At 35.4% G+C, this 72089-nt stretch overlaps 4 protein-coding genes and 1 non-coding gene across 5 annotated transcripts; 2 read left to right on the top strand and 3 right to left on the bottom strand.

Moving 5' to 3' along the window:
* Positions 1 to 4105: 4105 nt before the first annotated feature.
* Positions 4106 to 4212, bottom strand: LOC145110076 (small nucleolar RNA R71). The gene has a single exon (XR_013709459.1). It is a non-coding gene; the product is annotated as a small nucleolar RNA R71 (small nucleolar RNA).
* A 1008-nt stretch (positions 4213 to 5220) lies between these two features.
* On the top strand, positions 5221 to 5814 carry LOC145106140 (uncharacterized). Its single transcript, XM_079043169.1, has one exon. The coding sequence runs from the start codon at positions 5221 to 5223 to the stop codon at positions 5812 to 5814; it is 594 nt and encodes a 197-aa protein (XP_078899295.1).
* Positions 5815 to 21130: 15316 nt separating this feature from the next.
* On the top strand, positions 21131 to 22604 carry LOC145108561 (uncharacterized protein At2g23090). The gene is made up of 3 exons (XM_079045595.1): positions 21131 to 21298; positions 21446 to 21486; positions 22326 to 22604. The coding sequence occupies exons 1-3, from the start codon at positions 21223 to 21225 to the stop codon at positions 22443 to 22445; spliced, it is 237 nt and encodes a 78-aa protein (XP_078901721.1). The 5' UTR covers positions 21131 to 21222; the 3' UTR covers positions 22446 to 22604.
* Positions 22605 to 23572: 968 nt separating this feature from the next.
* On the bottom strand, positions 23573 to 24163 carry LOC145106141 (secreted RxLR effector protein 161-like). Its single transcript, XM_079043170.1, has one exon. The coding sequence runs from the start codon at positions 24161 to 24163 to the stop codon at positions 23573 to 23575; it is 591 nt and encodes a 196-aa protein (XP_078899296.1).
* Positions 24164 to 43715: 19552 nt separating this feature from the next.
* On the bottom strand, positions 43716 to 49879 carry TAF4 (TBP-associated factor 4). Its single transcript, XM_079045596.1, has 14 exons — positions 49700 to 49879; positions 49472 to 49589; positions 48542 to 49086; positions 48351 to 48455; positions 47491 to 48228; positions 46925 to 47034; positions 46753 to 46840; positions 46338 to 46473; positions 46180 to 46235; positions 45356 to 45412; positions 44951 to 45091; positions 44742 to 44789; positions 44421 to 44679; positions 43716 to 44019 (listed from the first exon to the last, which is right to left on the bottom strand). Exons 1-14 carry the CDS (start codon positions 49736 to 49738, stop codon positions 43844 to 43846), a joined length of 2616 nt encoding a protein of 871 aa, XP_078901722.1. The 5' UTR covers positions 49739 to 49879; the 3' UTR covers positions 43716 to 43843.
* Positions 49880 to 72089: the final 22210 nt, after the last annotated feature.

Here is a 72089-nt window from a genome sequence, read left to right on the forward strand (position 1 = left end):
ACCATATAAATTAAATTAGGCAAGAAAATCCTAAACTTTATGACCCTGAGTACAAGAAAGTGGAAATATAAATTTGGGGATTGGTTCACCCCATCCAAGGGTTGGTCACAGCCTCTCGACCGTCAACATAACATAGTGCCAAAAGGTTGGCTTTTAGCCTGGACAAACAAGAAATAAGAAGAGGCACGTTAGTCCAGAAGACTAACATCCCTAGGTCGAGGGAGGGCAAGCGTAAATCTAGAAACATATCTAAGGGTACCTCCAAGCAATCTCCCAACAAGAGACAGGAGACTGTCATAGCTTACGCTGTCAGTCTGGCCCCGACATCGGTCGCATCCCCCACATCTCAAGGACAGTATATGAGAAAGCAACCAAGGTGTCATTTATGTCACTTCCACCACTCTAGAAACTGCATGCACTGTAACAGGTGCAATCGCAGAGGGCATACCGAGAAATACTGCCGCCAGCCCGCGACTGCTCCTACTACCACAACTAACCAAGGCATGGTTTCTTTAGCAGATAATCGAGCCTTCTTTGAATGGGGGACTGTTGGGCACCTCAAAACGAACTGCCCAAAGCTGAGGGACGAAACACTAGAGGAAGAGCGTTCATGATTTGCACGAAGGACGCCATTCTGATCCCCACCATTGTGACAGGTACATTTCCTGTTAACGGTTTATACGCATCTATACTCTTTGATTCCGATGCTGAAAGAAGTTTCATTACACCTAAGTTTAGAAAAATTTTAAGACATAAGTCTAGGAAATTAGGTGAGCCTTGTGTAGTAGAAATGGCCAACGGAGAATCTGGTATTACTCAATAAATATGAGAAAACTGCCTTCTAACTCTCAATAACCACTCTTTTCATGTCAACCTCATGCCTATGACCATCGGTAGCTTCGATGTCATAATCGTCATGGAGTGGTTATCGCAGCAGCGAGCAAAAATCTTATGCTATGTGATATGTGCATATTTATGATGGGTTTTACATGTATTAACGCGGATAAATCCTTAACACTTAAGGGTACATGAAACCTATTAGATCTATGTCATAACACTATTGAAGTAACATTCTATTGAAAAACAAGAAACCTATGAACCCTAGGTATTTTCAAAATTGACAAACAAAATAGAAATTACATACCTTTTTTTTGTTGTAGTAAACAATCAAGAATCATTTGTTCTTTGATTTTGGAGGCTAACACCATAAGTGTCATGCCTCTAATGGTTCACACCCAAATCCTAGCAACCAAGGTCACTTGAAGAGAGAGAGAGAGAGAGAGAGAGAGAGAGAGAGAGAGAGAAAGAGAGGAGAGAAATCAGAATTTTGGCTATCCTTAGGTCTAAAAGACATGGCCGAAATTGCTAGGTATATGGATCCTTATATAGTGCAACTTGGAAACCCTAGATAACCCTAAAGGAATAAAATAATATTATTTCATTCTAGTAATTATACAGCTTCCTAATTATCCTCCAAGGATAATTCAAGAAGCCATAGACCCTCCTAAAACCGTCCAAGGCTATAGGAAGTTTCTGGAATGCTTCTTGTTCAACTATTGAACAATTACACTTTAACCCATATACTTTTAATTAATCCAATTAATTCCAAAATTAATTCCAATTAATTTCTGATTAATTCTTAATTAAATAATAATATTTCAAATTAATATATTATTCTCATAATATATTAATAAATCATTAATTTTGATTTCTAATTAATTTGTTAATCGTATAATAAATTAATAAGTCAGTCTCTCTCTCTAAAAGGTATCCTATTCGATTACTAGGTTTGAGGGCAACCCAAAAGGATTGTGCTACCATCAATTCAAGTATATACTAATTATAGTAATGGGCTTAGACACCTAATCCAACAATTTAACTATATAATTCATGAATATTTCTAATACTTTTAGCTATAATTAAGATTATTTTAGAAAAAAAGATGCTTATTATGTTTGAATTATGTTTTGTAGTAACGAAGACTTGCTCAGGACAAAAAGGAAGCATACGAGGAGCTGGAAGCAGGAAACGGGAGCTAAAACAAAAGAAGAAGAAAAGAAGACTGAAGACCACGTCGTGTTGATCTCCAACATGATATGGTGATAAAAAGGTTCGTGACCAGTCAGATGACTTGGCGGATACGGGATTTCGACGAGGACCACGTCGTCGTGGCGGTAAACCATGGCGTGGTGATCAAATTTTGACAATTATAAAAACCAGAATACTAGGTCGAATACAGAGGCATGCAATCGGTTTTCTGAGGATAATTGCGACTCAGAACCCTTAGAAATCCAGAAGAAGATCGAAAATAAAGTGAAGCTCAAGGATTAAAGAAGATTTAGAAGATTTTCACATTGATATAGTTGGTTCGCTTATCATACTCATGTCTAGTTTAGTTTACATGGATTTATCGTGTTTTTCTGCTACAATGAGAGTCTAAATACCTTTTACTTTTGTTTGGTGAATATGAACTTGATCCATATGTGTTGATTTTGATATTTGGATGATTATATTTTATTTTACTTGTGTTTGATATTTATAAACCCTATCATATTTAGTTCTAGTTTATATTGCTTATAAATCAGATTATGTGTGTTAATTGATCATATTAATTGCATGAATTTGCTTCCTAATTGTTTATGATCATCAAATAATTAGAGCTAGGATTAATAATATCTTAGATTAAGTAATTAAAGCTAGTAACTTTAATTGTGTTAGAGAGCATAATTAATCTTAATTTGTGCTTGGTTGCTTAACTTGATCATAGGAAAGTAACTAATATCATTTATAGTCCAATTTGTGCTTATTATCAAATTGGTGTTTAACTTGTCCATGATCATTGCTTTGTCATTCATAAATTGGTAGGCCTAGATATTTGATCATAATAGTTAGTAAATTGGTAAGCAATATAATCCATCCATTAGAAATCAACCATAGGAGAATGTGAAATCGGATCTAGGCATAAGTATTCTTTTAATTCTTGAAGTTAATTTGTTTTCTTAGCTTTCTTAATTGTTAGTTGATATTAAGTTTTTCTGATCTTGCAAAATCACTAAAAACCCCAATCATAATTTGTTTTCGAGTTTAATTAGAAGTAGTTAATTTATTTAATTGAATTTCGTTCCCTGTGATCGACACCCTACTTACCTAAGCTATGTTATAAACTGATTAGGTACACTGCTTATAAGTCCATAGTTACCAAATTAAATTAGGTTATAAATTTAAAATGGGTAGTTACTATTGTGCGCGTCAATGTTTTTGGCGCCGTTGTCGGGGAACGACTTATTTGATTTATAATTTAACTGCTTTTAGTTATTCAATCCTTTTTGTGGGGTAAAAACTGCAAAAAGTTACTTTGATTGCATTAGTTTATTTTATTTTTCTCTTTGAAGTGCAACCACGTCGTGGTCTTTTCTCAGTGAATTTTTAGTTTTGTGATTTTTGTTCCTTTTACGAGTTTTTGTTTTGTTTTGTTTTTACTGCAGTGATTTATGACCCGATGATCTAAAACTCCAATATTTCCACCACTTCAAGATCCAGAATCTGCTTTTCATAAATAAATAAATAAATAAATAAACAAGAAAGCCAACGATTCAACAAGCACTTTTCAATTGGAAAATGGTCTTGAAAGTTTCAAGAGGACACCTGATAAGAAGGGAATTGGATACGAGCCAGAAACATATACTGAAGAAAGTTCAGATGAAGAGATAAAAAGCGAGGTTGAAGAGATAGTGGGTATCATGAGAATGGCGATTACAAGAAGAGGATAAGTGAAGAACATGGAGGAGGTATTGTTCCACCCGAATTGCTAGCTAAAAGAAGTTTTCAGCTCAAAGGGCATATTCTATCAATTCTCAAGGATATACCTTTCATTTGGAAAGAGTATGAAGACGCTTTCAAGCATATTGATGAAGTAAAGGACATTACAAACTATTTCAATGTTCCTAATGTGCCAAGAGAAGTCGTGTTGCTTAGGATGCTTCCGGTGACATTTACCAGTGAAGCCAAGGTTTAGTTGAAGTCACTTTCACCCGGATCCATTACCATGTGGGTAAATCTTCTTGATGCTTTTATTGAGAAATTTAGTCCACCTTCAAAGATCTCAAAGCTTAAAAAGAAAATTGCTAACTTTCAACAAGAGGTTGGAGAGTCATTATATGAAGCATGGGAGAGGTACAAGGGTTTGCTTAGAAGTTGCCCTCAACATGATCTTAATTTCCAACAAGAAGTGTCCATTTTCCATGATGGATTAAATGTCACGACTAGACAACTTCTTGACTCTCAAGGGCCAATGACAAAGAAGGAGTTAGCCACCATCAAATAATTGATTGAAGAGTTTGCAAAGCACTCACGTGAGTACCATAACCCACGAGAGGATGTTACTAGAGGCAAAGGAGATGGAGGGAACGAGAACATGGTTGCGGTTTGGCAAAGATAGAAAATATGGATAGGCAAATGACAAAATTGGATCAATCTATTCATGCCATAAGAGTTGGGTGCGATAATTGTAGTGATTGCGATTTGGATGAAAATGAGAACAATAAGGCACAAGTGTTTTACTCTAGTGGTGACAAGTATGATGAAGATTGCAGGAAGCCCAAAAATAAGTGGTTGCCATATGAAGAGTACAAGAAGAAAAAGGATGGAAAGTATAGACAAATCGGTCGGGGTTTTTACCAAAAGGAGCAACGACCACCCGAAAAGAAGATGGATTTCGATTTGGTACTTCATAGGTTCATGGAAGCCTCAGAAAAAATGCATGATGGTACTGATGCTAATTTGAGAAATCATCAAGCGTCCATCAAGAATATAGAGACTCAACTTGGGTAACTAACAACAATTGTTAATGAGAGGTTACCACCTAGAAATCAAGACCAAAAATCATAACCTCATGTAATGGAAATCTACATCGAAGAAGAGGTTCATTCTGAGCCATTTATGACCCATCACACAACTACTATGCAACCCAATTCGTGTTTGGAAGAAGAAAAGCCCAGAGCCAAAAGAACAAAAAGTGAATCAAACTCTGATGATTCACCATGTCGTGGTGACATGACCACGTCGTGGTCTCGGGAGGACAAAAACTTTTCACTTTTTAATTCGTATCATCCTCCTTTGCCATTCCCATCTCGAGCAATCAAGAATTCTTTATAGCCCGAACAAAAGAAGTTTATGGAACAAGTACTCTCACTCTTAGTAAATGCCCCATTCCTCAAATCTATGGCAAAGCTTCCAAAGTTTGCAAAAGATGTGATGAATAATCGTAAAGAGTTGGAAAAGGCATCAACGATAGTGCTTAATGAGCTATGCTCAGCTGCAATCATCAATGGATTGCCAATTAATATGGGAGATCTAGGGCAACTTACTTTGCCTTGTGAATTTGGCAATTCCACTTCTATAAATGCTTTAGCCAATTCGGCGACAAGCATCAACCTTATGCCTTATTCTTTCTCCCAAAAACTCGATTTACCAAAGCTTCAAGATACAAGAATGACAATTCGAATGGCGGATCCCTCGACCACATACCCACGAGGAATCATTGAAGACTTAAAGGTGGGAAAGTTTGTTTATCCGATAGACTTTGTGGTTATTGATATGAAGAAAGATGAAGACCTTCCCATTATTTTGGGAAGACCATTTTTGAGTACCGCAAGAGCACAAGTTGACATCCACGACTCAAAGCTCACACTTTGTGTGGAAGATGAAGCAATTACCTTTGAAATGAGTCCAAAAGTGAGTCATGAAGCGCCAAAACATGAAGTGTCAAAGATGGATGTTATGGAAGAAGATCTTGATAAGCTAGTTGAAATTTAAAAGATGATGGAAGAAGAGTTGAAGGTTTGGGAAAAGCCACATGTTGATAAAGTTAAATGTTCTAAACCAAGAGCTTCGGTTCCTATGACATTTAAGGTGATCGCGTTCACTACTCCCAAGGTTCAAGTGGAAGAGGAAGTTGATGAAGTAGAAGAGGACTTATATGAAGAAGTTGAGGTAATTGATGAAGACATGGGTGGTGAATTAGAGGAGCCAATTTGGTCAAGATGGAGTTAGATAAGGAAGGTCCTAAAGAAGATGAAAAGAAGAATGCAAAGGCGAAAAAGCAAGGAAAAGGGGTGAAGCGTAAACTTGAGGAAAGTGCCAACAAAAAGAAGAAGGAGAATTCAAAGAAGACATACAAAAGAAGGGTTCAAGCTTACAAACGCAAATAGAAGGATCAAAAGGAGAAAAGGGATATTTCACTCCCAATCGCAACAATGTAGATTGGGAAAGAGTTCGGCTCACAACTCCTCAAAAAGAATTGCTTTTTGGGAGGCAACCCGACTGTTTTAGAGTTTGCATTTTATTTTCCTTTTTTTTAGTTTTTAGTGTCTATGTTAGATTAACCAAATGATCATGTGTTTCTCCAGTTTTCTGATTTTATTTTGTAGCGTTAGTAAGAAAATACGCGAAGCGGTGAAAGAGCTTAATGGATTAAGAAGTCGTACGATTTGTGAAGATTAAAATTGAAGATCATGTTTTTGAATAAGTGTGGGATTCCCACTTAAATGAAGAAAAGAGTTTTTAAAGGATTTTATTGGAAGGAAAGATCGGAATGGTCCTAAGTATTAGGAAGAGTCGATGCATTATTTTGACTGTTAAAGACGTTCTGAGAAGACACCACGATGTGGCAATTCTCACCATGTCGCGACAATTGCTTTTATCACGACTGCATCCGACTAATCACCACGACGTGGAATCATTAGACCACGCCGTGGCAATTTTAAAATCTGCGACCATTACGACCATTTGCCCGACACCACGATGTCGCATTCTTATACCAAGTCGTGGAAGAGGTGAAGCACACTTTTGATTAATGGTTCTTTAATTTATTTCGATCTGACACATTTTCATTCACAATACAAGAGCCAAGAAGTATTGTTTCCAATAATTATAAGAGAAGTCCAAACTATACCACACATGTTTCAAGAATTCAATCTCACCACTATTACTCAAGCGGAGTTTGTTCCAATTCTTCCTTTTTAATTTATGTTCTTTTAATTGTTTAGTATGCAATGGGGACATTGCATCATTTAAGTATGTGGTGGGGTTGAATTTAGGAAAACAAGCTTTCTGATTAAAAAAATTGAAAAAATGATAGGATTTTAAAAAAATATTAGAAAGATTTAAAACAATAGTCTAAAAATTGAATCTAGTTTAAATATTGTTGTGTTGAGATCTAGGTTGCTAGCGTTGTGTGGGACGATTCAATGAGAGTTTCAATGTTTATTTGAGCCAATATATGTTATAGTGTATTTGTGGCTTCTCTATCCTAGTGAAATCATGGAACAAAAACACGACTTTGCTTAGTTTGAGGGTCACAATATGTTTAGCATCGTGTACTAGAAATGTATCCAGGAGAGCTTATGTAGTCATTGCACTTTAGACTAATACCTCTAACCAATAAGGGTTGAAGTTAAGTTCCCTTGCTTACGAATACGTTTTTTAGGATTTTTAGTTTTGAGTGAAAAAAGTGGGAAAAATAAAGAAAACAAGAAAAAAATAGAAAAAGAAAAAAAGTTGCAAAAGTTTGAGAATAAGAGTCTACAAAGCTATGAAGATCAAGAAATATCATGAAGAAAAGCTCCAAATTATCGAAGACTCAAGAATAAGACGAAATTTGCCAAGTTATTCTTATTGTATTTTTTTTATGTTCTAGGTTATTTTTCCATATGTATGCTTGGGGGTTTAACCAAAATTTACCTTGATGTTAAGAAAGTTTTCTGGGGATGGATTCAGAGGGATGCATAAAATGAGTGTTGTTCAAAAGAAATGGGGAAGTGTTTATGAATATTGTGAGTATTTAGGATTCGGAAAGTTCTTAGGAAATATTAGAGACAAATACATGCATTGTGGTCTTGGAGTAATGGATAGGCTCAAAATGGATTGTCTTATGCGATATTAGTAGCTAAAGTCTTGATATGATAATAATAAAATCAGTTTTGCTTAAGGGCAAGCAAAAGACAAGTGTGGGGTATTTTGATATGTGCATATTTAACTATATAATTCATGCATATTTCTAATAACTTTAGCCATAATTATGATTATTTTGGAACAAAAGATGCTTATTATGTTTGAAATATGTTTTGTAGCAACAAAGCCTTGCTCGGGACAAAAAGGTAGCATACGATGAGCTGGAAGCATGAAACGAGAGCTAAAACAAAAGAAGAAGAAAAAAAGATTGAAGACCACATCATGGTGATATCCAACAAAATGTGGTGATAAGAAGGTTCACGGCCAATCAAATGACCTGGAGGATACAGGAGTTCGACGAGGACTACATTGTGGTGGCGGTCAACCACGACGTGGTGATCAGATTTTGACAATCATAAAAAACCCGAACATTAGGTCAAATCCAGAGGAATACAATCGGTTTTTTGAGGATAATTGCGACTGGGAACCCTTAGAAACCCAGAAGAAGATCGAAAATCAAGTGACGCTCAAGGATTGAAGAAGATTTTCACATTGGTCTAGTTTGTTTGCTTATCATGCTCTTGTCTAGTTTAATTCACATGGATCTATTGTGTTTTTCTGCTACAATGAGAGGCTAAATACCTTTTAATTCATATGTGTTGATTTTGATATTTGGATGACTATATTTGATTTTACTTGTGTTTGATATTTATAAACCCTAGCACGTTTAGTTCTAGTTTATATTGCTTATAAATCAGATTTTGTGTGTTAATTGATCATATTAACTGCATGAATTTGCCTCCTAATTGTTTATGATCATTAAATAATTAGATCTAGGATTAATCACATCTTAGATTAAGTAATTAAAGCTAGTAACTTTAACTGTTTTAAAGAGCATAATTAATCTTAATTTGTGCATGGTTGCTTAACTTGATCATAGGAAAGTAACTAATATCATTCATAGTCCAATTTGTGCTCATTATCATATTGGTGTTTAACTTGTGCATGATCATTGCTTTGTCATTCATAAATTGGTAAGCCTAGATATTTTATCATAATAGCTAGTAAATTGGTAATCAATATAATCCATCCATTAGAAGTCAACAATAGGAGAATGTAAAATCAGATCTAGACAGAAGTATTCTTTTAATTCTTGAAGTTAATTTGTTTTCTTTGTTGGCTTAATTGTTAGTTTATATTAAGTTCTTCTGATCTTGAAAAATCAATAAAAAAACCCCAATCATAATTTGTTTCTTAGTTTAATTTGAAGTAGTTAATTTTTTTAATTGAATTTCATTCCCTGTGATCGACACCCGACATACCTGAGCTATGATATAGACTGACTAGGTACACTTCCTATAAGTGCATAGTTAGCAAATTAAGTTAGGTTATAAATTTAAAACGAGTAGGTACTATTGTGCACCTCACTACAAAAAGGTTGTTCCACTACCCTTACCCATCGGAGAATCTCTAATAATCTACGGAGATAAGACCAGCAAGCATCTTAGAATCGTCTCCTACATGAAGGCAAAGAAGTACCTTCACAAGAAGTGTCATGATTTCTTGGCCCATATTGTAGATAAGAGGGGCAAGAAGAAGGAAATCAAGGACATACCCAAAGTATGTGATTTTCCCGAAGTATTTTTTTTGGAGGATTTTCCCGGACTACCGCTAATTCGCGAAGTTGAATTTCGAATTGACCTAGTCCTAGGGGCAGCTCCAGTGGCAAAATCACCCTACCAATTAGCCCCTTCAGAAATCCAAAGTTATCTGGTCGACTCTTGGAGCTTTTAGATAAAGGCTTTATAAGACCGAGTTTCTCACCATGGGGAGCCACGATGTTATTTGTAAAAAAGAAGGACGGAACCTTCAGAATGTGCATCGACTACCTAGAGCTGAATAAGTTGACGATCAAGAATAGATATCCACTCCCAAGTATTGATGATCTGTTTGATCAACTACAAGGATCCATCTTCTACTCGAAGATTGATTTAAGGTTAGGGTACCATCAACTTTGAGTACAAGAAAAAGACATTCCAAAGAAGACGGCATTCAGAACTTGTTATGGCCACTTCGATTTCCTAGTTATGCTTTTTGGCTTAACTAATGCCCCACCAGTCTTCATGGATCTAATTAACTGTGTCTGTAAACCCCGCCTTGAAAAATTCGTGATAGTATTCATCAATGGTATATTGATATACTCACGAACAAAGGAAGAACACGGTCAACACCTTCGAATCATTTGGAGTTGTTAAGGAAGGAGAAATTGTACACAAAATTCTCGAAGTGTGAATTTTAGATTAGAGAAGTACCTTTCCTAGGACACGTGATCAGTGATAAGGGCATTCACGTAGATCCTTCCAAGATTGAGGCTATAAAGAATTGGGAAGCACCCACAACGCCAACATAGGTGCGTCAATTTCTAGCATTGTCAGGATATTATAGGAGATTTATAGAAAATTTCTCAAAAATAGAAAAACCTCTCACTATGCTTACACATAAGGATACAAAGTTCGAATGGAAAGAACAACAAGAATCTGCGTTTTAGAATTTGAAACACATGTTGTGTAGTGTGCCAATTGTTTCACTCCCGGAAGGAACCAAAGACTTTGTCGTCTATTGTGACGCATCACATCAGGGAATGCATGTGTACTCATGCAAAGAGACAAGTTATCGCTTAAGCCTCACGTCAACTAAAGATCCATGAGAATATCACACCACCCATGACCTGGAATTAGGAGTTGTAATTTTCGCCTTAGAGATATGGCAAAAATACTTGTATGGCACAAAGTGTGTCATATACACGAACCACAAGAGTGTTCAGCACATCATCAACCAAAAAGGAACCCAACATGAGACAATGAAGATGGATTAAGCTACTAACGGCTACGAGTTTGAGATTCAATACCACCCACGAAAAGCTAACTTGGTAGCTGATGCCCTAAGCAGAAAGGAACGAGTCAAACCTCGCAGAGTGAAAGCACTCACTCTAACAATCCAGTCAAACCTTCCTACCCAAATTCGAGTAGCTCAAGTAGAGTCACTCAAGGAGGAGAACAAGGAGGAAGAATGACTACGAGGCATGGAGAATCAATTCGAGTCCAGAGAAAATGGAACCCTGTGTTTCATGGACCGAATATGGGTACCAAAAGTTAGCGACATCAAGAGTCTGGTACTGGATGAAGCTCACAAGACAAGATAATCAGTTCACCTAGGATCTGATAAGATGTATCTTGGCCCAAAGAAAAGGTACTGATGGCCGAACTTGAAGGTAGAGATTGCCACTTACGTAAGAAAGTGTTTGATATGCGCTAAGGTCAAGGTAGAATACCAGAAACCATCGGGTCTATTGCAACAACCCGAAATTCATGAATGGAAACAGGAACAAGTTTCCATGGATTTCATCACAAAACTACCCAAGACGACTAGTGGTTACGACACAATTTGGGTAGCGATCAACCGTCTCACAAAGTCCGCCCATTTCCTACCCATTAAGGAAACAGATAAAATGGAGAAGTTAGCCAGGACTTATGTCAAGAAAATAGTTCGGCTACACGGTGTACCTACATCGATAATATCAGACAGAGATAATCAATTTACATCTCGGTTCTGGCAATCAATGCAGCGAGCATTAGGAACCCAACTCAATATAAGTACCTCCTATCACCCGCAGACAGATGGTCAAAGCGAGAGGACCATACAAAACTTAGAAGATATGCTTAGAGCATGTGTGATACCGTTTGGAGATGTTCGTGATCGTCAGAATAAATACGCTGACTATTGACGAAAACCACTTGAATTTCAAGTTGTACATAAAGTCATGCTAAGGGTATCTCCTTGGAAATGAGTTATAAGATTTGGAAAGAGAGGCAAACTCAATCCAAGATACATAGGACCTTTTGAGATCCTTGCCAGGATAGGCCTAGTAGCCTACTAACTAGCTCTACCCCAAGAGCTCAATAACGTACACAATGTCTTTCATGTTTCAAACCTTAAGAAATGCCTCTCTAAAGACACGTAGTTGTACCTCTCGATGAGATCCAGATCGACACGAAACTCAATTTCGTCAAGGAGCCAGTGGAGATCATGGATGACGAAGTTAAGAGGATTAAGCAAAGTCGCATTCCCATAGTCAAGGTACAATGGAACTCGAAGCGAGGACCGGAGTACACGTGGGAACGAGAAGATCAGATGAGGAGAAAATATTTGCATTTATTGGAGAACGCCCCAACTACACGCTAAATTTCGGGACGAAATTTCTTTTAACGAGGGGAGGGAAGTGATAACCCAGAGAATAAGTCATCGACCGCCGTTAACACTTAACACTAGGACGTAAGAATGTAATAAGGACAACCTTGTAACCACCCGATATATTTTAATATATTCGAAATTTTCATCCTTAATTACGTCAACCAAAAATAAGTGCGACAAAATTCGAGTCACTTTGAGAGCAGGTTATCATATTTAGACTACTTATGCTACCAAGATTCAAGAAATATAAATTTCATGAGAATCCGACACAGTGTGGGTGAGATAGGGCATTTATGGTAAATGTATATTTACCGTAATTAAAAAGTTACAATGACGAAAACTACAAGGATATTGGTTGACTTTTGGAGAAAGTCACCAACTAGACAATCGTAGTACTAGTTAAAGTAGGAATTATGGGGCAAGGAATGCCTAAAACGGACATCACGTGTGAGGGTTTATGATTTTATAAGATTATAACGATAATAAAAACACGTCGAAAAACGAAAGTCAAAACTATACAACACGACCAAAAGGAAAGTTGTAGAGGATGCCGATACCTATATATAACAGTCGTTGAGAACGGAGTTTGTATGTGAGAGTTAAGGAATTTCAAAGTTGAATTTTTACCATCATGTGCGCTCACATGCAGTGCACTGCGCGCACTGACACACAATTGCATCGAGATACGGTATGACATGGCACACTGAGATGAGGACACATAGCACAATCGTACGACTCACGTGCATTTGCACGGCACGCGATCCATACCTATTATAATTAGTAGGTCTCGGCAGTTCATTTCCTCACACCACTCTCAAATTCTCTCCCTAAAAACGTATCGTGTGCCATCGCCATGATCGCCTCTCGAAGTGCTAACTTGTGGTTTCCACCCTACACCAACGTTTTCAAAGTCACAGGTAAGTTCACGGCCCCATTTTCAACTCTTTTCCAGGGGGGAATACATGTCCAAAATACAACTTATCACTTATTATAGTTAGATAATTATGCCCATAACATTAGGATAATATGATGCCCGATAGTTACTCTGCCCAAACTCTTTAGCTAATATTAAGCCTTGTTGTTATGCTAAACCACTATGATAGATAAAATCATACCTAGTTGTCATGCTGACTAGTTGCCAGGAAACGCTGAAACTCGTTATTATAGCCACCTTTGGATAAGCTTAGTACCTAGTGTTACTCTGCCCAAATTCTCGGCTACGGTAAACCCCCCCCCCCCCCACACACACACACACTATATATATATATATATATATATATATATATATATATATATATATATATATATATATATATATATGTCAGATAAATAATATATATAATAAGTATACCGTATAAATACAACGCGAACGACAACATGACCGGCCAGGGGAGGCCCCCACGACAAGAGTTAGATGAGACACAATTCATCAACACGCTGATAGATTTTCAGCTAACAACCGACATATAATCGTTATTTCTTAAGTGAGCGGGAGAAATATGTATAGATATATACAGGCACACTCCCACATGTGGTTACTAGCTACAATCTGAAGGCAAGTCAAAGAAGGCATAACTTTCTAAACACAGTGACGTCCGATGAAGCGTTGCGGTATTTTCGGGATCAACAGTCGTAGCTTGATTACTGGAACTCATCGTAACTTTGTCAAAACTCAAACTAGCTATCGTAAACTATTATTAGGAACCAACTAAGTAGTGATAGTACACACAAACTCAAGGAAGCGAATTTAGTTCAACCATCATCCAACTATCTTAGACTCCCACTAGGAACCTACCTATGGAAGTAATGATAGTACTCACAAACTCAAGGAAGTGAGTTTAGGATACACAAAACAACTAAAATACCCACACATGTTTTATAACAATAAAACTCGTGGACTCACCAACATTATGTTGACCACTCAAACCACATGTATTCTCAGGAGAATGAACCCGTCTGAAGGAGGAGATAACCCCGGTGATGCAGCCCGGAACTTATGTGTTTTGCTTTTGTACTTTGATTTCGTAACCTATCTGTACATCTAGCAATTATGTAATATCTTTTATTTAATGAATAATAGCTATGTTGTTTAGTACATCCTGTGTATTATTCAATGCATATCTTGGCCTGAAATCCCAACATCCTAATGTCGCACAGCCTGACGCTTCCGCCGCCGGCCAGGGGTGTGACATAATGCTTGAGGAATTGGACTTCACTATCTACTGATTGGATTTGATCTTTGTTTTGATATCAGACATCAACTAATGTAATGATTGATATATATATATATATATATATATATATATATATATATATATATATATATATATATATATATATATATATATATATGGAATATGATCTCTTCATTAATTACTTGTTTGAGTTCTATATTAACATGTTTAATCCTTATGTAATTCCATCACTATAAAATCCATAGTCGGTTATTATTATAGGAACAACAATGAAGTAAGGATGATATAAATTGGATTGGTTGACAAAGCTTTGTAACCAGGTTCATATGTACTTGCTATAGAACAAGTATTGGATATAGGGATTATTGTTCTTTGATGTAGTCAAATGTTGTTATTTAAATAGACAATTATAAAGTCTATTGTTAGGTATAATACGAACGATGAAAGAGGCGTATATGGTCAAGATGAGATTTTTTCCTCTATTTATTAAGAGTTAGGCATCGAAGGCCTTATCAAAAGTTGAACACTTAATTAGATTGACTGCAATCTATATCTCATGTTCAACATGATGTCTATAACAAAGAAATAACTGATTACTTACCTTAAACATCTATTGTAGCTTTGAGCTTGTGGGAATTGGATATTGATGGACCATACTTCGTTGTGTGGTATTGGGGCAGTGAAATGTTGCTAGACATTCACCACTTCTATATCAATTAATGATGAATCTTGTGAAAGTGGGAGATTGAAAGATCTTTATGCTCAAGAATCATTATGAAATGATATTTTCTAGTAACATATGATCCTATAGGGTTACACTTAAAAACAAGTAAACACTAATTGATTATTTATTAAGTAATATGATTATTAATAAATATAATCAACACTTGTATTTAATTTAGGAAATTTTGTTTTATGAAAATAATAATAAAAGAGAGTATAACTAGTTATATATAATCATATAGTATCATTAAAAGGTTATGTACATTATATTGGACCTATTGAAGTCCACTTGACATATAGAGTAGAGTATATAACACATCTTCTTCCCTCTCTTTCATGCAAACCATCCATACTAGTACAAGTATGGATAGATTGCTTGCTTTGACTTCTTCTTACACCACTTACTTTCCTTGCAAGGCATGAGACAATTTAATGAAAGCATGGGCTGCAACATATGCGTGTAAGCATAAAATAATTGAGAGAACTAAATCTAGTTACTTTTCCGTTCTTCTTTTTGAAGCAAAAGTCGAGAGCTCTCATACCCCCTCTCCTATCTCTAGTAATCTTGTTGTGTAGTTTTTGGTGCTTTAGTTGGTTCTCCTTTTAAGAATTATTTTATATAAATCTTAGAGGCTTAAGAACTACTATATTCAAGTGAAGTACTAGCATTATTTAGTGGCTTGGTGACTTGTTTTGGTGGATACATATAGAGAGATTCTCCTTTGGATCTTTGCCTTCTTCATCAACTATCAAGCCTCCCCTTGAGGACTCAAATGACTACAAATGTAGTTAACCTTGTAGCCCCTCTATGGTTGTTGTTTTCTTTCCAATATTTGTAAGTAGATCCTTTGGTGGGTATAAAACTAGTTTATATTGTTCAAATTTAAAGTCTTCTGTTGCTAATCTTGTGTTTTAGAAACAATTTTTAAATAATAACCTAACATTGACTAGGGTTAATCGCATGTTAATATCGTTTATGCTCATCTTAGTCCATGAAAGTTATTTCATTAATCATCGATTAGATGGTGGATCAACCATGCAAAAGCAATGTGATTCCCGGTTCAAAATATGCTTGGTATCACGAATACCACATCATTTTCAACTCTACTCCCAAATTCATGTGTCGGCAAACCGCTCACACTTCATCAACAGATATAAACAAAATGTGCATTTTTCATGGATAACATATGATTCACGTTTTTATTTATGTAAAACGGGATTTTGTTTTAATACTTTTATCTGTAACACTATCCTATTAACCCCTTTCGGTAACTCCAATCAAAATAAAAAGGCCGATGAGGGCGGTAAGCAATGAGCTTTTAAAAACCAACCTCATTAGGAATTAAAAAAAAACCTCCTTAAATCTCTCTTATAACATTAGAGTGGGCGAGCCTAGTCGCGGTAAGACTGATGATGTTTTATTAAACATGCGAGGACGCAATGTTGTATATATATATATATATATATATATATATATATATATATATATATATATATATATATATATATAGACACACGCATGCACACACTCTTCTAAATTATATAGGTAAATTTAAGTGCTTTATTAATTCAAATTAACATGCGATAACACAATGTTAATAATTAATATAAATTTAATATTCAAATCTATAATCCCTATTATAAACAATAATTAAATAAAAGAGGTCTATCCAAAATTTGAAAAATTCAAGTTTTGGTTTCTTGTAAAACAACTTAGGAAACTTGTTGAGCAAGTTAGCGGTATAAGGCAACCAAAACACCAGGAGATTGCCACACCCGTTTTTGTTCAGGTTTCTTTTTTAGTTTTAGGCTTATGGTCATTAAACCCTAGCTTAGGGAACAAGCTAAATAGAAACATACATAAGAAACGGAAATCATATTTTCGCACCCTAAAACCCTAATTTTGAAAATCCTAACAATAAACGAGATGTAACTCAAATCAATTTAGATCAAGCAGTGCAAATAATCATGAACCAAGGCTCTGATACCATTGAAAGGTTTTAAGAATACTAACACATGTTCATAAGTAACGAAAGCATATAATAATTCTTATGTATTTATACAACCTATAATGATCTAAGTTCATTCTATTATTGCAAATACAAAAGTAATAAGAATTACATACATACTGTGAAGCTAGAGATCTCCTTGCTTGATACCCAAAGTAGAATCCCTCTAACTGTATCAAACCTAAGAACACCAAGAGAGCAAAACAATAAACCCTAGGAGAGGGGATAGGAAAAACGAAAACTATAAACCATAAAGGGCTTATTTTCTTCCAAAGAGGGGCAATAGGGAGGAGGCCGGATTTTCAAGGAAGGAATAAGCATCTAGGGTTTGATCCCTAGTTCCCTATTTAGAGGCTTCGAACTATTTAATCCCAAAGCAACTTCAAAACCCTGACATGACTTATCTTGAAAATTGTCCCCTATCCTTAGACTTCTGGAATGTTCAAATTAATTAAACATTTTAGTTAATTAACATTTAGTTCCGCTAATTAATTAATTCCTAATTAATTTCGAAATAATTTCTATTTAATTGATCATAACATGACAAATTAATAAACTATTTTTTCTTAAATTCTTTTGTCTTTTAATTGCTAAATTGGGTCTTAAGGGCAACCCAAAAAGTTCATGATGTCATTAGAAATATTATCAATAGTTATGACATTGGACATTCTTTCCAACAAACATAACTTTGCAAATAACCTACACATATGAGGAATCTATACCCATAAAACATAAAATTTACAAACAACTTACACATACGGGGGATCTATACCCTTCAAACATAGAGGCACACATACGAGGACTTTATTGCATCAAAACATAAGCTCATGCATATGAGGACTTTATTGCCTCAAAACATAAACTCACGTAAATAATATGTGCCTATGGAGACTCTATACTCCTAGTCGTTAAGTTACTAGATTTTGTCTAGCCATAGTAAAACAAATCATCTCGAGGTTGTTGTCAAATCAGGCAAGTCACAATTACTATCTTTGGGAAGTACCATCCCAACAGTTGTCATCACGTCCCCTTGCGGGACATGTCCGAACCTTATCGAGAAAACTATGAATGCATTCACATCACAACATAATGAAAACTCATCATGAGTAACCAAATCCAGTTTAATGATGTATACCAAATAACTTGCAATACCCTTCTAAAAATCATTTAAAAACATGGCATGCTGATATTTTAAAACATACTATTACCAATATTCCCTTTTTATCAAATCAGTAAACTTGGGGACTCAGAGACTCACACATAAAAATATTTTCACATAAAATATTTTTAATTCTATGTACCCATAAAACCCACATGTACTCACCTCTTTTAGTTAGTGAAAAGTAACTACCCATTTGGCCTCAAATCTCTAATTGATGCACTTTATCAATCTCTTGCCAAAATCCTATTCATATAACATACCATTATCTTTTGAACTTGTCCTAGGTCCTTAAGAGCATAATTATTAGTCATAATCAAAATGATCACTTAATTGATCACTAACTTTACTTGATAACTTTTTGTCACAAAACTAATTAAGCTTCATGTATATAGCATCTAGGCGACTTAATTCATTAAGCCATAAGCTAAAGTTCACATTCCTATCAATTTCACTAATTAGGGTTTATAACCCCAATTAACCAATTTAATAATTCAACCGTAGAATTCGTTAACTAAACTCATAATCATATTTCTCGTACTAATAGCAGAATCATACTGTAAATTCAAGCTTTTGTTTAAGTTCTAATAACTCTTTCAATATTTTAACTAGTTAAGCCTAATTAGCTTAATATAAAGGAAAGAAGATACCTTAATACACTTTATAGCTAAATCCTTACACCCTTTTTGTTCTTGCTTCAAGTTCTCCCTTCTTCCCGACCAAAAATCTCTAGAGCATTGCTCTGGTTCGAGTTTGAGGGAAAATGATTCCCAATTGATATGTTTTACATAAGACATATGTGAATGAACTCTGCTAGAATGGGCAACGTTCAACTACTAGATGCACCATATCTAGTTAAGTGACCATGTGTTTTGGGCAATATACATTCTTCGTGTTGTGTACAATCGTGCAACGCATCCGTTTCTGCATAGTACAATGCTCTTATTGAAATCACCTAGACGTATCGAATATCCCTTATGGACGCGCCATGTTTCCTATAGATCATCAAACCCCTTAGTTAATTTCATTCCAGCTTGCTCATTTTTCATTCCACTTTAAATGCCAAGCACTTACTCGTCTTAAGTTCGATTTTTATAAACTTTATGTCCGCACAAATGTGGGAATGAGGTTAACAACTCTATTAAATCACTTTTATTGAATGCCTACAAAACTTAATACATTAAGTCATAAAGTGAGCACTTATGATAAAATTTCTCATTTTCCCCTTTTAGCCAAAATACTCAATTCAATAACTAATTTCACTCAAATAAATATTACAAAAGCTCACTTAAACATTGAACACCTAGCAAGGTAATTATTCAATTACTTGTCCAGATTTCCTTTCTTATTATTGTTTAGATGAAAATATCCCTTTTCACTATTACTTCTCACACATATTAACTAATGGTCAATTTAGTTCCAAATGACAATGTCAATACTTTCTAATTCTCACCTGACTTGTGAGAAAGTGTTAGTCAACTGAACACTTGTTTTTTCATGCTTTTTGTCACTTTGGACCTTGTTACCATTTTGATATATTAAACACATATATTTTAATCTTCTAACACATTCCATTCATTTCTTATTCTTAATAAACATTCAAATTTTCTGGAAGTTACACCTCCCTTGTTTTGCATACACCACACTGGGATGATGAATCACTTGAGCGATTTTGGGAAGCCATTATACAAAATCGTGATGCTTTGAGAAGAAAAAAAGAAGAAATAAGGGAAAGTGAGTATAGATCTACGTAAGGGTTCAATTTAATCTAAATCTTTGCTAAATGTGATCATATATGGAAGTCACATTAGATTTTTGCCCGGTCAGCATGTGAGAAACATGAAAAACATGAAATAAACCGGCTGATTTGTTAAATTTGCATCAAAATTATCCTAAATTTTTTGGAATGAAAAACATTTACCTCTCTCCTCTACAAGAACTCACCGAATTGGCTTACCGAACTCGTCATAACAAGCTTGAATACGTATGTCTGAAGGTAACTCAACAAATATCGAGCTCCCGATAAAGCCACTCCTCACAGCCTTACATATATACATATCCAACATAATTTGTTATAAGGCTTAGCGAAGTGGTTCACTAAACCACTCGCTACCGGCCTCGCTAAAAAGTCGCTACACCGCCCCCTGCTTTATATTACCAAACTCGTCAGGGATAGCTCTCCATGGAGCTAGCGATAGGAGAGAGAAGATATAAAGTGCATAACTGACTTCTTATTGACTGTAGCCTTTTTCTTTTATATTTTTTAATTTATTTTTATAAAATAAAACTTATTAAAATAACAAACCCCCACTCCTTATCTTTTTACAACTTAAGTGTTACCATTTCATTTAGCCTACATGGCTTTAAAAAATCCTATATGGTTTCAAAAAATATTAGGTCATCCGTTATACATTTAACGAGCCACGAACCACAATCACCATCACGAACAACGAATGAGTGTTGGTGTGCATAAGAACATCATGAACGAAAATCAGAGAGGAAAAAAGAGAGACACTGAGAGAGAAGAAGGAGGGGATTGGTCGTGGTCCTTCGTCCTCCCCACCACAAATCACCACGACCACGAAAGTCCGGGCTGGTGTGCACGGACAACGCTCGTGGTCATGTAGACTACGAGCCCCTTCGTTGCCGGTATACCAGACGGCCTTATGCGCAAAGTGTTAAGGTGCATTCAGCCTAAATGATCCTCTTGTATTTATAGACGTCCGTGTAGATGGAACTAAATCTATAAATTTAACGAATAAAGGTTAGATACGGAAGCTATAAAGAAAAAAATAAAAATAAATAAAGAGCAAATCGGTAAAATAATTGGGTATAAATATCTACCCATTTCCATCCAAAGAGTCGCACCAAATTGTAGAATTAGGGTTTTGAATTCGGTGGGTGAGAGAGACAAAGAGGCAGAGATCAGGGAGCCATGGGTGGCGGAAATGCTCAGAAATCCAAGATGGCCCGTGAGAAGAACTTGGAGAAGGCCAAAGCTGCCGGAAAAGGTACGTATTTACCCAAATACCCTTCCCCGATCCCCCTTTTCTTCCGATCGGTGAAACATATGGCAACCTAATCTATGATCCTGCTATGTCATGACGCCTATGCTTTGATCTCTGTAATCGACTGATTATCTATGTTATCTTTCGCAGGAAGTCAGCTTGAAGCCAACAAAAAAGCTATGAACATCCAGGTTTGGTCTTAATCTGTTGAATCATCAACAATCATTTTATTATATGAGTACAAAACTATCAAACATTAGCTAAAACAATCGTATTTTGATGATCGGTTCTGTGATGGCTCGTAAATCGTCTGTTTGGGGATTCTATTGGACATGCCAATAACGCGTCATTTTCATTTAGAAAATCGGTAGTTCTTTGTGGTACGACTTTCAGATAGGATCTATCTAGTTCTGTACGACTTTCACACACGACCTTCGTAGTGCTCTTTTAGATCCGTCGATATTTGTCACAGATTTTGATGAAATAATCGCTGCCAGTTGCTTATCTGTTAAACTGTTTGGTGTCAAACGATTTACTCTTTAACTTCATATATTCAGAAGATCCTAGGTACGCAAATGATGTCCTTTTCTTTGAATTTACAACAAAATTCATGTCGAATTTGCATTTGGAAACTCTAGGCAGGTTCTAGGGAGTGTAATTCTCTTCTAGGGTGAGGGGTTTGATTATTAGTGGGAATCCGTTGATGTGGTTATTGTCAGGAAAATTGCAAAAGGAAGCTGTTTCTTTGTTCTTTAGAAGCTATTCTAAGATCATCCAAAATAACCAGGTTTAGGTTCTGTTGAGCTTTTGGCTTATTGCTTAGCAATATTTACACCACTTTTTAATGTGAAGGAAAGAAACCCTCTCATCCTCATCACAAAAAACAGCCATTGAACGCTTGTCAAGTGGGCAAGCGCCAAGTTACTAGAATGTCCTTGAATTTCTACATATTTACAAGATTAACATTAAAAGGTAATAGTTTTAACTAACTTATTGGGGCTTATGAATGTGGTTTGAATGGATATTTCAGTGCAAGGTGTGCATGCAAACTTTCATTTGCACAACATCTGAGGTGAAATGCAGGGAACATGCAGAAGCAAAACATCCTAAAGCTGACGTGTTGGCTTGTTTCCCTCATCTCAAGAAATGAAAAGGAAAGAAGGTTTTAAAGTGTGGTTGGTTGGTTGGTTACTGTGAATTTGTGGTTGAATGAATGACAGTAGTATATGTCTATAATATGAATATCATCATGTCTGTGTTGTTGCATCTTATGTTTCAGAAATGACAACTGCTTCCAATTGCATATTCATCTATAATGTTTTTGCATCAAATTACTACCTACAACTCTCGTCAATTCTCAAAATCTACTTGTGTTCAAGTTTACTAAACAATTGCTTAAGGATTAAACACATTTTTTATGAGAAGGTTAGTAAGGTAATTCTATCATAATAGAAGATACTTTCAGAAAATGTCACAAAATGATCACCGATAAATAACCCTCAATTTTATGTTCATGTAGCTGTTTTGTCCTAGTTATGATCTACCAGATATGATCACAATGGGTGCTTGAAATCCACTCTAATAATGTAGTTAAACATAAAAATTGTACTGGTCTATTTTTAGATAAGATATAATTAAATAAGTGACTTAAGAACAAATTAAGAGTCGTTGAAAGCCACTTTAAATAAGTGACTTATTGTTTGACATTAGAGTAGACCTTTGAAGGCGGTAGGACATTAGATTTGACTTCTCTTTCATGATATACAAGTATTCTCGATGTCAATAAGCAATGTGTCCGAATAATTAGTAGATAAATACTAAAAATATAATTTTATAAAATATCCAGTTATGTATATCATGTAAACTCTCGTTTTAGATGTCGATCTATAGTAGTCCAACTAGCAGTGAAAAGTTAAAAAGATGAGACTCATTAACGAATAGGTACAATTAGAATCGAGTCATACATTAATATACATGGTACTCTCTAAGGGTTACTCATATATTTTATTTTAAACCGTGTACCATACCAATTAGAATTATACAAAAAAAATTCTACCAGTATTCAATATCAAAGAATATGAATCACTCAAGTTTCTGATGTATTATTTGATGAACAAAAGCAACTATAAATAACTTACATGACATGTTAATTGAAAAGCTAAACAGACATAACTCATGACTCCTTAAAACCAAGACAAACCAAAGCCCAATTATTTAACGGACCAAAACAAAAGACAAGCCCACTTCAAATCCTTGAAACGGGGTTTACCCTTTAGTTTAACCATTCAAATCTTCAACTCCAAGCAGCTTCTTCATTTTTTCAAACACATCTAACTTTACCGGTTTGGTCATGACATCAGCCACCTGGTCAGATGGGTCAGACGAAGGGCAAAATGACAGCAGCACCTTTCCTTTATTTACTAAGTTCCTCAAGTAATGAGACTGCACATCGATGTGCTTGGTCCTTCTGTGTAGAACATGATTCTTCGACAGCTTGATAGTAGAGTTATTGTCACAATGAATCTCAATGGTACCAATCTCTTCATTACTTATTTCTTCCAACAATCCTATGAGCCAAACACAGTGACATGCACACGCTGTAGCAGCCACGTACTCGGCTTCGGTAGACGAAAGCGTAACAATATCTTGTTTCTTAGAACTCCAACATATTGATGTGTTGCTCAGAATGCATGCATACTCGGACGTGCTTTTTCTATCTTCCACATCACGTGCATAGTCATTGTCCGTATAAACCTTCAACTTTGCTGCATGATTTCGAACATAAAATAACCCAAACCCGTAGGTTCCCTTGACATATCTTAGAATTCTCTTAGCCAATGTCATGTGTTCTTCACGAGGATCAGCCATGAATATGGAAATAAAGCAAATTGCATACATAAGGTCTGGTCTCGTGACCGTGAGGTACATGAGACTTCCCACCAAGCTTTTATACTCTGTTTCGTTCACCTTGCTTCCTTTCCCGCCTTCGTGGTTGCAGTTCTAGGAACTATAGGGTTTTACCGCATTACATTCCCACACGTGAAATCGTACTTGCAGTTCCTTGGCATACTTCTTTTGGCACATGCTTATCCCAACAGTGTCTTGAATCACCTCCAAACCTAAGAAATATTTCATAGCACCCAAGTCTGTCATTTTGAACTCCTGCATCATTGACTCTTTAAACTTTCTACACATCACCTCATTATCACCTGAATAAATTAGGCCGTCTACGTACAAACTCACAATCACCACTCCTTTTGTTGTTTTCTTAACACAAAGAGTATGATCATAATGACTCTTTTCAAAACCTTCCCTCATGAAGTAGTTTTCAATGCGGTTGAACCATACACGAGGTGCTTGTTTTAAACCATAAAGAGCCCTCTTTAATCTACACACCTTGAGTTCTTCTTGTGAAAACCGTCAAATTTCGGTCAAGGCAAAGTCAAACTAAGTCAACAAGTCAAACCGGTCAACTCCCTTAACCCTTGTATGTTAGGGTTTACGTTATGTAATAACTGTACAATTCGCTACTTTAATGAGAAAACATCATTTGGAAAATTTGTGTGTTTGATTTTCCTTAGCCTTTACAGTGCTAAACAACATTGGAAATTTAATAAACCCTACTCAAGATTACTTGACGCTAATAGGATCAAAACTCATACACTACGATATAAATTGACGTTAATAGCAACATAGTATAGTACAACGTTATAACTATAATCCAATTAAATTATGATACCATATTAAAATCAAATCAAAGTATAATGCTCTAATTAAATTAAAAGAATCAAACTTGAATGCTATAATTAAACTTCAAATCAAAGTAGATTGTTATAATCAAATAATAACCTATCTTTTATAAAACTCTATTTTTATAAACTTTACATTAAATTTTATAAAACTCTTATATTAATTATGTAAAAGATTCTTGTGTTAGTGGGAAATTATGAAGACCACCAAAAGCAAAAAGATTATTCCCATGGTCTCCCACTCACACCTCCCATCCACTTTCCTTTCCTTTTTCTCCCAACACATTATTCTCTTCACCACTTAAACCTTCTCTATTCTTTCTCTCACTCTCAATCTCGAAATTCATCCAAGAAATACTCATATTCCAGCCAAGAACAATCTATTATACTCCAATCTTCATCCCTCTTGAAGCATTCAACAAGGTATGCTGTTAAAAGTTTCAAATTCATACAAGAAACAAATTAAATCCACCAAACTATCTAAAACTCATTTTATGCATAAACCTGATTTTTCTCATAATCCCATCAATAAAATAAGAAGTTCTGGAAATTTTCAGAAAATAACTTATTTTTATTGAATTACTATAATTATTGCAATAAAGTAGGACAATAATTCACATAAAATACTTTTTGCATTCAATAAATTCTGAGAAAAATTCTGGGATGACCTATATATTGATTAAACATAATTTATGAAGTTTCATGCATTTATATTACTGTTTACTATTATTTATGATTTTATTGATTAATTAATAATGAAATATATAAAAAATACTTCCCATAGTCACAAATATCCGAAACTTATACAATGGGCTCTATATCATGTTATAAAACTATGGTTAATTTTACAGAATTTTTGGGAATCATTTATTATTTTTCCCGGATTTTGTTGTTGTTTAATCATTAAAGTATTAAATAAATACTAAAACAGTTCAGAAAAATATAAAATTTTTACAGTAATTAATATTATATGAAATAATGATTTCCTAATAATATCATAATTTTTCAATACTGTTTACTATTTAAAACCATTTTCCTAAGTATTTAAGCATGTAAAAAATGCATTTTAATGATTGTTTCATATAAATAATTGTTAAAATCTGTAAATAATTATAATTGGGCAAGTTATTATTTTAATAAGAAATTATTAAAATCTGGTCTAAATTGAAAATATAAATTAATTATGCAAAGTATTTAATTCAATTTAAAATTCATTTAACAAATGAATACCTTAATATTCTAATCAAAATGAGTTATTGTTAATTCATCTAATATAAGAATATGTGTCTAATTATTTGTATTAATACTCCATTCTCGTTTAGCAGTTCCTAAACCAAAACTATTAATTATATTAGGTTGTACGTCATTTTGACCCGAACCGTGTATCGTACGACACACGCATTTCGTTTTGGGACTAATGTGAGTAATCTACCCCATATTTTATAATTTTCAATACTTTTGGGGTGTATCATGTGGTTCTAATATGTTCCAACTTCATTTTATTGTTTTATCACAATTGAGACATTGTTGGGACATTTATACGTGAGTCATTAATTGTATAATTATAGTTTGTTTACGCTACATGTACTTGTAGTGCATTACCATTTTTAGTCTAATCTCCATGACTATGCCCATATTCTTGAGGTACGTTATGGACAATAATAGCGTTATTGGGTTGACCACCCCGTCTTGGGACGCTAAGGTGATTGATCGCACGTGGTTGAGTGTGTTTGATGATTAGATGCTCCATCCTATATATATATATATATATATATATATATATATATATATATATATATATATATATATATATATATATATATATACACACATGTATATATAGGGTGAGGACTTATTGTTGTTGTTATCATTTGTTAATCAATTTTTGATTTATAAACCGTTATCTCAAATACAATTGTTTGCCGACTTCAAAAGAAAACAAATTTCAAATTATAAATGTTTCAACTTCACAATTTTCTCTACTAAAATTAGATTACTCACCAACTCTCATAGTTGACCTGTTTTTACCCATGATGCAGATTTGAAGAATGAAGTTGATGAAAAATAGGTTGTGCCTTAGAAATCCATAAGACTATTTAAATTTGATGTAATAAATGTTGTTCGTATTTGGATTTGTATTTGTATGTTGTGGATCTTGTTTGCATACTTAGTACTTAATTGAATCTAATCATATTATAACATAGTTGTCATGAGACTTTGAACAATATATCACGCCTTGATCGATTCCGACAAGGATCGGGGTGTGACAGATTGGTATCAGAGCCCTTGACTATAGGGAATTAGGTTAATTGCCTTGACCTAGTCTATAGCCTCTAGGGTCCTCTCGTATGCTAGTTTATAAAATGCACACACAACTGCATGCAATTCACACTTAGAAAATCCTAGGAATACCTTTGTGTGTTAATTGCTCCCTTAAGTGCATACGTATTACTCCTGACACTTATATGTGTGCATACACTGGTGAATATTCTCCTCTTTCTCTGAAAATCACACACATATTCAAGTGGTTTTAAAAAAAAATGTATATACATATATATTCCTTAGAGCTCATAGGAAATTCAAAGTCATCCACTCTAGTTGGGTAGGATCATAGTAATGGACGCGTAGTAACTGGAAGGGGGAGGTGCCGGTAGCCTGAAAGTCCTGACTAGGCAAGCATTCGTATACATCCCAATCAACCGAGGGACCAGTTTGCTTATCTGGGGACCAAAGGCGAGAGTTCCCAAACCTATAGGCCAAAGCGCGTCATTCACATTACTTTTGAGCCATCAAAATACCCAACCTTATCAAACGTATCCGAAAGGATACACTCCAAAATGGCCAACTCATTGGACTATTAAGTTCCCTAATGGGCCTAGTAGTGGGAAAGACATGTGAAAACTTAGTTTTGTGGGGGCCCACGCAAGTGCTACATGTTTCACATTTAGTAACCATGGAAAGCCCAAAAGGTGCCCAACACTCCTAACCATGGCCCAACAAGTGTTTTACAATTATTTTACCCAACAATGTCTAAAAACTTTATTTCCATAATCAATTTACAAATAACTCACAAATCCATATGCGTGTTTCTCGTAGATGGCATTACGACCCCCATACGCTGCTCGCAACAACCGAAGGCTAGCTGCCCTTATCGCCAAGGAGGTAGCAAACGTCATCCCAACAATTGCAACCCAACTTCATTCTCTTCAGCCACAAGCTCCAGCAACCACTCCTCGTTGCTCGTTCAAGCACTTTCGTAACTGCAATCCGCCTTACTTCAAAGGCATCGATGGTGCCACCGCACTCCTCACATGGATTGAAGAAATGGAGAGTACTGTCATCCATAGCGAGTGTCCTGAGGACCTGATGGTCCGTCATGCTACAGGGTGCCTCCAAGGTCATGCTCTATGGGAGAGGTTGTTGCCTTGGGAATGACCTGGTCAAAACTAAAGGAACGCATGATGGAGAAGTTATGCCCTGACAGTGAATTGCAAACTCTCGAGGATGAATTCTGGAATCTGAAACAGGTGGGAGGCGACAACGCGACCTACACCAATAGATTCCATGATCTCTCGAGACTCCTACCTCACATGGTTCAACTTATGAAAACTGCGATACGTCGCTACATCAAAGGGTTACCACGCCAGATCCATGATTCGGTGACCAGCAGCAGGCCATCTACCCTAGAATCCGCCATTGAAATAGCAGGTCAACTCAACGAGGACAATATGAACGATGGTGTCCTCCCACGCAAGGGTTCAAAGATGTCAACTGAAAAGCCGACCCCTGAGACCCCCCTAATTGTAAAGTCCGAGTCCTCCCACCGACATGACAAAAAGAAGCGGAAAAGTCATCACCACAACCATGCTGTTATTACCCCTGGTACTCCTATCACCCAAGTCACCCCACAAGCCCAACCGAATAAAAAGCCGTATACCGGACCTCACCCCCTCTGTAACCACTGTAACTATCACCATATGACCACCAGCCCGTGTCGCCTCTGTACGAATTGTGGTCGCTATGGCCACTTGGCGGACACATGTCGTGCACCAAAAACTCAGCGACCACTCTATCTACCCTCAAATCAGCAAACACAAACCCGATATCCAACTGGAACATGCTTCAACTGTGGTGACCCCACCCATTTCAGAAACGCGTGTCCTAGGCTAGTCAATATCATCAACACCCAAGCCCAGGCAAATCCAACAATGCAGGTTCCAGCTCCCAAAGGCCGAGCCTTTGTCATTACAGCAACCCAAGCAAAGACCGATAACAAGGTCGTAAATGGTACGTTTCTCATAAATGACTGCTACGCGTCAGTACTTTTTGATTCAGGTGCCGATAAAAGTTTTGTGTCTTTGGAATTTGAGCCCATACATCACACATCTCGCACGATTCTTGATGAGTACTTTACCGTAGAAGTCGCCGATGGAAAATACGTTTCACTCAATGCAGTCATCCAAGATTACACTTTCGATTTTTGCGGTCATAAATTTTCTGTCAATTTAGTTCCTATGGAACTTGGTAGCTTCGACATCATCGTAGGAATGTATTGGCTATCCCAAAACCATGCTGAAATAGTATGTTACGATAAGTTCATTCGTATTCCTCTCGCCGACGGTCAAAGTCTTCGTATTTATGGCGAGACTCATTCGAAAAAGCTTAGTCTTATGTCATGTACTCAAGCTCGATCATATCTACGAAAAGAATATATGGCTTTCTTAGCCCATGTGGTGGAAACAAAGGTCAAAGAAAAGAAGATCGAAGATATTCAGGGTAGACTCATTAGGATCAACAGTCTAATAAAATTTTAATTACACATAACTGGGGGCATGTCGAGTGAATCTTAGGAGTGGATCAGACATGGAACAAATCACAAGATTATAATCAAGTTATTCCTACTAAATTCATAAGTCTATTTATATAGACCTCTGGTATAGAGTCGTCAGCGTAGTCGTGTCGGCAATCTAGAACATAGCTAAATACATAATACAAACTATAATACTCAAATTATACAAAATTTTCTGCATTAAAAATCAATAGACAAACACAATGAAACTAAAAAGGGTATCAAACCATCAAGAGAAAAACACATACAATGTAGATTAAAATCCATTAATTATAACAAAATGGCTAAAAGAAAAGGTAAGGACTAAGGATTGTTAAGTCTTCTCTTCTTATAAATAGCTTTGAAGCAAGCTTGCCTAAGCTTCTTTGTTCTTTCTGTCAATTCCATACCTGGCAATTTCTCCATCATCTTATTGTGCCCTTCTAACGTCTCTATCTCCTCCTTTAATCCCAACTCCTAGTTTTTTTTAAAAAAAAGGTAGATGCAATATATTTTTCGTGTGAGTTCACAAAATTTACAATGAGTTAAGTTTATATAAATATAAATCAGGAAATCGTAGTAAATCAATTGATTTGATGTGGAATATGCCTAGGGCCATTGTTTATGTTATAAAGAAACTAATAATTAAAATTTTAGAAAATACCAAAACTACTTTGGTTACCAAGTGCAAGCATGCATGCATGAGTAATGTATAGAAGGTTATTATTGTAATTTACCTTGGCATTTTGAATGAGGGATTGTAGGCTCGTAAGTTTTCTATGAGGCCATCTGTTTATGTTTAGCTCTCTGCATCTTTTCTTCAACAATGTTAACCCTATCCCTAGTTCGTTTGCTGCCATGATTATCGGCATCTCAAAGTACTTCTCTATCTCTTCAAACTCCAATGGTCTCAATCTCTTTGCCACCTTCCGGCCACCGTGATCAGTGGTGGCAGCACTAGAACTACATGTAGCCTCACCACCGGATTTACAGTCTTCACTGAAACTAACCAATGGTAAATTACCATCCTCCCAACAATCCCATAAGCTTATGTCTTTAAGGGGATCAAAATCGTGAAACTCATTTCTAGAAATGATGTTTTGATCTTTGTTAAGTACTGTGGAAACGTTCTGATCGAGCACTTCATGCAATTTTTCCGACAACTCGTAATCACGATGGTCGAGCATGTCACCACTGCAAAAATCCAAAAAAAAAAAAAAAAAAAAAAAAAAAACTCAAGATAATCAAATCCAACACGATGAAAGATTCTTTTTGATCACTACAAATCCAAACCATGTTTTGATCAATGTCGACAAAATCACTTTTCTGTGCGAAAGATGGTGTAATGAGTGACGTTTATATATACCTGAAAAGATCTTGATGATCAAAGTATTGAAACCAATCGAGGTCATCTATGTGGTTTTGGTGATCTGCAGGTGGATCCATTTGTGAGGGAGAAGTTAAAAGTCGCGATAAGAATGTGATGATTTATATAAGTGAAGTGGGAGAAGTAATTAATAGCAAGTTGTGGGAATGCAACAAAACAAGTTAAGCACTTCTGAAAAAATTGATAAATGATTTCGGTAACACTCGCGGAATATAAACTAGTGAAAATTACAAACGAAATTGAATATATATAGTCTATGATGTTATGGTTATTGTGTATCTAACAAATGAAGAAGAAAATGAATATATATATTCTTTGAGCCGTAACCTTCTTCTTCAATTCACACACATATATGTATATGTTGCTGAAAATTATGACTTGTGTGCCTCATGCATTTAATGCATCACATGCCTACTGCATATTCTTGAATTTGAAGCTACGTACCAGTTTCCAATTTCCCCACTAGCACACTTTTCATTAGAAAGTACTCCAAGTCTTCACACATGCAAATTATGACTTGTGTGTCGCTATAGGTATGTCGTTGGCCCTTGTTAAAAACCTATAGCGACAACAAGTCATCGTAATAGATTAAACCTGTGGTGACAACGAGTCGTCGCTATAGGTAACAAATAAAACTATATTTTAACCCCGAAGATATGATTGACAAAATCTATCCGACGAGACCCTCGTGATACCTCGTGACGAAATTGAAATCAACGAGAGTCTCCACTTCGTGGAAGAACCGGTAGAAATCATGGATCGAGAGATCAAAAGAACAAAGCAAAGTCGTATTCCCATTGTGAAGGTCCGTTGGAACGCTAAACGAGGACCCGAATTCACCTGGGAACGCGAGGATCAGATGAAACAAAAGTATCCACATCTCTTCCCAAACTCTCGAAATCCCAGTCAAAATGAAAATTTCGGGACGAAATTCCTTCTAACGGGGGGATGATGTGACAACCGTCAAATTTCGGTCAAGGCAAAGTCAAACTAAGTCAACAAGTCAAACCGGTCAACTCCCTTAACCCTTGTATGTTAGGGTTTACGTTATGTAATAACTGTACAATTCGCTACTTTAATGAGAAAACATCATTTGGAAAATTCGTGTGTTTGATTTTCCTTAGCCTTTACAGTGCTAAACAACATTGGAAATTTAATAAACCCTACTCAAGATTACTTGACGCTAATAGGATCAAAACCCATACACTACGATATAAATTGACGTTAATAGCAACATAGTATAGTACAACGTTATAACTATAATCCAATTAAATTATGATACCATATTAAAATCAAATCAAAGTATAATGCTCTAATTAAATTAAAAGAATCAAACTTGAATGCTATAATTAAACTTCAAATCAAAGTAGATTGTTATAATCAAATAATAACCTATCTTTTATAAAACTCTATTTTTATAAACTTTACATTAAATTTTATAAAACTCTTATATTAATTATGTAAAAGATTCTTGTGTTAGTGGGAAATTATGAAGACCACCAAAAGCAAAAAGATTATTGTCATGGTCTCCCACTCACACCTCTCATCCACTTTCCTTTCCTTTTTCTCCCAACACATTATTCTCTTCACCACTTAAACATTCTCTATTCTTTCTCTCACTCTCAATCTCGAAATTCATCCAAGAAATACTCATATTCCAGCCAAGAACAATCTATTATACTCCAATCTTCATCCCTCTTGAAGCATTCAACAAGGTATGTTGTTAAAAGTTTCAAATTCATACAAGAAACAAATTAAATCCACCAAACTATCTAAAACTCATTTTATGCATAAACCTGATTTTTCTCATAATCCCATCAATAAAATAAGAAGTTCTGGAAATTTTCAGAAAATAACTTATTTTTATTGAATTACTATAATTATTGCAATAAAGTAGGACAATAATTCACATAAAATACTTTTTGCATTCAATAAATTCTGAGAAAATTCTAGGATGACCTATATATTGATTAAACATAATTTATGAAGTTTCATGCATTTATATTACTGTTTACTATTATTTATGATTTTATTGATTAATTAATAATGAAATATATAAAAAATACTTCCCATAGTCACAAATATCCGAAACTTATACAATGGGCTCTATATCATGTTATAAAACTATGGTTAATTTTACAGAATTTTTGGGAATCATTTATTATTTTTCCCGGATTTTGTTGTTGTTTAATCATTAAAGTATTAAATAAGTACTAAAACAGTTCAGAAAAATATAAAATTTTTACAGTAATTAATATTATATGAAATAATGATTTCCTAATAATTTCATAATTTTTCAATACTGTTTACTATTTAAAACCATTTTCCTAAGTATTTAAGCATGTAAAAAATGCATTTTAATGATTATTTCATATAAATAATTGTTAAAATCTGTAAATAATTATAATTGGGCAAGTTATTATTTTAATAAGAAATTATTAAAATCTGGCCTAAATTGAAAATAAAAATTAATTATGCAAAGTAATTAATTCAATTTAAAATTCATTTAACAAATGAATACCTTAATATTCTAATCAAAATGAGTTATTGTTAATTCATCTAATATAAGAATATGTGTCTAATTATTTGTATTAATACTCCATTCTCGTTTAGCAGTTCCTAAACCAAAACTATTAATTATATTAGGTTGTACGCCATTCTGACCCGAACCGTGTATCGTACGACACACGCATTTCGTTTTGGGACTAATGTGAGTAATCTACCCCATATTTTATAATTTTCAATACTTTTGGGGTGTATCATGTGGTTCTAATATGTTCCAACTTCATTTTATTGTTTTATCACAATTGAGACATTGTTGGGACATTTATACGTGAGTCATTAATTGTATAACTATAGTTTGTTTACGCTACATGTACTTGTAGTGCATTACCATTTTTAGTCTAATCTCCATGACTATGCCCATATTCTCGAGGTACGTTATGGACAATAATAGCGCTATTGGGTTGACCACCCCGTCTTGGGACGCTAAGGTGATTGATCGCACGTGGTTGAGTGTGTTTGATGATTAGATGCTCCATCCTATATATATATATATATATATATATATATATATATATATATACACATATGTATATATAGGGTGAGGACTTATTGTTGTTGTTATCATTTGTTAATCAATTTTTGATTTATAAACCGTTATCTCAAATACAATTGTTTGCCGACTTCAAAAGAAAACAAATTTCAAATTATAAATGTTTCAACTTCACAATTTTCTCTACTAAAATTAGATTACTCACCAACTCTCGTAGTTGACCTGTTTTTACCCATGATGCAGATTTGAAGAATGAAGTTAATGAAAAATAGGTTGTGCCTTAGAAATGCACAAGACTATTTAAATTTGATGTAATAAATGTTGTTCGTATTTGGATTTGTATTTGTATGTTGTGGATCTTGTTTGCATACTTAGTACTTAATTGAATCTAATCATATTATAACATAGTTGTCATGAGACTTTGAACAATATATCACGCCTTGATCGATTCCGACAAGGATCGGGGTGTGACACTTCTCCAGTTTTAACAAAGCCTTGTGGTTGCTCTATAAACAATGTTTCTTTCAACTCCCCATGTAAGAAAGCACACTTTACATCAAGTTGGTTTATCTTCCACCCTTTTTGAGCAGCCCATGCAATAATGCTTCGAACTGTATCCCATCTTGCCACTGGTGCATAAACTTCGTTGTATTCTATGCCTTTTTTTGGGAATATCCCTTCACAACCAACTGAGCCTTATATATATCCACTTTCCCTTTCTCATTTAACTTTGTTTTAAATAACCATTTAACCCCAATCGGTTTTATTCCTTCTAGCCTATCCACCAATTCCCAAGTTTAATTTTTTCTTTATAGACTCCATTTCTTGTTCCATCGCCTGAATCCACTTAGGTTCTTTGATTGCTTCTTCATAACTTGTGGGGTCCTCAAATGAACTATACATAGCAAAGTCAACATCATCGTAACTGTACATAACAAAGTCAACCTCATCATCTGACAATCCTTCCCTACTCTCATAGTCTCTCATCCAAATAGGGGCATTAGTTGTCCTTTTTGATATGTTCCTTCTAGGCCTTACAAAAATTTTTCCTTCATTTTGGTCCCTAGGCTCCACGACAAAAGGAGGTGTGACTGACTGAGGGGTATTTTCCCCCCTACTTCATCTGTATTATCTGCAGTCCTAGAGGGACTTTGATTCACATTAGTATCCAATGTAGGACCCATCACATCAGATTGTAACTCATCAAGATTTTCTTCCTGATTTTCTTCTGCCATAAAGTTCAAAGATGGAATGATGATAATTCTTCAATAGTGGTTATAAGTTGGGTATTATTGAAATTGAATGTCTCAGTTATAAGTGTATTATGTCCCGACTTTATTGTAACATGTGAGCAATTCATAAATAGAAATCTACTATAATAAGTAAACAATTGCATAACAATTTATGAATTTAATAGCAATACCCAATGAAATAAAATGCACGCCAAAATCTGGCTGGTGGATGCTCAGTGGTGGCACGCACATACAAAATCTGGCTGGTGGATGCTCGGGCCTGCTCACCGAGGCGTGTGATCTGGTGGATCATGACAGGGAGAGCCCTGTCTGCTGGACCTCCGTGGCTGAGGTCGTAGAAGCCTCGCTCCATGCCATAAGGGGAGTGTTGGCCCTACTGTCGGCTCCACCTCTGTAAATCATCTGCCCAACGGGGTGTGGGCCCCTGGAAACCCTGTCTGTGCGCGGGAACACAAACGTCATATGGTGGGCTATAGACCTCAGACTCTGCGTCGGAGTCCCCCTCTAACTCTTCCTCATTTTCTTCCTCCTTCGGATCCTCTTCGGGGTCTTCCTCAACCATCTCCTCAGGATCCTCTTCGGGTTCCTCCTCGATCCAGCCGCCATTTCCCTGGTAGGGGAAATAGGGTTCTCTCGGCAAATGAAAACCTACCATGTCGACTGTGCAAGGAACAAGGTATAAGTGACACAGAAAGAGTCTAGGTGTGTGGTTCTATAGTATTATCAAATACTCCTATAGTATTTTAACTTTATGTTTTGTTCTTAGAGTTCCTTTGTATGGGGTGTTGGTAAGTTTTAGAATCGTTATCCACCACGACTCTTCCCAAACACATGTTAGTCATATCTCGCATAAATATATTTGATCAGACTATATTTATCCCAGATACGATTACATAACTATCTAGGCTTAGTCGTAGTGTCCAACTTATCTTAATACTTTTATATGGTTCTTGTTATGACAGCTCTAGTATATAGGTATGTACTTATACTTTACTAAAATATCATTATATTTTAAAAGTATACTTTTTAGTCAGAGTGTTTTAGCCCCATTGTATTTATAGTTGTATATCTTACATGGTTTGATATACTTAACAATGCTCTGATACCAATCTGTCACACCCCCAAACCAGAATGGCGGAAACTTCTGAGGTTGGATGACTTCATGTACAGTATCATAACAAATGAATAATAGTGATCAAAGCCATACAACTATCATAATTTATAATTAAGAGATTACATTGTATCCAAACTTTGTTTGTTTCAAATACCAAATACATATGACAAAAGTAATTAACATGATGCTGTGACGCCCCATCCTCAAAACCTTTTGATTACCTGCTTACTGATTTCCTTAGAATACAAGTAGTTTTGAAAAAGTGTCAACAATTAAGTTGGTGTGTTCATAAGAGTTTTGTATGAGAAAAATCTGTAACTTTTCCTTGTAAAATGATAGAGTGCGCTTTCAGAAAATCCAATATTTTCTTTAAAAATGAACTGTAGGTCTTAACCCTAAGACCAAAAATGTAAGTAGCATTGTACTGGAAAATAGTATCACGTAGTTTTATTATTGTATAAAACCATTTGAATGTATGTTAGCCCTGTAAACCAAATATGTTGTTAATACCCCATGTGAGTTATTATAACCGTGCTAAAAGACATAGATGGCCTGTTACGACGTTCTTCAAGCGTCGGAATGTTATGACATTTGTCACCCCAGACCTGTTGGTCTAACTGTAGCTAACAGTTTAGATGCGGGATTGTCAGTCCCGTATAGATCTATACACAAGTATCACGCTCTCTTACGAGAGATTCTTGTTATAATACAAGACTTTTGTAGGTACTCTGGTAGGTACGTGAAGACGACGGCTCACAAAATTGTATTAAAGGTTTACGTATAGTGTAATGAAAACCCTTTCGTAAGTGGAAAATATTACATTTTCATAGTAATTTCATAGTGTAAAATAATTATACCTTTAAATAATTATTTGTTCGCCCCAAAAATGGTAAAATAGTGTTATGACGCATAAACTATACCTATTATAGTTTAATGTAAGTATTTTGTTGTGTCCATATATATATATATATATATATATATATATATATATATATATATATATGGTGGTTGTCGAGGCCAACAAAATAAATACCCTAAATATTATACACTAAAATAGTGTATAGTGGTAAAGGGATCGTATCCACGAAGATTGGTTCAATTTGTTACTTCTATGATAATCTTGGTGTACAAACACTTGTAAAACTAAAATAAAATAAAATTGGGGGATTTTGATCTTTTTAAGATGTTTAAAATAAAACTAGAATTACACTAACATTTAAAAACACAATTCAACAAAAGAAAAGTTTGATGTAAAATCAATAAGAGAAAGATGGTTGACTTTGGACTTTCATTACTTGAACATTTGGTTAAATAATCATGAGAATACCAAGGTGCAATACTTGTGTATATAATCTAACCTGGCTATAGCAATTTATAAGCATAACTTGCCTCAACTCTTCTTTTGTATTAAAATGACTAGAGAAGCTCATATCACATTTCCTAAATCAAAGTCACAAAACTAATGAAGCATGTAATTTTGTGAAAATCAATTAGCATTAGGTTTTAAGAGTCACCAAATCCAAAGAGTAACCTATTGCTTTCATTACCACTATGGAGAAAATATTTTCTTAGTCTAAATGAAATGAAAACAAACATTTAAACTAATTGTTGCTTGTTAAATTGAAGACCCATTACTTAGCCAAGAATTTAACCAACAAAAATAACATTCACATATCAATATTCATGACTAGAGATATATAAACATGAAGGAAGTTTTCATACAAAATATAATCATAGATATTCAACACAAGTTCATGGAGTTCTTCAAAATAACCAAAACATTCAAGCAATTACATCCAAGTCAACCAAATATGAGTCTAGCCAAGCATGACCAAAATGAAAGAAATGCAAAGTAGATTAGTGATACCAAACATTGTTCAAGATGTAAGTTGGAAGAAAAATTGCTCCAAGCTTCTAAATCTTCCAATCTTCTAGAGAGCAAAAGTAGAGTTGTTCTTCAAAGTCTTCATAATGAATTCCCCCTCAAATCTCCAGTAAAAAGGGCTCATTTTCGGATTCAAAAGCTCCCAAAAAGCCATCCACCAACCTTCCCAAAATAGAGTCAAAAAGTCAAAACTCGGATTCTTCACAGTGCGATCCACGCAGACCATTTTTAAATCCACGCGGACCGCGTGGATTCTGGGCCATTTGGCCCATTTAATTGGCCTTCTAGTTTTGCTCATTTATTTCTTGGTCCAACCCACAAGTAAAGGTTCTTGATAGCCCAATTGTGTCTTCTTGACTCTCCCATGATGGGCCATTGCTTCCTTGATCTTCTATAACTCAAAATTCTCTTCACATCATCATCATTCTTCATCTAAAATTAAGCCCAACTTGCTCATTTAATTATGTTGACAACAAGCCCAATCGCACCACTTCAAGTCCACAAGCAAAATGCAAGTTTCTAAAGGTATTATATTCCCTCCATTCCTTCATGTTGAATAGTCTTCGATAAATTCTGCAATTAAGCTCAAAATACTAGAAAGTACCCGATAAAGATGAAAAATAACAAAAGGAGAAAATATGCATAGATATTAACTAAAATGCGAATGAAATGTGCTAAAATAAACTATAAAAAGAAGTAAATAAAATAAAGCTATCAATATATAAAAGATAGCATGTTTAGATGTTTTAAAAGTTTATATCATATAATTTACATCCTACACAAGTATAAGAAATTTTGGTATGATAAAACCAAGTTTCCTAGTTTTTGGTTTTTCTAACGACATTAACCGGTAAATAGTGAAATATAACTTAGTAAAACTTATTTTCACCTTTTTGAGATATTTAAGTAGAGTTAACTTTATATGTTTGAAACAACATATTTTTAGTCAAAACCCACAAAAATGGTGCCATAACTTAGTTATGACCATTTTTGTTAGAAAACCCATTTTTACAAATGATAGATTTTTAAGTTTTCTTTTTGTAAAACTAAATCTTTGACATTTTTGGCTAGTTTCAAAACATATGTCCCAAATGACATATTTTGGTTTAAATCTCACAAAAATGGTGGAATAACTAGGTTATAACCACTTTTGCTAGAAAAGCCATATTTTGTTTACAAAAACCCTTGTTTTTATAGTTTGTGTTTATAACATTTCCTTAAGAACATATAACATGTTTATACTTGTTTTTCATAGTTTTGAACTTCAAACTAACATAACACATATAAATGTTCAAATAACTAGTAGTATCCATTATTTCATGCAAATAATACTTTATATACAACATAGAGATAAAACATGCATAACATCTTGTATTATTATATAAGTTTACTTGTATTCCCCCCTTAAAACATGAAAATCTTGAAAATATGGGGTATGAACTCACCTTGAGTGGATTTCTTAGTGGATAAAGAGATGAAGATGAAGATCTTTAAGCTTAAAACGCTTGAAGGTGGTTGAAGAACACTTGAAGATGGTATTATCCTATGGATTTTAACACATATTAATGTGTGTAAATGAGATGAAACTAGTATGAAAGTGTGTAGAAACACTAGATAATGAAGAAAACACTTACCAAAATGTCAAGAACCACTTGGAATAATTAGCCTAAGAAAGAGGAGCTTTGTTCTTGAGAGAAAATGGAGTAAGTTGAAGAAAATGATGAAGATGATGAGAGAGGGAAGGCCTCCCGACCCTAAGTAAGAAGGGAGGAGGGGGTGTAGGGTGGGGTGAGGTGATGGTTGCTTGGTTGTATGATGGGTAATGTGTTTTGTGGGAAGTTGAAGAAGACATGACCAATGTTGGGGCTTTCCATGCACCAAGGTCAACCCTCCTAATCTTTATAAAACCCTGAGTGTTTTTATAAAAAAATGGGTGTTTTATAAAAAAAAGATGGTAAAACTAATGTATAATTACCTAATTTGAATTATAAAAATTCAAATCATTATAAAGGAATCATTATCAATAAAGATAATAGCACAATGTGTTGAAAATATTATTTATACCAAAATAATATATGTTGGAATTATCGAAATTGACGTTGTTAATCCAAAATAGGATTTTTATTCAATAATTGGCGAAAAGAGAGGTATTTCGTATTAATACTTGTAAGTTGTACATTAGGAAACATCAAGATTCACCTAAAATTCTAATACGGGTCGAGTTGACTTTTGTTGACTTGTTGACTTTTGTTGGATCCAAAATTGACAGTTGTTACAACCACCACCGCCCGCTGACCCATCAACTGACGAGGACCAAATTATTAGTGACTTGCAGAACGAGGTCGGTCAATTGAAAAATGAGGTCCGTGAATGTCGCGAGAAGTTGCGGTCTCAGGAGGAGCGTTTAGCAGAGCAAGAGGCTACTTTATTCATGGTTCTAAAAATTATCAATAAGACTCCCGGAGAAGATGCTGGTACCTCGAAGGGGATGGAGGTACATTTTTAATTATTTCATCAAGTATGGTCGTTATGTGCTCTTTCAAAAAAAAAAGTTTGGTCGTTATGTTTTTGCATCGTTTACAAGTATATATTATTGAACCGTACATAGATACTACAATGACAATGAGTTATGGGAGCATGATTATGTCTTAAGCGGCCCCGAAAAGCCGCTGAATGTCGGCCTTGAGCAGCCATCTCCGGTTATTCAGTCGTCGAATATAAAAGAGATTTCGCGGGACGAATACAAAACATCGGCGCAAGCACGGCTTAGGCGTTCTAAATGCCAAAAAGTTATGTCGATATGGTATAAGTCGTCATGAATACAAATGACGAGGAAATGTGTTACACCGCAACAACCAGCATTGTTGGACAATCTTGTAGATCCTACCGTACACAATGTGTATAAAGAACGGGATGGTTCGTTGTTGTGTACTCACAATTATTTGACCGGTTTTACTACGCTTGAGTTTTGGACACGGTTATATGCGGATAGTCATGGAGGATGGTTGTCATGTGATGTATACTACGCTTCTAATAATAATACTTACTTTACTGCAAAAAAAATTAGTTGGCAACACATCATGATGTGTATCTCATTGCTTCTAGAGCGTAAAGAGGATGATGCTCGGTGGATGGTGGTGTCATCAACTTTCAACACTGATACATATGACTGGAGTGACATGGCTGGAAAATCCGTTTACCCAGCTTGGGCAGAGTGTGATACGGTATAATTTTGTTTGGATTACATTACCTGAGTATTTATATACTAATTAATTATTTCTAACCTTTTTTGTAGTTTTACATCCCAATCAATATACCACAAGCTCATTGATTTTTGGGTTCTTTGGATTTGAAGACATTCAAAATGACTATATACGATTGTCATTGGAAGGGCGGCTACTGTTCGGAAAATGAGGATTGGTTTATAGGTATGACAACCCGCATCCACAAGCTACTAGTGGGAGTCAACTATGACCGTGGAAAAGGCCTCAGACGTACCACAACAGATTGACAATATAGGGGATTGTGGGGTGTTTTTGTGTTGGTTACTGGAGGCGTTGATCACCAAGAAATCGATTTCTGTAGAGGGTAAAACCGGTCTATGGGTTTTGGGTTATCGAAAAAGCCTAACGGAAATTTTTTGGGGTATAAAAACAAAGATAATTTAAACATCGTATTTGTAATACCACCTACAGACACATCCTTTATTTAGTTTATGTATTTATTAGTTATTTGTTGATTTTAATTGCATTTTATATTTGATAAAACCAAAATGTATATATTTTATGAAAGCAAAACTTAAACATTTTATAAAAGCAAAACTTATACATTATATAAAACCAAAACTTACGCTAAAAGAAAAACCACATGTTATACGTAAAATTTAAATAAAAAAAAAACCCTTAGGAAACTGTATTCCAGAACCGTACTCCGGAATTCCGGAGAGCTCTCCGGAACAAAGGTGTTCCGAAGAATGTGGTTATTTTTAGAAAAAAAAATAAAAATTAGTCATTTATATCAAAAATGTCATTTATAAGGGTTAGATTACTCAATTTTCTTTTATTTTAATATTAAGAAAAAAAAAAGTTCATGTGAGGCTTTTTTTAGGACCAGTGCTGCTAAATGACAAATAAAAATCTCATGGCCGATAAACATCAAATGGAGAAAACTTGACTGGTTTTGGAGAAACCGTCTAACTAAAAGTCAAAAAAAAAATTAATATCTAAAATTATATTAAGACTAGAGGGAGCGGTAACACTCTTAGCACCTTGACACATCACTTTTTTTGAATGTCATGTCATTTTTTTGTCTATCACCTCGCTAACCCCTAATTCTTAACAATTCATAGGGAGTGATAACACTCCTAACACTCATTTTTTTTTTTCAAATTTAATTAAGTTATATCTTTTTAATACACAAACATTTAATATTACATAAATTCTATTTTTTTTTAAAGAAACACTTAATATTTTATGTGTGTGAAATGTTGAGAGTAATTTAATTTATAGTGGTTGATACAAAATTTGAAATTTTAATTTTTGTAGGGTAAGTTTCGGATGTTTTTAACAAAAAAAAAAAAGGAAGGGATTTTTTTTTTTTTGGAATTTGGTCAAATGTGAAGTAATGAATCCGGTCAATGCTCAATCCACCAATCACAACAAAGCCAACTCTCTCTCTCTCTCTCTCTCTCTCTCTCTCTCTCTCTCTCTCTCTCTCTCTCTCTCGTTGAGCCTCTAGCGAGTCGACCATAGCGAGCCCCCTAGCGAGAGCCAGGGGCGGTCAGCGAGCCTAGCGACCCCCGTAGCACCTCCACTCCACCTATCCTAAAAACTAAGCACATTCATGTCGACATTGACCTAAAAGGCTAAAACTCACATCGGCACTTTTTGAAGAGTTTGTAGACCTTCAGCTAATTATACGAACCTTTAACGAGACATCCAAATTATTTGAAAATATTATATATTTCAATATGCATTTCAACAAAAAATAAGATATTAAATAGTACAATTAAACCCATCATATAGAAGTTTTCAATGCATATTAGTAACAAATATATGAAAATATAGACATACTCATAAACCAATATAAATGCAGATTGTAGATCATAACATATTAATGTAAGAAAAGCATAAACATGCGACTGACTGAATACTCGGAACTTTAAAAAAGTTTGATATAGAAATTAAAAACAAAATACAAGTTGTACAGTTTTTGTTATGAAACATGAATATATACAATTCTCTTCCCCATTTTTAGCTTAAAAGAAAAGTTTTTTCTTCATTCAGAGGCGTGTTCAGATCTGACTTTTTCATAAAGACGATAAATTAAGGTGGATCTTGACATCTGAATCTCCCTCCCCAAAACAGAAATCACATCCTTCACAGAGATGGTTCGTGGTACGCTACTACCATTCTGACCCAACTCTTGATTCCTCATTGATTTCCTTACTGGACCTGTTACACAAGAAATAGCAACGCACTTTCATTTTTCCCAAAATCTACCCAATTATTGCAACCTCATTCAAATACAAAAGCAATTTTCACTTTCCCAGTATGATGTCCGAATAAGAACTTTTTTTTTTTGAAAGTATTAACCTCATAAAATGTGTTTTTAATCAAATTTAATTCTCTAAGTAGAAGATTGGTCCATGTTATCTATCAAGTTTCAACCCGCTTCTCATTTATCTTTCTGACTTATTCCAATATAAATACACTTGCAAGTGTTTGATTCTTTCTTTTTTCTTCTCTCGTTTCAGAGTGTAGAAAAGTGTTAGTCAAAACTTTAGAGAGTGAACAAATCAAAGAAAACTTATGCTATTTCTAGCATTTAACCCAAAAAGAAACAGAACACTAACCAGGAGTAGCAGTAGCAGTGGTAACACCAGAGCTCCTCTCAGTATCCGTATTATCTTTAGAATTTGACACAGGCTTGGGACCAACATCTACACTTGGCTGAGAAGATGATGCCACGTCAGCACCGCCGCCTTCACGTTTCTGGCGGGCCTGCTCAGCCATTAGTTGCCATTTTGACAGCATGTCATCTCCGCCAACAGCCGCCCGTGCTGCCACATTGGCAGCCGTGGTTCGCATCTTATCATCTTCCTCTTTGTTTGCCTGAAACATTTTTTTTTAATATTACAAAAAAAAAACATGAAAATGTTTAAAATCAAAAATACCTTAGATTTTCCACGACCATCTTCACCATCAATTCCACCACCATCAGGCTGCATTAATGTCATAAAAAAGGTAATAAAACTATTCAACACAACTGTTTTAGAAAAGTAGCATAAAAGGGTAGTAACCAACTATTTGTTTTTGTTCACAAAATAAAATAGAATAAACTTTTTACAGTTGGTTGCTATAAATGATTAAAGGTGAGACTTGCCTCATCTGCTCTTTGGAGTTTTTCTGCATCAGCTTGCTTTTTTTCTAATTCTTCTCGGACTTTTTGATTCATGGACATGATTTGTTGTCTCACATCTGAGGTTACAACTGTCCGATGTCTTGGCTTCTCAATATCCACCCTCTGGAATTTAATCATTCACATTTTTAATAACTTCTACTACCTCCGTCCCAAAAAAGAGACTTTTTAAGCTCAAATACTTATTATTTTGTACAAAAAATTGAGTAACAATGTATAAATTAATACAACAGGGTATTTCTGAAAGAAAAAACGATTCAAAGTTAAATTAGGAAATCTGTCATGTGTTTGGTTGGTAGAAATTGAAACGGAGTTAAACAATAAAAACTAAATAATATTTAAATTTATATATATACACAAAATACTAACCTGTTTTGAAAGTCTGATGAGGTTGCTAATCAATCCACGCATTCTTTCCTCTACACACTAGATAACGAGTTGCATAATAAGTTATATGCAAAAAAAAAAATAGCAATTTACTTTCATTTCTTTGTTTAATATAGCATTCCACTTCCATTTTCTCCTGTTACAGCATTGCACTTTGAAAAACCTACCAATTATAGCAATGTCATCCATTTTACAAAACAATTTTCATAGCCATAATTGGTAGATTTTTAAACTACAATGTCTTGATAAGAAAAAAAGATTGTAAGTACAATGTCATACTTGGGTAGATTTTTTAGGGTACACAACACCTTAATAAGAAAAAAATGGAAGTACAATGTTATGAATGTGGGATGCAATAATAAACATATAAATAAATGCATGTTGCTATTATTTGCATTTATCCCATTTCATAAATATTATTTATATATACTAATTAGAAAGTGGAAATGAATAGTAAAGAGTTTGGGTTTCATAATATGGCCACAATAGTTTTTTATATTGGCAGTTTCAGTCCCTAGACTTTTTTGGGTTTTAAAGTTTGGCCACAAGACTTTCGTATATTAGCAGGTTTGGTGTCTATACTTTCATATACTGCCATGTTTCGCCCCGAGACTTTTTATGTTTCACACTTTATATTGGCAGTTTTAGTCCCTACCCTTTTTGGGTTTCAAACTTTGGCCACAAGTCTTTCGTATATTTGCATAATTGCTCCCTAAACTTTTGTGGTTACGCAAGTTCGGTCACCCCCCCCCCCCCTCTCATGAAGCTACCTTACTAGTTATAACTTAAGATAAAGTGAAGCTCACCAGTGACAAGCACCTCTCCACATCATTGCTTCTGTTCTTTACACCACATTTTGCCACTGTAAAAAAACGTTTAAAGAAACCCTTAAACTGTAAGCTACATCCATTCAGGTTATATGTAAATAGATTGCTTTATATAAACAAAAAGTAAAAATCTTAACTGATTTCTGCTAATTTCTTCTGGAGTGGAATTTTCTGCAAAATCAACCTTTCTTCTTCTTCTTGAACGACCTTTCGTGAAGCTTCTGAGACTCTACTGTCTTCTTTGGAGCCAGAAAATAGCTGTTCTTCCTCTTCCTGATAAACCAGAGCATCACAAAACAGTGAACTGAGCTAACTTATTGCTTTTCTTGAAGGGATAAATCATAAATAAAAAGAAATACCAATGTTCTAATAAGAAAAAATTGAAAGTACAAAGTTAATTACTAGATTTTTCAGACTGCAGTGTCATAATAAGAAAAAATAAAAATAAAAGCACAATGTTAAATGAAAGTATATTGCTTTTTCAAGCATTTATCACTTTGATGAAACATAATGTGATTCATCATCCTTTATACGGAAGAAAACAAAACATACCCTGAGATTGACTCCACTGACAGCAGTGACATCATTAAGTTGCTCAATACTTTGGTCCGAAAATGCTCCCGACACTTTTTGCTTCTTACTGGAAAAAATAAAAATAAAAATACATAAAAGGGTAAGAGCAAGATTAAAATTATGGTTTGAATGTTTAGACTACAAAAGAAACCTTATTGTAGAAACAGGTGCTTCCAATGGCTTTTTCTGGCCAACAGATGGCTTTTTAGGGGGAGTCTTTGCATTACTTCCAGCAGCTGCTAATGAAGGATTTCCAGCAGACTGCATCCAAGAGCTTAACAATCAACAATTTGTTTTGATCCGCTACTCATAAAATGAAGAGATAAAAAAGAAGGGCTAAATTCAAGAAATAGCAATAGCAGCATCATACTTTCATTTTTTTCTATCCAACAAAAATTCTTATCAAGTCACTGTACTTTGAGAAATTAACGATTTATAACATTCTACTTTTAAAAGTTTCTCTTATTAACATTATATTTTAAAAACTCTACCTACTTATAGCAATGAAAATTTCTTAGTATTTCAATAAACAAATCAACTGAAGTATGTTGCTATTTCTTACATTCCATTATCATGTTCAGCTGCATATAAGATTGGAAATAGTCGCTCACACATATTCAATTTGCATAAATAGGAATCTGGATTGAATTAAACTGGTAAATCAAGTTTTTGGTATTCCAAAAAAAAAAAAAAAAAAAAAAAAAGTGATATTATTACCGCATTCTGGCGTTCAAGCTGTGCTGTGATGGACATAGGCTCAGGCTTATTCATAGGAGTTGAGAAACCAGGCCTTGAAGAAGCCATCATCTCAAAACTGTCATCCTTTAAAGACCCTGCAATTCCACCACCTTGTTCAATCTGACCCTGAGAAAATGAAGATTGCCCTTGTTGTGGTGGTTTATGTTGTTGTTGTTGATCACTAATCTGATCCACAGGTTCTGGTTTCACATAAGCCATTGTTGACAACATTTGTTCTTTATGCATTGATGATTGCCAGTGGCCTAAATGGGACAGATTTCCTCCATGCATTCTCTTCATGTCATTATACGCATTTTGACTCATTGGATTCCCAATTCCTCCTACCTGATTATGAACTACTGGACCTTGCCTCATTTGTAAATCATGGGTTTGTGGTTTAAAAGATTGTGAGGTCATATTCATATTTGGACTAGACCCTGGGTGAAAGTTTCCACTAGGGTTTCCATAATTTGGAAAAGGAGGTTGAGGAAACTGCATATGTTGTTGTTGTTTGACAAGTCCTTGTACTGGAAATGGTTGCTGCTGCTCCCTATCTTGCTTACTAGCATTATGGATAGATGCATCTGATTGGTGTTCCAACAATCTTGACTTTTGAGCATTGTTATCCATTGGTAGACTGCTTGATTCAGCTGATTGATGAATAGATGAAGGTGGAACATATGGAGATGGCTTTTGAATATTATGTTTACCAGAAACCTGAAAAGTGGAATACATTTTGTGAAGTTGGTTAAAGGGTGTATGAATATGAAGAAAGTGTTTTCAAGAAAAAGTTTTGCATAATGAAACACATAAAAACAGATGATGAAAGTGTTTTCAACCTGCCCTTGCCCTTGTTGCAACTTATAGACAGCCATCTTAAGCATATGATCACCTACAAGACTACGCATGTGCCTGACGAATTCTTCTTTGTTAATGTTATTGTTCTGGAAGAAAGTAAAAACATTACAATTCAGCTTATAGAATGTTAGAAACAATAACAAAAGAAAAAGAAAATAGCACAAAATCATACCCTTAATCGAACATATAGACCTTGGAGTTGCATAGCCCTGTCTTTATCAAGTTGTGGTTCTATAACAGGAAGCAATAGAGCAAAAGGCACCTGCTTTCCAGATGGCCGATTCATTGCATTAGCTGCTTGACCAGTTGCAGCCATTGCTTGCTGTTGTTGCTGATTTCCAATTCTATGCATCCTTTGCAATTGGGATTCATTTTCTGGGTTCCTTGCTATATTTGGCTCTTGAGAATTGACAGGATTCTTTTCAGTATTCTGTGCATTCATGGTTTGAGACATATGAACATTATGTTGATCATCTTGAGGTCTGCTAGGTTCTGATTGGCTAAGATTCATTTCTCTTGAGGTATCATTTGGTGGATGTTGGGTTTCAGAACCAGAACCAGATCCATGTCGATTTGCTTCCATGGCAGATGATTGCTGTTCATGTATCTGTGGCTTAACTTCCTCTTCGTTAGAGTAATTGGTGTTTCCTTCACGGTTGGCAGATTGCCACTGTTGAAACAACTGGCTTGGAGTATGATTCGTTCCTTGAGATAAAGCTGCAATAGTGGTAGATACTTGAGTTTCACAGATAGCTGAATGTTGATGAATGTTGGTGGGAGTAAAAAGGGTATGGAAACATAAAGGAAGAAAAAAGCAATGAATTGGAAGGATTAAAATCAATCGACAGGTAACATCATATAAAACAACTTTGAAGGTAATGGAGGTCGGCCATGTCATTTACCGCTAAGAATCACTTGAATATACCAAATTTGAGACCTAATTTTAAGCAATTGTACGGATTCATATATTGGGGGGTTTTCATGCTCAATTTGAAGTTGAAAAGTAGCTCGTTTGACATACTAACTGAAAGTGTATCTCTGTCTAGATTTGAAGAAGAAAGAGTATAGAAAAACTAAGAACGGTTAGAGAATCGTGAAATACCTCCGCCTGCATCTGTAGTAGTGGGAGTCTGAGATGTTGAAGTATTGTCCCCTTCAATATCCCTGTTTAGGGCAGCAGTGAACGCCTCAACGTCTGCCCCTGAATGCATTGTTTCATCCTGAGAAAATAAAATTGCCATATACATAAACATATACAACAAAGATTTAGCACCATTTAGGATATAGGAATCAAAACAAACAGACGCAAAGAATGGTATATGCATATAACCTCGTCTTCTTCGAGGAACTTCATTATAGAAGGATCCATCAGATGAAAAATCAGGTATGTGTATAGAGGCGACGAGATGTGGACATGTGAGTTATGAAATTGTATGTGTATTCAGTTATGGAAAACTCCGGTGATGAACTTTGGCTCCGATCAGAACGAAACAGCACGAGAAATTGAAACAGATGAATTATATCTTCAATCTATATATAAGCCGAAACACGGGCTGGACTGCATTTCTAGGCCCATATCTACGACCTTCATTAGTAGTGCATAGTGGCTATTGAAAGCCCATTTTAAAGCCACATGGATTTTATCTTTCAACAATATTGTCAAAAAGGTTTAAAAAAAATGATTTACCCTCATTTTTATGTTTATTAATGTCCAAGATTTGAGAAGCTTTTGTCATATATATATATATATATATATATATATATATATATATATATATATATATATATATATATATATATATATATATATATGCATTTTATTAGGTTAACCCTTACATAGTGGTTACTAAGGCCACGTTAGAGTCGTATGTGATTGTTAAAACTCATTCATTCCTTTTAAAAAGGTTACCCTATTTTCTTTTCCTCAAACAATCTTCAAAGGGATTAATGATAACGTCTTCAAGAAAGTTGAGATCCAATGGAAGTTCACAATGGAAGAACAAGGGCTTAATCAGATGTTGGTGTGGTGATGTATGTCCAATTTGGATTTCAAGACATCAGACAACCCAGGAGGAAGATTTTTGGTTTGCCATAAATTCTAAGTAAAATGATGTAATTTCTCTTTACAAACCTTAATTTTGACATAATGATACCTTGTTTTGTAGGATCCTGAATCTTATTGCCGTTTTTTCAATTGGGTTGATCTCTTAAGTGTATTTGATGACGGAGAAGATAGGATAACTTCAAAGAAGCACCTAGTGAACCAAGAACAGAGATTGGTGATGGTGATGTTGCAGATTATTGTAGGTTATTAGTGGCTATTTTAATGATGGTCGTCGTGGTAGTTCTTAAGTTGTAATTTTTCTTTTTTTGCATTGTATAAATTGTGGATTAAAGTGTAATGGTAATGAGGATGTTTTGAAATGATACTTTTACTTTGATTTGGTAAAATGATACATTGTTATAATAGGTTTTTTAGGTAAATTGTGTCAACATCCTTTTGATATAATGATAATTACTTGTATCATCACTTATGTCAATATCTCTTTGATAAAATGGTAATGTACATTGCATAAATGGCAACATACACAAGGAAATAAAATTAATAATTTGTTGGAAATTGCAAAGTAAGTTGTTAGAAATGGTAATGAATTTAGTTTTAGAAGTAAAGTACGTTATTGGAAATGATAATGTTCTTAGCTTTGGTGGTAACGAAATATACTGGAAGTACATTGAACTAATGGTAATGTAATATGCAAATAAGGAAACTAACATTGATTATTTGTAGCCATTGGCAATGTAAGAGACACATAATGACATAACATTACAGGGGGGGCATTACATAAGGTTTAATATGACTAAATTGTAGCAACCATCCATTTATACAAAAAAGCATAAAAAATCTACAAAAAAGGCAACTCAAATGGTAACATAAAAGAACTGAGTGTATGCTATAATTAGTGGGTGTATGAAAAAAATGTACTGAAAAGTGTTTGCATCCCCACTACAACCCCTCCTTTTAGCTGCCCAATTACTTTAAATTTAATGGAGTGGTGGTTGTTGAACCACTACTATCTTTATAGAAAACAGAATTTTTCAAAATTTTCTTAATTATCCTCTCAGAAGGTTTCTTTTTCCTCTTGTTACGAACATCATGTTAGCCTTCATCATCAACCTCATTTCCATCATAAAAACTCTAAAACATCTATTACAACATTTGTGTAACGACTCGAATTTTCATCCATCATCGAGGTTAGTGTTTCGTTAAGCTTTATTCTTAAACTAACATTTTTCTTGTATTAAAGTTATCTTTGGAGGGCCAAAGTGTAATAAAATGAACCTTGATCATGTATGTGGGTCTAGAGGTCATTTCATGATATTTTGGGGGCCTAGATGGAAAGTTATTAAGTATATAACCTAGCCTAACCCTAAAATCTGTGAATCGCATTCCATTTGCAGCCAACAACCCAAAAATGGAGAGAGTTCTTAGGTTATTGTCATTCTTGGAGTTGTGGTTGATTGTAGTGAAGCATTACTCATTTTGGTGGATCCTTGGTGGTGTTTCATTGGATTGTTTCCCCTCTACCTTGCTCTTTGTGTCCTCACAAAATTCCAAAAGGTACATGGCTAATCCTTTGATTTATCTTCTATTATTATACTTCACACTCAAGAGATAGTCATGGATTGTGAAAAATTCATGGTGTAGAGTGTTATTCTGGTCTCCAAAGTGTTCCAACAATCATGGATACTTAATCATTGTTTTGAGGGGCTGAAATCTTCCCAAAAGGGATTTTGATCGAACCCAGATTGGGCTAGAAATGGCACAATGTCAAAATAAAGTTTTGTAATTGCCAACACTTTCACTGTGCAATAACCATGTGTCTGCAGCGTGACTACGTGAGTTCGTGTTAACCTAAGTCGCGATCTGTTGAACAGTCATAATGTGGCCCTTTCCTATCCGCGAAACGAATTTTGTTATGTGTAGACCATTTTCTGTTTTGAGGCTCATTTCTGATCGGGATCTTTTGTGTTCTTTTAGGGTGCTTAATTGCTTCATAGGGAGTGATTTCCTATATTCATTGCTTCCCAAAACTTAGACTTGAGGTGAGTCGATCTTTGTTGCAATTCTAGTACATTGTTCGGAAACATTTATATATTAGGATGAATCAATTAATTCTAGGTTGATATGTATATTGCCTGCCCCTATTTGTGTATGATATATGTGTTGAAAAAGTTAGTACCCTACTGTGAAGAAGTATCTAAGTTGTATTGCATGTTAGATACTTTGTATGATGAGTCGGTGTGAATTGTATTAATAGGTTAATGCTAGTGTGAGGGAGATGAATTGATTGTGTTGTGTGATGTTATACATGTTATGTTTTTTACAAAACAAGTTGACAATGATGCTAATAGAATACATGATAATGATGTGATATGCTTTAATATTAGGATGATGTATTATGCATATGTATGATGTAATGAGAAAATGATGAAATGTAAATGTCCCTTTGTATGTAAATTAATAATAGGGGAAAACATACTTAGAGGGAAAGGGTAGAAACCTAAATCTAGGTGTGTGTCTTATCCGAATTGTGTGATGGTCTAATAGGTTGAAAGAGTAAATGTAGGATAAGAGCTTAAGCCAATAACGAATTTGAGTGTTTTTTCTAGACAACCATTCAGTACATGGTCCTTTGATGCGAAGACTGGAGTGGAGTTGGGGGTTGGAGGACGTCATACAAAGATTACATTTGGGTGGGAAGTATCTAATGATGGAAATATATGGTTAAGTACCACTATCGAATGACAACGCATCATACTTGTACATGCATTGTCAGAGTAACGAATGCAACAAATCGAAGGCATTGTTACGGGTGAGAGTCGCATCTCACCTCAGTGCATTGGGTCAAGTCGGTCATGTTAGTAGTGAATGGGATATTTCATTTTAGGTTAAAAATGAACATAAAGGCCCACAATAATGATGTTAAGCGATGATAACGAAGATTAATATTTAAAATGTTATAGTGATAAAAAATGATGAATAATTACAAAGATGGATAGTAATGAGTAATTATAACAAAGATTAATATTAACATATTATTGTGATGATATGCAATGTGTGAACTTGAATACATGATATGTGATGATTGATTGACCTATTTGAGGATATGCACGTTTTCATTTAACATTGTACTTATGATTTACTCACTTAGTATTTGCTGACACTTGTTCTTTTCTTGTTGTGCTTGCATTGAATTGGTTCATGTTGCTTGATTTTGTGGCTAGGTGAGGTTGGGATCCATTTGGTTAGTTTTGATTTTTTTTGTTTAGTTGAAACCACTTGGACTTGTCATAGTGATCATTTTTGGTATTTTTAATTATTAAACTTAAATTGTTTGTATTTGGATTGTTTTGAAAGTTAATTAACGTTAGTGGTCATTTTTGAAACATTTGATTAAAGACTTTGGTTGCATACTTCTTGCTCATATGCTTGTATCCTAGTTTTAGAGTCATGTTGTAAGCAAACTGAATACCAAATCCAGTGTTCAGATGCATACTTCTTACTCATATGCTTGTATCCTAGTTTATCCATGTTTTTTTACTCCTAGCATTTTACTTACTTCCTATTTTTGCCTCACTTGCAGTGTAACATCCCAGAAATACTTGGAATTTTTTTGTCTTTGAAGTAATAAAAACCATTCCATACAATCATAAACCAGACAATCCAAAACATGAGTTTGTAGTTTTCAAAAAAACATCAGAGTAATCTCAAAGTCACATAGTGTAAAAATCATCGGTGGATGCAATGCAATCAAGCCGGCCCTTTACCCTTGCTACAAGGAGTACCTGAAACAATTAAACTTAAAACCGTAAGCACGAAACTTAGTGAGTTTCCCAAGATACCACATACCAATACGAGCCCTCCCCAACATATATAGCGGGCCCCGCCCCACGTACATAGCGTGAAAGATCTTTATGTCCAAGAGACATTATAGAATGATATTGCTAAATAATATACGATCTAGAAAGGGACACACTAACAACTTGATGATAATATATTATTTGTAAGAACTAATATATGATCTAAGAAGGGACACACTAACAACAACTTGATGATAATATATTATTTGTAAGAATTTAGTTCTTATTAATATACTTATATTATTATATATATTATTTATAAGGATTTGATTCTTGATAAAAAGTATATTTCTTGTAATTAATTGGAAAATATTTATTGATGAAAATAACATTGTTCTATCAAAAGTATCATATAAATCACTTGGAATAATTTATATAAATCATTAGCTTTTTATATAAATGATGTGATTATGTTTTATATGTATACACTTTTGAAAGCTTTATATTTATAACCCTTATCTATCTGACTAAACTAAAACACAAATTAGGCGGCGTACCTAGTCACATAGTAGTGTAGTGAAGTAAGTACGGGATCAAACACAGGGAATGGAGTCAATTTGGAAATTAAAATTGTTAAAACGTAATCTAATTATTAGAATAAAAACTAACGAAAAGAGGGTTTTATCTGATTTTGCAAGTTCAGAAAAACTTAATTAACTATTAACTAGAAAGAAATTAAACAAGTTTTAACCAGAGAATTATGACACTTTCGTTTAGCTTTGAATCCCCTTCCTTTTCTTGTGAGTAATTTCGAATATGGATTACTTATGTGGTTACCAATCACTAATTATCATAGTAAGACTATTAGCTTACTTCAATTTATGACACTTAATCACAATGGTCATGTAAACTAAGGACACTTAATTGATTCTCTTGAATATTTGGACTGTGATTGATTAGATCTAGGTTTGTCTTCCAATGGTCAATTCAGACAAACTAGCAATTATTATGGTCAAATAATGCTCTCTAACACAATTAAGCAACTAACTTTATTACCTATATTAGGACATGGTCAATCTCTAGCTCTAGCAATTTAATGGTAATAAACTACTAGAATACAAATTCATGTAATCAATGGCCAGTTAACTACACATAATTTAAGATCAAGGTAATAGAGATAGAAACATTAACATGCAAGGTTTGATCTAGCAAACACAAGTAAAAACCAACATTAATAATCCATAGATCTAATATTAACTGATAGTAAATTGAGGTTCATCTACACTAAACGAAAGCTAAGGGTATTAGCCCATGATTCTAATAGAAAAACAACTAATCAAATAGTAAATTAAACTAAACATCATGCAAACCGAATGCTTGAGTCGATTCGTTGCTAATTACTCTTCTTTTCTCTTCCTCCTAGTCAAAATCAAGTCTTCTAGGGTTTCTCCAGAAGTATTCTCTCCAAAAATTCCCATCCTCTAGGCCTTCTAATTTGTCCTTTATATAGGAGGAAAATTGCCATAAATTAGCCACCATGTTGTGGCCAATTGCTTATCACGTCGTGGTAACAGTTTCCTTATCGTAATCGGGAAGGTAATCTACTTTAGTCGAGATCCTTCCAAATGTCACAACGTGGGCCAGAGTTTACCGCATCGTGGTTATCGCCTTGAGACACAGTTTTGAGGATTATTTGTTCTTTATCCGCAAACTTCACCCTCGAACTTCCAGTTTTGTCAATTTTGGTCCCTTTTCTTCAAAAATGTCTTGTTCTGGCTGAAATGTGTAATTTATGCAAATAAGTACCAAAATTCCTTGTATTTAGACCAAAATACCACTAAAATATAATGAAATAACTCTTAAAAATATGTATAAATATGATAATATCAAAATACCCCACACTTGCCTTTTGTTTGTCCTCAAGCAAAACTTATTTAATACATCACATAGAACATTTCCTACCAACATCACACAAAACAATCAAAATTGAACTAACTAATTATGAATCACCTCAATGCATGTATTTGTGTCTAAAACGTAACTACTTCTCAATCCATAAATACTCACAATCATCATAAATGCTTCCTACTTATTATGAGCAACATTCATTTTATGCATCCCTCCGAATATATCCTCAGAAGACTTTCTTCACCTCAAGGTATTTTTGTTAGGTTCCCAAGCATACGTATGATAAAATAACCTGGAAAGAAAAATTACAACTTGAAATAATACGCCCTTAATTTGTGGCAATTTTGCCTTATTCTTCACTTTCTTCATCTTGAACCTTCAATATTTGGAACTTTTGAAGTTTCTTCTTGATCTTCATACTTCGTAAGCTTCTATTCACTCAACAAACTTTAACAACTTTTTTTTTCTAATAACTCACTTTTTTCACTCAAACTAAAAACCTAAAAGAAAAACATATGCTTAAGAAAGAGAACTTGACCTCAACCCTTATTGGTTAAAGACGTTAGTCTAAATTGCAATGGCTATATAAGCTTTCCTTGATATATTTCTAGTACACGATGCTAAACTTTTTATGTCCCTCAAACTACACAAGGTCACGTTTTTGTCTCGTGATTTCACTAAGACTAGGAAGCCACGAATGCACTATAACATATTGGCTCAACTACATCTTAGGGTTCGCATTGAATCATTCCGCATAACACTAGCAAACTAGTCCAAATGCAATAATATAAAAATTTAAAAATTGACTAAATTTTTAATATTAGACTATTTTTGCAAGTCTATGTAAAAATTTTAATTTCCTGGCCTTTTTCAACTTTTATACTTGAAAATCCTTTTTCGACCCCCTACCTCACACTTGTTTCATATAATGCCCTCATTGCATGCAAAAGATAAATTAAAACAATAAAAACAATAAAAAAAAGAGAAAAAAGGAACAGACTCCCCTGGGGTAGTAGTGGCGAGATCGAATAAATAGTTGTTGGACAAATATCATCATCTTGATCTTGTAAACTGAAAATTAGGGATCCGTTGTTTTTTAATATGCCGACATATAAATCAAGATTGTCATCATTCAAAAGGTGGTGTGTGAATTGCAAAAAGTTTCAATTAGCATAATCTATTCCGTGGGAAAGTGTCAACCATGTAGGAAAATTTTCTCGAATAACTAATCCCCCAAGGTGTGGGAATGTCGACCACGTCGTGGAAACTGGGATACTTACAACGTATCGCGAGTTGTAAAACCCCCACGGCACGGGAAAGTGTCGACCACACTATGGAAATCGTTGAAAACAACACTTGCATTATTTTCTTTATATTTCTCCGCACCCCACACTTATGAAAAGATGTGGCTCTCTTTGTCTACTCTCGCTTTCGGCTAACCTCTCTCGCATACGATAATTTATAATCTGCACAAACAAAATTTGACCAAATTCCTAGAGTGAAGTAAAGAAACAAACTGCACCATTCGGTTTACACATTAAAAACAAAACAAAACAAAATTCAAAAAGAAAAGGATAGTCATCGTTCATCCTCGTCATCACCACGTCCTCCATCCATACATGATCCCACATCATTGACTCCCCACAACTCCTCCCAAGTTGGAATGTATGGGAACTGTTGTGGCATGTCAGCTGGCTTTCCGATCTCAGAATGTGAAAACAAAGTATTCATAAATTATCCCATGTAGTTCACTCCTCCCCTCAAATTGTCTAGGTATAATCGAACTTTCTTTTGAAAAGGGTCCACCGAGATTTCTTCATCTTGAGGCTCTTTTTTCCTTCTATTCTCACTCTCAAATTGCTTTGCTTGAACTCCATATTATTCAATCATCCTAATTGGATCATCCATTGGTATCAAAAAGCGACCTTCTCCCATGGCGCAAATGATTTTGTCTTCTATAAAAGATTGGGGCAGCAGTAAACACCCTTCAATATTTGAAAGCATCTCAACAAGTGGTTCTTCTAATATCCCATAAGATCGAGATAACTATGTCACAAAATGACCTCTACAAATGGGCGCTCTAGAATTCATATTGACCTCTTTTTCAGAAAGAAATAAAGCCAAATGATATGGAATATTACAAGATATTCCTGAATTCAGAATGCTCCATAGAAAGAAAAGATCTTTCTCTTGAACTTTATCCCTGGATTCCCTTTGATTGGTAGAAAAGGTGATCAGCTTGTGAATGAATCTATGCACTAGAGATCTTATAAGGTTTGTTGTATGTACCATTTTCTAAAAAAACAAAGGTCTTGAACAAATAGTTCTTCTTGTAGATCAACAAATGACTCGTTCAAAAAAGTTGTAAAAGTAGGGGTGATAGCATCCAAACGATCATAAAGTCCACTCCTCCAAGCTAACTCCATAATCGAGCATTCACAATCTTTTTCTCTAAGCCGAAAACTAAGGGCTCCCTTGACACTTACATCTACATTAAAGTTGAAGATAATTGTGGAGAAGAATTCCACACATTTCGGTTCTTGAATTTTGAACAATCGTTCCCAACCGTTGCACTTGAAGCAGAATTTTTTTCCAATGTGGACTTTTGTTAAAAAGAGGTTCAACTTGAGAGTCAAGACCCAAATATTCTACCTAATTCCAATTTATAATTGGAGCTTGCATGATTTCCCTTTTCCTCAGTTTATTGAATCTGAACTGAAAACGCTCCAAAATTTCATTCTCATATTGTGAAGGCCAATCAAACCATTTGCGAATTTGTGGATCCATTGGAAAATACCTACATAATCGATTATTGGAACGCTTCTAAGGTTTCATACTCTGCAAAACATTCAATGAAAACAACAAAAGGCAACAAACTCTAATTCTTTAGAAATTAGTAAGAAAAGAAGTTATGCCCAGTTCCCACGGCATGGCGGATGAAATATCGCGTCGTGACTAAAGAACAGATAGAGAAAACCTCGATTTTTCAGCCTAAAATCCATCCTTAAGTCAAAAGATTTGCTTGAAATTGATAGGCTCGAACAATTATCTAATAATTTTGCATTAAAATTACTAAATAACACAAATTCTAGGATGCCAACTAAATTATTCAAGAATCTTGACATTATCGTGTAAATAAAAACCTAGATTTAAAGTTGGAAAGTTTAAGAATGTAAAACATACCTCTTGGGAAAGATTGATTTCAAAATTTTGATAAACCAATGGATAATTTTGACAAAAATCGACTCAAGTTATGAAGAACATGCCGTTGGATTTGAAAAGTAGTGGGAAAAGTGAAAAGTAAATCTTTAAGTTGAGGAATAAAACTTTTTTCACCTGGGTCGATTGCCATGGCGTGGCATTAGACTAGCCATGTCGTGGTAAAGCTCCAGCTCACAAAAAACGGGAAAAACTGCTCTACCACAGTGCGGGAAAGTATCAACCACGCCGTGGTGAGTGTCAAATTGTACATTTTAAACCAATTTTCAAAACTAGATTACCACAATACCCACATTTTTCAAAACTATATTACCACAAACCCCACATTTAACCAAATTCAGATAACGAAATGACAGATATCCAAAATAAAAGCTGAAAACTATCATAAAGAAAAAGAAAGAAAGAAAAATTCAAATCACCCTCGGGTTGCCTCCCGAAAGCGCTTAGTTTTGAGGAGTCGTGAGTTGGACTCCTTCCACTCTATGTTTTCATTGGTGGGAGTGGAATCTCCTTGAATCCTTGCATCTCAAGCCTCTTCCTTTTGAAAGCAACTCTCGTCCGATACGATTCTTTGAATTCTCCTTGTCTTGTTGCTTATCATTAGATCATGTCAAATTTTTCTTCCTTTTTTTCTTAAACTCCTTCTCTTCCTTGTTCTTTTCATAAGGATCCGTAAAGGTAAAAGTCTCAAATTCATTGGAACATGTAATCCTTGGCTTGGTGCACTTTACTACTTCTTGTTGAACATCTTCCGCTTCTACAAGCTCTCACTTACTCATCATCTCTTCTTCCATCATCTTTTCCAATTCCGTAAGCTCGTTTTCTTTTTTATCATCATGGCCCAATTCATCAATTTCTTCCATAAAGAATACATCTTTATTAGCATCTGAATTGATTGACTTTGCCTTTACTCCAAAAGTTATTTCCTCATCCCCAACTCGTAATGTGAGTTTAGAATTATGGATGTCTACTAACGCATGAGCAGTACTTAGGTAAGGTTTGCATAAGATTATTGGCCAATCTTCCTCCTCTTTCATGTCCAATACTACAAAATCGACCGAAAACACAAATTTTCCAACCTTTATCAACAAGTCTTCAATGATCCCTCATGGATAAGTGATAGATTGGCCGTCCATAGGAATAGCCCTCCTATCTTGTAAAAAGAATAGGGCATGAGGTTGATGCTTGCCCCAGAATCAGACCATGCATTTGTTTTTATTAAATTGATGAATTCACAAGGCAATGTTAATCTCCCCAGATCTTCCATTTTGTAACATCCCAAAAATCACGGTAAAATTTTCATTTTTCAAAAATAACCCAAAACCATAAATGTTTACAAACATAGTTTCCAAAGTGTCAATAGTCACAAATCAGAGCATCCCAAAAAATCAAAACTCATAAAAACTGAAGGATGTGCACGATCAAGCCTTCGCCTTGCCCCGATCATCTAAAGTACCTGAAAACATGAAACCAAACGGTAAGCATGAAGCTTAGTGAGTTCCCCCAAAGTACCATATAGCACAGCCAAACAGATATAAAAAATGCATGTTGGGTCCACAACCTCCCGGTTTGCTTACCCTGGCCCACAACCTCCCGGTTGGATTGCCCTGCAAATAACGTACTAGGTCCACAACCTCCCAGTTGGATTAACCTGGCCCACAGTCTCCCAGATGGATTGACCTGCAAATAACATATTGGGTCCACAACCTCCCGGTTGGATTACCCTGGACCACAACCTCCCGGTTGGATTGCCATGGGTTTGTTGACTGACCGCACGAAGCAGTACATTCTCAGCCCAACCATACTATGTCGACATATAACATATATTCACCAGACAGATAATCATATAGTGTTTTGATTGATTAAAAATGAAAATTTTCTTTTGAAAAATTGGGTCGTTACAGATGAGGTCAATGATATCGCCGACTACTTCAAGATACCAAACATACCACACGAGACGGTATTACTAAGAATGCTCCATGTTACTCTTAAGGGTGCAACAAAGGACTGACTAAAAGCACTTCCACCGGGCACAATAACAACATGGGCACAAATGCGTGAATAATTCATACAAAAATTTTGCCCATCATCGAAGGTTTCGAAATTGAAGAAGGCTATTGAAAATTGCGAACAAAATGCGGGGGAATCATTGTATGAGGCATGGGAGCGCTATAAGGGATTATTTAGAGATTTTCCCCAAAACGATCTAAATGTGCAACAAGAAGTAGCAATAAGATGGGGGTAAACGTGACAACCAGGCAGCTCCTTGATTCTCAAGGGCCACTCATAAAGAAAGCACCGGCCGTAATCAAGGAGCTAATCGAAGAATTCTCCAAACACTCAAGAGAATACCACAACCCTCGACAAGACGTGGCAAGGGGAATGGCGAATGTAACTTCAAATGACATGGCGAAAGTCTTAGCAATGTTGCATAACATGGATCGAAGAATGACAAAAATGGATCAAACCATCCATGAAATACGAGTGGGGTGTGAAAATTGTAACGGACCGCATTTAACCAAAGATTGTGATCTAGATGAAAATGGAAACCGAAAGGCCCAAGCTTGGTATTCGAGTGGTGATCGTTATGATGAAGACTGGAGAAAGCCCAAAAAGAAGTGGTTACCTTATGATGAATACAACAAAGCCAAAGAAGACAAATATGAACAAAAAGGAAGAGGCTTATATCAAAAAGAGGAACCGGCTCTCAAGAAGAAACCCAATTTCGAAGCAATGCTTGCTCGCTTTGTTGACACAGTAGAAAAGAGACATGACGATACCGAAGCAGTACTCAGAAATCAGCAAGCCACAATCAAGAATATCGAGCAACATATCGGGAAACTCTCGAAGCAATTCAACGAAAGGTTACCAAGCACACTACCAGTAAACACCGAACAAACTCAAGAGGAGACCACATCTAGGCCATAACGACTAGAAGTGGAAAAATTGTTACCCATTGGACTCCTATCACTAACACTAACCTGAATGTTGCACAGGAAAAAGAAGAAACGGGCCAAGCAAAACTCATTGAATAGTCACCACGGCGTGGTGGCGAGACCGCAGCGTGGTTTTCTACTGAAAACAAAAAGAGTGAAACCGTTAAACTGTATCAGCCACCAATGTAGTTTCAAAGCCGAGCAAAGCGAGATAGACAGGCCGAAGATTACCAGAAGTTCCTAGAGCACAGTAAATCCCTTCAAATCAATATCTAATTCGTTGAAGACTTAGCTCAAATGCCAAAATACGCAAAGTTTCTAAAGGATCTATTAACAAACTGATAGAAGATGGGGGAGGTGTCTAAAGTTGTATTGAACGAAATCTGCTCAGTCGCCATGTTGAACATATTGCCAAAGAAGATGGGTGATCCGGTGAGTTTAAAACTTCCATGCCAATTCGGAAATTTAGCCACAAGCTACGCTCTAGCTGACTCGGGAGCAAGTGTTAACTTAATGCCATATTCATTTTTCAAGAAGCTTGATCTCTCATAACCAAGACAAATTCGCATGGCCATTCACTTAGAAAACAAAACGGTGACCCTTCCAAGAGGGATTTGTGAAGATTTATTAGTTAAAATTGACAAGTTTGTTTTTCCTGCAGATTTCATTGTTCTAGATATGGAGGAAGACGACCAAGTGCCAATTATTCTTGGAAGGCCCTTTTTGAGCACCGCCCGAGCTTTGGTGGACATAAGAGAGTCCAAACTCACTCTTTGAGTTGGAGAAGAAGCCATAACTTTCGGGGTAAATAGAGCGATAAAACATTCAAGAATAAGTGATGACATGGCTTTCTCGGTAGATGTTTTTGATGAAATTTTGGAAAAAGAACTAGAGGGTTGGAAAGAGAACGAAGTTGAAGGTTACATGGTTCTGAAGGAAAGAGGCGTTGATGTTGAACATGATTTAAAAGAACTCGAAGAACTGCTAGAGGAAAGCGAGTACAAAGAATTAATGAAGAATTTTGAATCCTCACCACGCCGTGGTCAAGATACCACGTCGTGGCAATTAGAAAACCCACGAAAAATCGTTCAAAATGAACACACCACGACATGTCGAGTAGATGACCACACCGTGGTCACTCAACAGAAGGCCAAAATCAATTTGAAAGCTCTACCTGAATATCTGTAGTACGCCTTTTTGGAAGAAAATGAGCAAAAGCCAGTCATCATAGCAGCTGTTCTCACACTAAAGGAGAATGAAATCTTAGTTGGAGTACTCAAGAAATGCAAAAACGCCATTGCTTGGAAGATCACATATATCAAGGGTATTAGTCCATTGTATTATTCATGTAATATTAATTTGGAAGAAGGAGCTAAACCTATAGTGCAACACGAAAGAAGATTAAACCCGAACATGCAAGAAGTGGTCAAAAATGAGGTTGTCAAGATTTTGGACGCCGAAATAATTTACTCAATCTCGGATAGCCAATGGGTGAGTCTGGTGCACGTGGTACCCAAGAAAGGAGGCATGATGGTGGTGATAAACGAAAAGAATAAGCTTATTCCTACAAGAATGGTAACCGGTTGGCGAGTGTACATCGATTATCGCAAGTTAAACGATGTCACTTGCAAAGACCACTTTCCTTTGCCCTTTATTGATCAAATGCTCGAAAGATTTTCCGGTCACCTTTATTACTGTTTTCTAGATGGTTTTTCAGGATATTTTCAGATTCCTATTAATCCTCAAGACTAAGAAAAAACCACATTCACTTGTCCTAGCGAGACCTTAGCTTATCCTCGGATGCCATTCAGATTATGCAATGCACCGGCCACCCTCCAAAGATGCATGATGGCCATCTTCCATGATATGATGGAGAAGTTTATGAAGTTTTCATAGACATTTTTTCTATTTTCGGTTCTTCTTTTGATGATTGTTTATCTAACCTTGATCTAATGTTTGCTAGGTGTGAAAAGACCAACTTGATCTTAAATTAGGAGAAGTGCCATTTTACGGTAAAAGAAGGAATTATGTTGGGCCATAAAGTTTCCAAATCGGGGATAGAGGTGGATCGTGAAAAGGTCGACACCATAGCTAATTTACCACCTCCAATAAATGTGAAAAGGGTTAAAAGTGTTCTAGGCCATGCAGGATTTTAACGTCGGTTCATAAAAGATTTTTCAAAAATAACAAGGCCATTAACTCAACCTCTTAAAAGATGTCACATACGAATTTTCTAAGGAATGTCTTGAAGCTTTTGAAACATTAAAAGAAAAATTTTAAAAAATACCCCAATCATGATTGCCCTGAATTGGAACCTCCCATTTGAGATCATGTGTGATGCTAGTGACTTTGTTGTAGGTGCAGTCCTTGGACAAAGGGTTGATAAGCACTTTCAACCCATATATTATGCAAGCAAAACACTAAAACCGACCCAAGAAAACTACACCACCACTGAAAAAGAACTTTTGGCCATTGTTTAAGCATTTGAAAAATTCTGCCCTTATTTAGTGTTGTCCAAAGCTATTTTTTTTACTAACCATTCTGCTCTTAAGTATTTATTTCAGGATGCTAAGCCAAAATTGATCCGATGGGTACTCCTCTTGCAAGAATTTGACAACCAAGTTTACGAAGTATTAGATATTTGGGGTATCGATTTCATGGGATCATTTCCGGCTTCTCGAGGGAATAAATACATTTTAGTGGCGGTCGATTACGTGTCAAAATGGGCGGAAGCACAAGCCTTTCCAACAAACGATGCTCGTGTGGTAGTGATGTTCTTAAAAAGATTGTTTTCTCGTTTTGGTGTACGAAAGGAACTAATAAGTTATCAGGGGACCCACTTTGCAAATGAACAACTTGGAAAAGTATTACAAAAATATGGTGTACATCATAGGTTTACAACACCATACCATCCTCAAACAAGCGGGCAAACTGAAGTCACAAATCGGGCATTAAAAAGGATTCTAGAACGATTGGTCGGGAGCAACAAGAAGGAGTGGTCAGAAAAAGTTAATGATGCATTGTGGGCATTTCGACGCCTTCAAAACACCAATAGGTAATACACTTTATAGGTTAGTATTTGGTAAAAATTGTCATTTACCGGTGGAAATTGAACACAAGGCATATTGGGCTTTGAAGACATGTAACTTTGAATTGACCGAATTACGCACCAATCGCCTAATGCAATTGAATGCCTTGGATGAGTTAAGAAACGAGTCATACACAAACCCTTTGATATACAAAGATAAAACGAAAAGATGGCATGATGCTAGGTTAAAAGGAAACAAGGAGTTTGAAGCGGGTCAAAAGGTCCTCCTTTTCAATTCAAGAATGAAGCTTTTTCCCGAAAAATTAAAGACACGATGGTACGGTCCGTTTATTGTGAAGCAAGTATTTCCGCATGGAGCTATCGAGCTAATCAAAGAAGATGACACTACTTTCAAAGTTAATGAACATTGGGTGAAACATTATGAAGAAGGATGCCAAGTGAGGATAAAGAATGAGAAAATGTGCACTTGGGGGTAGCCGCCACAATGTAAGGCGGGAAGGAGTCCGACTCACGACTCCTCAAAAAGAAGCGCTTCCGGGAGGCAACCCGTGATTTTGAGTTTGCATTTTTCTTTCCCTTTTATTTATTTATTTTTTTTGTTGAAAAAGGATTTTCACTCTTTTCTTTTGGTTACTAATTCATGCTATGAGGGCAAGCATGACAATAAGTGTAGGGTGTGGTGGTTAAAATTGAAAAAATGAAAACGAAACAATTTATCAACACAGCGTGTTCTCAAATAAACACGTCGTGGCCAGCTAGATTTAATCAATTAACGAGTATTTTGCCAACAACACGGTGTGTTCCCCTTAAACACGCCGTGGTGTCGTTTTACGCAATAACTTAAGTTTTTAAACCCTAAAGACCAAAAACTTTTCACATTTCACTTTACTCCACTCCTACACGCCAAGCTTGCCCCCACCACGAAAACCCTCTTTAAAATTCCTTCAAATATCCAAAATTTTCTTCATAAAGGTAAGAAATTTTGACTAAGAATCTTTCCTTTAGTATGATTAAGAGTTTTTTCTGCACTAATTGGTTATCTAGACACCTTTAGAGGATTTTTATTAGATTAGGGTTTCAAATGTGGTTTCATTTTGGAGTATTTTCGTTCATGAAAATCAAGACTTAGGGTGTATCTTGGTAACCCAAACAAACCCCTACAATTATTTTGATTTAATCTCAATGGAGTTCATGCGATTTGATGCCTGATTCCTGACCTTTTCGCCAACCGCAACGTGTTGGTCAGCAAACACGCCGTGTTGGTCTTTCAGAGAGCCTGCATGTTTTTTATTCTAATTCATGTTTTGCTTTTGGATTGTTTTTGTTGTTTAATTTTTATAGAAAATGCAGAGAGGGCGACGAACTCAACAACAAGACCCTAGGGAGCGCCTGACATTCCCTTGGTTCAACTTTCTCGAGGTGGTTGCTCCACCGGTTATGGTGGAATAGAGAAACCGGTTAGAAAATTTGCAGAAACGGGATTTTTATGTATCCAATGAAGTAGAGTGGGATTGGTTACATGAGGTTGGATTAGTGGAAGCTCTTGAACCATACTTGACCAAGTTGGTTTTGTTTTAGAACCCAATTGTTTATTGGGTGTTATTTGTTCGATGGCGCGGGGATTGTAGCGGATCTGCAGTTAGAGACTATTCGTGGGATCAGTTGTTGAGGTGAGTTTTCCTCACTATACTTGCAGTTCGAAGGCACCAATGCCGACCCTTGGATTAATATCCTGTTATGCATGTTTATGTACTCTAAATATCTGTTAGATCGGTGTCACACCCCCAAACCAAGGATGGTGGAAACGTCCGGGGGTGGGAATGACATCATGTATAGTATCATAACAACGAGTATAATAGTGACCAAAGAAAACACAACCATCATAAATATAATTGAAAAAGTTACACCATAGTATGAATTACATGTTCCAAAATCAATTACATTATGATGACAAAAATGTATTAATTGACGTCTTGCGTCCCATCCTCAAAAGTAGTTGGTTACCTGTTTCACTGGTTTCCTGAGAATACAAGTAGTTTTGAAAGAGTGTCAACAATTAAGTTTGTGAGTTCATAAGCTTTTGGATGTAGTGTTTGAAAACCTTTGTTTGTAAATGTAGTGTATACTCAAGAAAAATCCAATATTTCCCTTATAAAATGTTATGTAGTCTTAAATCCCAAGACCGAATGTATGGGTGTGTTTCGTAATTGTAACGAAGTATGCAGTTTTAAATAGATAAAAACCCTTTTTAAAGTAGAATTTCCCGTAAACTTTAAGTGTTGTTAACTCCCTATGTGAGTCGTTATAACCATACTATAACTGAATGAACCTGCTACAACGTTTTTCAGACGTCAAAATGTTATGACTTTTGTCACCCGTAGACCTGCAGGTACTGCTGTAGCTAGCAACAAGGTGTGGGGTGTCAATCCCAATATAGATCTATATACAATTATCACGCTCTCCCTACAAGAGACTCTGGTTATAACTTACAGGAATTTTAACCCGTACTCTAAGAGTACAATTGAAGAATTGTCTCACAACTTATGTTAACGAGTTTACGTGTGGTTTGACTGTAAAACCTTTTCTGTGGTGGAAGTAATCCCTTTCTTATGTAGTATGTTTGAAGTGTAAAGTCCATAAACTATACCTATTATAGTTTATTGTACGTGTTCAAAGTGAATGAAAACTCTTATCATGAATGACTAATTTATGTTTATGATGTTAAACTAACAAGAAATACATTCAACATTTAGAAACTTATTGTCATACACTTTGCTCAACATGTTACAAAGTGTTGTACATATTGTAAGCTGTTAAACTAGCTTTTCGCTTTACTGCACTGTTTTAGAAAAATCACAGGAAGATCATACCAGGCCAAAAACTGAATCCGTAAACTCTGAGAGTTTAGAAAATGTATCTAGTTTATTCATAATTTTTATTATGATTTTTAGAAGTCTCTAACTTGTGTGAAAATGTTCAATTTCACAGACTGGTCCGAAGTTGTTTCTGAAATGATAGGCAGTTTTGTAAAAATCGCCATAAATTGTATAAAAATCATATGAACATGTGCAAGTAGTCATTAGAAAGGTATAAACCTGAAATATTTTCACCTTGTACAGTTTTGAAAACTAAAAAGTTTAAGATGTTCAAAACAGTCCGTGAATGGAATTAAACTTTCCTGATGAAAGTTGATGTTTGAGTTTAGTTAAGTTTTTGGTGTATTAACTTGTATCCCCCCTAAAACTCGAAGAAAACATAAAAATGTAGGGGTATGAACTCACCTTGAATGATTTCCTGAGATGAATGTGGAAGAGGAGAGGTTTCCAAGTCAAGAACACTTGGGAGGTGCTTGAAGATTTGAAGATCCTAGGCACAAATATGACGATATTTGTGTAAGAGATTCATGATTTGAGTGGAGTGTAGAGTATTCAAGTGTAGGATGAAGATACTTACCAAGACTGGAGGAGAATGCTCAAGAACAGTCTTGAAATCTCGAGTTTAGAGAGGGAAAGTGAGAGAGAGAAATGAGTTTGTTTTTGATGAAAGAGAGAATATCTTGGAGGAGAGATAAGGGTTCTTCCCAGCCCTTGATTAATGTATGTTGCTGGAGAAGGGTGGTGAAAGTATAAATAGTTGACTAGATATAGGTGAATAGTGACAAGAAGATGTCATGGAGTGGGTATGGGAGATAGTTTGTGTCATTACTTTATGGGGAAGTCAACACTCAAAGCCAATATCTTGCACAAAAGATATTATTCTTTAGCTAAAGGTTTCCCTCAAAATGTGATTGAAATATGAATATACAGGGTCTTATATGTCAAAATATAAGTTTGGGTGAAAAACCCATGCGAAAATCATGAAAAACGAGCTTAAAATGCGAAAGTGGTCGAAAACCGGGTTTTAGAGGCGAATCTGCGAAGTTTGGTCTTGAGAACCGAGAGGAGGCTCGGTCCGAGAAGCTCACAGGTGAACTCGTCAGAAGGGAACCGAAAGTAGGATGGAACCGAGAGCCGAGGATTCGGTCCATTAAGGTTAGTTTCGGTCCATTAAGCAGCTTCGGTCCCATGCAGATTCAGTCCTAGAGGTTTCGGTTCAAGAGGCAGGTTCGGTTCACATGACTTCGGTTTTCTAGGGTTTCGGTTCCTAAGGGTTCAGTCCCTAGGGTTTCGGTTCGTATAGCTAGTTTCGGTTCTTACAGCTAGTTTCGGTTCTTACAGCTAGTTTCGGCCCTACATGGTTGTTTTCCAAGAAATCTTCCCGTTTCGAGTGGTGTTCGACTAAGTTATGGGTCGGGATGCCCCGAATGATTATAAAAAGTTTGAAAGAGATTTCGAGAGAGATTTGGGAGAGATTTGGGAGAGAGAGAGATAGAGTGAGAGAGATTTAGACAGACTTTGTTTGCGCCCTTTGTGAGTGTTTAGCCTCGAAATGCAAGGTTCGTAAGCCCCGTTAAACCTTGTTATGAGTGTTATATGCCCCCGTAGGGTATGTAATAGTATTTTATCAAGTAGTTACATCATTCACCCTGATTAGGGTTTAGATTTTCCAAACACGTGAAAACCCTAAGTGATACTTTGCATTAAGATAGTGAGTTGTACAATAGTAAACATAATGTAAACCCTAATATACAAGGGTTAGTTGAGTTGACCAGTTTGACTTGTTGACTTTCATTGACTTTGACTTGACCAGAAATTTACGGTTGTCACAATCGGTGACCTGGTAGATAGGATGTTGTTATACTTAGTGATATGGAGATCTGTCTGACTGGCTGTAGACTGTTATATGATTATCAGTTATATGTGCTCATGTTTGATTGGTGGCTGAGGCTTCTCTGCTTTGTGTGCAAGCCAACAGGACGGAGCATTCCAACCTGATGCTTGATTAGGCCCGAGGGTATTCTATCCCGATTCCCGAGGATGATTGGACCCATAGTATGTTGGCATTCTAACCCGATGGTTGAGGGCCTGGGGTATTCCAACCCAATGGTTGACTGGACCCGTTGTATATTTGCATTCCAACCTGATGGTTGATTGGGCCTGGGGTATTCCAACCCGATGGTTGATTAGACCCGATACGATTGTAAGATATATGGTAAGGCTGGACTACTTTGTGCATCAGTCAATAGGCATGGGGTATTCCAACCTGATGGTTGATTAGGCCCGACATGTTTGGTATTCCAACGATATGGTTGATTTGACTAAACCGCTTATGATACGAGGGTATTTGTCACACCTCAAAACCGGAACGGCGGAAACGTTCGGGGGTGGAGGACGTCATGTTTAGTATCACAAGACATGCATCATAGTAATCAAAGTAATAAACAACCATTTCATTAGAAAGAAAGTGTTTACAAAGTATGTGGTTCACATAATAGAATACAAAAGTAAATAACAAAACAAGACATGAAGCTATATTGCTCCATCTTCTGAATCCCAGTGCGCGTACCTGTCTACTAGTTACCTGAGAATACAAGTTATTTTGAAAGCGTAGATCAACATTTAAGCTGGTGAGTTCATAAGATTTTAGTGATGTAAGAAGTAGTAAGAAAGTTGTAATAAGTTGTAAGTTCTGTTAGGAAAAGTTCGCATGTTCCTCCAGAAAATCCTATATTTCCTGCTTTGATGAAAGATAAGTAAAAATGACTCTACAATCCTTTCTATGAGTACTAAACGGATACAAGTTATATAAAACCCAGAGTAAACAAACAGTCGGTTGTGTGTATCTGCCCTAAGCCCACAACCAAACAAGGAACAGGAAATGAGGCGGAAGGCACACATCCCATTGTTTGTTAGATCGTCGTTGTATATAACCCTGGCGTATTCACTTGGTACTCACGGAGTTAACTGTAATAGTTCCTTTGTATTTGATGAAAACATTCTTTAAGAAAACCCTTATTTCTTTTAGTAAAAATAGTAACCACAATAGTTCCTTCTATAATCACTTAGTTTATACAAGCTATATATAATCCAATATCAAACGGATAGTTAATTGTGTGAATCTGCCCTAAGCCCACAACCAAACAAGGAACATGAAATGAGGCGAAAAGCACACATCCAACTATCTATCGGATATTAATTATATATAACCCTGATGTATAAATTAAGGTATTGTAGAATTAACCACCTAAGGTCCTTTAAGTTATATTGGTTTAATAAAATGGATTAAACTCTTTACTGGTAAGTTTCTAGTTTTGTTTATCAAATGTTCTATTTGAAAAGTATGTTTTGTACTAGAAAACGGTGCATTGAATTAGTGTCCTATGACCTGACCCATACCTGGTACCCCTTATGATTGCTTGGTGTATATAGAATATATATATAGCTAAGATCGAATAGATAGTAGGCTGGGTGAATCTGCTCTAAGCCCGCAACCAAACATGGAACAGGAAGTGAAGCGGAAAGCACACATCCTACTACCTGTCGGATCCGCTCAATATATATCCCTGATGTATAAACTAAGGAATCATAAAGTTAGCATTATAGGTCTCTTTCTACTGGATGTACTAGACCCGACTGTTCTGTTTGTCGCTTGAAAAGATGTAAGTTTTCCCTAGTTTATAACTATCTTAACTCGAAAATAGTTTGCATTAACTTCCAAGTGGAACTGTCACAATATGAAAGTAATGGGAAAATGTAAGTACACAGTTGTCTTTTGAATTGACATCCTGAAGTACTGATTACCTTAAAACATGTTTGTTTTATTAAGATCATAATGTGATGGATAATACCCATACTATACGCTCTCCC

The sequence above is a fragment of the Lactuca virosa genome, chromosome 4, assembly GCF_052849685.1.
Source record: "Lactuca virosa cultivar CGN04683 chromosome 4, Lactuca_virosa_CGN04683_v6, whole genome shotgun sequence".
NCBI lineage: Eukaryota > Viridiplantae > Streptophyta > Magnoliopsida > Asterales > Asteraceae > Lactuca > Lactuca virosa.

Coding starts and splice junctions, on each gene's coding strand:
- LOC145108561 (XM_079045595.1), top strand. CDS start 21,223: ATGGGTGGCGGAAATGCTCAGAAATCCAAGATGGCCCGTGAGAAGAAC. Junction 21,299..21,445: donor GGCCAAAGCTGCCGGAAAAG/GTACGTATTTAC, acceptor TATCTTTCGCAG/GAAGTCAGCTTGAAGCCAAC. Junction 21,487..22,325: donor AAAAAGCTATGAACATCCAG/GTTTGGTCTTAA, acceptor TGGATATTTCAG/TGCAAGGTGTGCATGCAAAC.
- LOC145106141 (XM_079043170.1), bottom strand. CDS start 24,163: ATGGCTGATCCTCGTGAAGAACACATGACATTGGCTAAGAGAATTCTA.
- LOC145106140 (XM_079043169.1), top strand. CDS start 5,221: ATGGCAAAGCTTCCAAAGTTTGCAAAAGATGTGATGAATAATCGTAAA.
- TAF4 (XM_079045596.1), bottom strand. CDS start 49,738: ATGGATCCTTCTATAATGAAGTTCCTCGAAGAAGACGAG. Junction 49,590..49,699: donor AGTTCCTCGAAGAAGACGAG/GTTATATGCATA, acceptor TTATTTTCTCAG/GATGAAACAATGCATTCAGG. Junction 45,413..46,179: donor TGGAGAGGTGCTTGTCACTG/GTGAGCTTCACT, acceptor CTCGTTATCTAG/TGTGTAGAGGAAAGAATGCG.